The sequence below is a fragment of the Ascidia mentula genome, chromosome 1 (genome assembly GCF_947561715.1).
Source record: "Ascidia mentula chromosome 1, kaAscMent1.1, whole genome shotgun sequence".
Taxonomy (NCBI): domain Eukaryota; kingdom Metazoa; phylum Chordata; class Ascidiacea; order Phlebobranchia; family Ascidiidae; genus Ascidia; species Ascidia mentula.
This window is the reverse complement of record NC_138566.1, coordinates 21,298,861-21,370,217: the sequence shown is the minus strand read 5'-3', so window position 1 is coordinate 21,370,217 and position 71,357 is coordinate 21,298,861. Positions and strand designations below refer to the sequence as shown.

At 37.0% G+C, this 71,357-nt stretch overlaps 6 protein-coding genes and 1 long non-coding RNA gene across 8 annotated transcripts; 3 read left to right on the top strand and 4 right to left on the bottom strand.

Moving 5' to 3' along the window:
* Positions 1–10,981: 10,981 nt before the first annotated feature.
* LOC145901417 (uncharacterized) lies at positions 10,982–15,110 on the bottom strand. The gene is made up of 7 exons (XM_082989095.1): positions 14,992–15,110; positions 14,353–14,518; positions 13,754–13,898; positions 13,554–13,651; positions 13,110–13,282; positions 12,700–12,969; positions 10,982–12,135 (listed from the first exon to the last, which is right to left on the bottom strand). The coding sequence occupies exons 1-7, from the start codon at positions 15,065–15,067 to the stop codon at positions 11,975–11,977; spliced, it is 1,089 nt and encodes a 362-aa protein (XP_082845221.1). The 5' UTR covers positions 15,068–15,110; the 3' UTR covers positions 10,982–11,974.
* Positions 15,111–18,930: 3,820 nt separating this feature from the next.
* LOC145889352 (heparan sulfate glucosamine 3-O-sulfotransferase 3B1-like) lies at positions 18,931–20,158 on the top strand. Its single transcript, XM_082980298.1, has 3 exons — positions 18,931–19,067; positions 19,297–19,486; positions 19,634–20,158. The coding sequence occupies exons 1-3, from the start codon at positions 18,931–18,933 to the stop codon at positions 20,156–20,158; spliced, it is 852 nt and encodes a 283-aa protein (XP_082836424.1).
* A 2,484-nt stretch (positions 20,159–22,642) lies between these two features.
* Positions 22,643–24,540, bottom strand: LOC145901444 (uncharacterized). Its single transcript, XR_014402522.1, has 5 exons — positions 24,410–24,540; positions 24,263–24,348; positions 23,791–23,833; positions 23,361–23,426; positions 22,643–23,067 (listed from the first exon to the last, which is right to left on the bottom strand). It is a non-coding gene; the product is annotated as an uncharacterized LOC145901444 (long non-coding RNA).
* An 18,295-nt stretch (positions 24,541–42,835) lies between these two features.
* On the bottom strand, positions 42,836–47,021 carry LOC145901407 (uncharacterized). The gene is made up of 9 exons (XM_082989084.1): positions 46,902–47,021; positions 46,259–46,424; positions 45,653–45,806; positions 45,414–45,511; positions 44,969–45,141; positions 44,559–44,828; positions 43,868–43,994; positions 43,764–43,813; positions 42,836–43,332 (listed from the first exon to the last, which is right to left on the bottom strand). The coding sequence occupies exons 1-9, from the start codon at positions 46,975–46,977 to the stop codon at positions 43,298–43,300; spliced, it is 1,149 nt and encodes a 382-aa protein (XP_082845210.1). The 5' UTR covers positions 46,978–47,021; the 3' UTR covers positions 42,836–43,297.
* Positions 47,022–51,754: 4,733 nt separating this feature from the next.
* Positions 51,755–54,178, top strand: LOC145901427 (heparan sulfate glucosamine 3-O-sulfotransferase 1-like). The gene is made up of 4 exons (XM_082989107.1): positions 51,755–52,029; positions 52,343–52,467; positions 52,795–52,984; positions 53,229–54,178. Exons 1-4 carry the CDS (start codon positions 51,808–51,810, stop codon positions 53,748–53,750), a joined length of 1,059 nt encoding a protein of 352 aa, XP_082845233.1. The 5' UTR covers positions 51,755–51,807; the 3' UTR covers positions 53,751–54,178.
* A 315-nt stretch (positions 54,179–54,493) lies between these two features.
* LOC145899499 (uncharacterized) lies at positions 54,494–58,179 on the top strand. 2 transcript variants are annotated; one of them, XM_082988332.1, is made up of 3 exons: positions 54,494–54,722; positions 54,853–56,490; positions 56,725–58,179. In XM_082988332.1, exons 1-3 carry the CDS (start codon positions 54,653–54,655, stop codon positions 58,047–58,049), a joined length of 3,033 nt encoding a protein of 1,010 aa, XP_082844458.1. In that variant the 5' UTR covers positions 54,494–54,652; the 3' UTR covers positions 58,050–58,179. The 2 variants fall into 2 exon arrangements, with proteins under 2 accessions (XP_082844458.1, XP_082844449.1); XM_082988323.1 differs by having other exon boundaries at positions 54,853–58,178.
* A 9,203-nt stretch (positions 58,180–67,382) lies between these two features.
* On the bottom strand, positions 67,383–70,941 carry LOC145906290 (uncharacterized). Its single transcript, XM_082993708.1, has 12 exons — positions 70,850–70,941; positions 70,702–70,787; positions 69,227–70,588; positions 69,116–69,157; positions 68,991–69,032; positions 68,866–68,907; positions 68,619–68,660; positions 68,494–68,535; positions 68,369–68,410; positions 68,244–68,285; positions 67,982–68,173; positions 67,383–67,876 (listed from the first exon to the last, which is right to left on the bottom strand). Exons 2-12 carry the CDS (start codon positions 70,727–70,729, stop codon positions 67,809–67,811), a joined length of 1,944 nt encoding a protein of 647 aa, XP_082849834.1. The 5' UTR covers positions 70,730–70,787; positions 70,850–70,941; the 3' UTR covers positions 67,383–67,808.
* Between the last annotated feature and the right edge of the window lie 416 nt (positions 70,942–71,357).

Sequence of the window (71,357 nt, the reverse complement as noted above, 5' to 3'; positions counted from 1 at the left end):
ATTACTTCAAGCGCCTCATGATATCACGTGACATTATTGACCAATCAGCTCTCATAATGGAGAGCGTTAAAGAGCCCAGTTTAGACCGGTAAATTCATTCTATTTGATTCTACTTGATTCTATTTGATTCCATTCGATTCTACTTGTTTTATCGTATTACTGTTACACTGCTAATATTACTGACACTCTACAAGCTATTCGCCGGCTTGGGATTTATTCCCATAGCCTGATAATAAACTGTTTATTTGGAATCAGCGGTTTGCTGGTGAGAACGAGGCAGAAGCAGATTTAACAATCGAAGAGACTTAATTCGCGCTCAAGCCATCGAGACACTGTTAAATATCTCTGAGACCCTTACAGTTATTTACAGGGTCATGCATGGGCGCCAGTGCTCTGGATGAATGAGCGCAGATGAACAGGCTGTTGCCAGGGTGATTTTCAGCGATTTGGGGCAGTTTTACTATGGTTTTCAGAGTCAGTAGTCAGGCAGTAAATTGGTAGAGGGTGCTGTTAAACATGTAGCTGAATAACTACCAACATATTGAGGTGGATTTTGTGGAAAAATGAATCTCAGAAAGTATGCTTAATTTGTGATTTTCTGTCAGTCCCGACCCTTGTCTAGGAATTCTGGTCAAAATTATATTCGAGATAACTACTTTAACCGGTCCTCCAGGGGAACTCCCCACCCCCTGTTGGACACCATTTGGGCTAAAAAGGCAAAAAAAAGTGTAGGTTTGTTTTGTGTAAAAATGAATCACAGAAAGTACCCTCCATTTGCAACAAAATTAAGGCTTGCAACTGTTGCCATAAGTCCACACATCAACATCACAAAGACAATGGCTTTTTGCATACTATTATTACTCCTCTTACACCGTTTGAAAAATTACTGGGGTAAGAAAATGATATGGTTATGGGAATGTAATTTTCGTTACTGGAACGTAATTTTTGTTACTGGAACAGAAATTTCGTTACTGGAATAGAATTTTCGTTACGGGAACGGAATTTTCGTTAATGGAACAGAATTTTCGTTACGGGAAAGGAATTTCGTTACTGGAACGGAATTTTAGTTACGGGAACGGAATTTTAGTTACTGCAACAGAATTTTCGTTACGGGAACGGAATTTTCGTTACGGGAACAGAATTTTCGTTACTGGAACAAAATTATCGTAGCAGAAAAATAATTACATTTCAATTGAAGTTACTTTTCGATCGAGGAACACAATTGTCGTTCTTCAAGAAAATTGTTGTTAAGCGACCTAAATTTTGTTCAAAAAACTGAATTTTCGATCCTGGAACAGTATTTTCGTTACGGGAACGGAATTTTTGTCTCTGGATCAGATTTTTCGCGCCTGGAATAGAATTTTGGTTATTGGAACGTAATTTTCGTTACTGGAACGTAATTCTCGTTACGGGAACGGAATTTTTGTTACTGGAACAGAAATTTCGTTACTGGAATAGAATTTTCGTTACGGGAATGGAGTTTTCCTTACGGGAACGGAGTTTTCGATACGGGAACGGAATTTTCGTTACGGTAACGGAATTTTCGTTACGGTAATGGAATTTTCGTTACTGGAAAAGAAATTTCGTTACGGGAACGGAATTTTTGTTACTGGAACAGAAATTTCGTTTCTGGAACAGAATTATCGTACAATGAGGAATAATTACATTCCCGTTGAAGGTTACTTTTCGATCCAAGGACACAATTGTCGTTCTTTCAAGAAAATTGTTAATACGCGACCTAAATGTCGTTCAAAAATGTGACTATTTGATCCTGGAACGGAATTTTCGATACCGCAACAGAATTTTCGTTACGGGAACGGAATTTCGTTACTGGAACGGAATTTTCGTTACGGGAACGGAATTTTCGTTACTGGAACAGAATTTTCGTTACTGGAACAGAATTTTAGTTACGGGAACAGTATTTTCGTTACTGGAACGGAATTTTAGTTAAGGGAACGGAATTTTCGTTACGGGAACAGAATTTTCGTTACTGGAACAGAATTTTAGTTACGGGAAATTTCGTTTTTGGAACATAATTATCGTACTATGAGGAATAATTACATTCCATTGAAGGTACCTTTTCGATCGAAGGTCACAATTGTCGTTCTTCCAAGAAAATTGTTGATACGCGATCTAAACGTCATTCAAAAATGTGACTTTTTGATCCTGGAACAGAATTTTCGTTACTGGAACAGAATTTTCGTTACGGGAACGGAATTTCGTTACGGGAACGGAATTTTCGTTCCTGGAACAGAATTTTCGTTACTGGAACAGAATTTTAGTTACGGGAACGGAATTTTCGTTTCTGGAACAGAATTTTCGTTACGGGAACGGAATTTTCGTTACGGGAACAGAATTTTCGTTACTGGAACAGAATTTTCGTTACTGGAACAGAATTTTAGTTACGGGAACGGAATTTTCGTTACTGAAACAGAATTTTTGTTACTGGAACAGAAATTTCGTTTTTGGAACATAATTATCGTACTATGAGGAATAATTACATTTCCGTCGAAGGTACTTTTTCGATCCATGGACACAATTGTCGTTCTTCCAAGAAAATTGTTGATACGCGACCTAAATGTCGTTCACAAAAGTGACTTTTTGATCTTGGAACAGAATTTTCGTTACAGGAACAGAATTTTTGTTACTGGAACAGAAATTTCGTTGCTGGAACATAAGTTTCGTTAGGGGAACAGAATTTTCGATACTGGAAGGAAATTTTTTTTGCTTGAACAGAATTTTCGTTCCCGGAATGGAATTACAGTTTCAGGAACTGAATTTTTTTTGCCCGAACCTAATTTTCGTTTCGGAGAACATAATTTTTGATAAATTGTTACTGATGCTGCCAGGCATATTTATTGCTTAATACTGCTCTTCTGGCAAACTTTATTGTATTTACGTTTCTCGACGTTTCGGCTATTATGCAACAGCCTTCATCAGGAGGAAGTATCTAAGTCTACCACAGTGGACAATTTGAGGCACATAAACAGAAACGCTAAAAAGAAAGAAGAAGTGAAACAACGAAAAAGCGATAAGGGCGAACACACCTGCACAGTATACTTATCACTAACCGCACGGTTTTATCACGGTTTTTGAAGTGCGTAATGTCTATCGGCATAATTTTTCTCTAGCAAGTGTCGATACACCGGTGGAAACAGAGTTTGTTTCTTGTCATTGAGTGATGACGCATGCGTATTGATGGTTAACGACTCTAAAAACATCCTCTTGTGCCTATCGGACTCGCGTTCCAAAATAATTTTTGATGTTGGAACATATTTTCGTTCCTCGGATAGACTTTTTAGACGGCAATGGGGCATAATGCAATTTTCCATTTACTCTGAAATACCGTTAGCAAAACCGTTCTGAGTAACAAAATTTCGTTTCAAATTGAACCATTTCGTTTCGGAACGAAAATTTTGTTAAATTTCTGGTATGTCGTAACAAAATTTTTTGAAGTGAAACATATCGTTAAATTGGAGGTAACAAAAAATTTGTTACCATATTCTTTTGTGCAATAGATGACGATTTTTTCATACATGGTGTAAAGTATATCAATTGGATCTCGATACCAAAAGTGTTAGCTGCACCAACATTTTTTACAAATCTCTTAATTGGAAGAAATTACTTGATTTAAAATTGTGTATATTGCAGGCGGGAATTCTCAAAATTAGTTAATTCCGCCCGACCTTAGCGACAATTGTTTGTAACATGCGTTTTCGCGCAGCAATAAAAAACTAGAGTACATAGTCTAATTTGGTTTTCATTACTCGTTTTACAATGCCATCTAGTATTTGTGTGGAAAATTTTAAGTCACTTGATTTAAAATTGTTTACATTGCCGGCGGGAATTCTCAAAATTAGTTAATTCCGCACAACCTTATTGATCATTGTTTGTAACATGCGTTTTCGCGCAGCAATAAAAAACTAGAGTACATAGGCCAATTTGGTTTTCATTGCTCGTTTTGTACTGGAATCTAATAATTGTGTGCAAAACTTCAAGTCTCTTGATACAAAAATGTTTGAATCACAGGCGGACAACTGTCAAAATTAGTTAAATCCGCCGAACCTTAGCCACCATAGTTTCAAACATGCGTTTAGGGCAAGCAATAAAAAACTAGAGAATTTAGTCCAATTTGGTTTTCACTACTCGTTTTGCAGTGGCACCTAGTATTTGTGTGCAAAATTTCATGTCTTTTGATTTAAAATTGTGTATATTGCCGGCGGGAATTCTCAAAATTAGTTAATTCCGCACGACCTTCGCGACCATTGTTTGTAACATGCGTTTTCGAGCAGCAATGAAAAACTAGAAAACCTACGCCAATTTGGTTTTCATTGCTTGTTTTGTACTGACATCTAATAATTGTGTGCAAAATTTCAAGTCGCTTGATATAAAAATGTTCAAATCACAGGCTTACAACTGTCAAATTTAGTTAAATCCGCCGAACCTTAGCCACCATAGTTTCAAACATGCGTTTTCGGCAAGCAATAAAAAACTAGAGAATATAGTCCAATTTTGTTTTCATTGCTCGTTTTGCAGTGGCACCTAGTATTTGTGTGCAAAATTTCATGTCTTTTGATTTAAAATTGTGTATATTGCCGGCGGGAATTCTCAAAATTAGTTAATTCCGCACGACCTTCGCGACCATTGTTTGTAACATGCGTTTTCGCGCAGCAATAAGAAACTAAAGGACATACGTCAATTTGGTTTTCATTGCTCGTTTTGTACTGACATCTAATAATTGTGTGCAAAATTTCAAGTCGCTTGATATAAAAATGTTGAAATCACAGGCTTACAACTGTCAAATTTAGTTAAATCCGCCGAACCTTAGCCACCATAGTTTCAAACATGCGTTTTCGGCAAGCAATAAAATTCTAAAAGACAGACGCCAATTTAGTTTTCATTGCTCGTTTTGTACTGGCCTGTAATATTTGTGTGCAAAATTTCAAGTTGCTTGATATAAAAATGTTGAAATCACAGGCGGACAACCGTCAAATTTAGTCAAATCCGACGAACCTTTGCCACCATAGTTTCAAACATGCGTTTTCGGCAAGCAATAAAATTGTTAAGGACAAACGCCAATTTTGATTTCATTGCTCGTTTTGTATTGGCACCTAGTATTTGTGTGCAAAATTTCAGGTCTCTTGATTTCAAATTGTGTATATTGCAGGCGGGAATTCTCAAAATTAGTTAATTCCGCACGACCTTTGCGACCATTGTTTGTAACATGCGTTTTCGCGCAGCAATAAGAAACTAACGGACATACGTCAATTTGGTTTTCATTGCTCGTTTTTTAGGTGCATCTAATATTTGTGTGCAAAACTTCAAGTCGCTTGATACAAAAATGTTAAAGTCACAGGCGGACAACTGTCAAATTTAGTTAAATCCGCCGAACCTTGGCCACCATAGTTTCAAATATGCGTTTTCGGCAAGCAATAAAATTCTAAAGGACAGACGCCAATTTTGTTTTCATTGCTCGTTTTGTATTGGCACCTAGTATTTGTGTGGAAAATTTCAGGTCTCTTGATTTAAAATTGTGTATATTGCAGGCTTGAATTCTCAAAATTAGTTAATTCCGCACACGACCTTCGCGACCATTGTTTGTAACATGCGTTTTCGCGCAGCAATAAAAAACTAGAGTACATAGGCCAATTTGGTTTTCATTGCTCGTTTTGTACTGGCATCTAATAATTGTGTGCAAAACTTCAAGTCTATTGATATAAAAATGTTTGAATCACAGGCGGACAACTGTCAAATTTAGTTAAATCCGCCGAACCTTAGCCACCATTGTTTCAAACATGCGTTTTCGGCAAGCAACAAAAAACTAGAGGACAGACGCCAATTTGGTTTTCATTGCTTGTTTTGCAGTGGCACCTAGTAATTGTGTGGTAAATTTCATGTCTTTTGATTTAAATTGTGTATATTGCCGGCGGGAATTCTCAAAATTAGTTAATTCCGCCCGACCTGAGCAACCATTGTTTGTAACATGCGTTTTCGAGCAGCAATAATAAACTAGAGTACATACGCCAATTTGGTTTTCATTGCTTGTTTTGTACTGGAATCTAATATCTGTGTGCAAAACTTCAAGTCGCTTGATACAAAAATGTTGAAATCACAGGCTTAAAACTGTCAAATTTAGTTAAATCCGCCGATCCTTAGCCACCATAGTTTCAAACATGCGTTTTCGGCAAGCAACAAAAAACTAGAGAATATAGTTCAATTTGGTTTTCACTACTCGTTTTGTATTGGCATCTAGTATTTGTGTGCAAAATTTCAGGTCTCTTGATTTAAAATTGTGTATATTGCAGGCGGGAATTCTCAAAATTAGTTAATTCCGCACGACCTTTGCGACCATTGTTTGTAACATGCGTTTTCGCGCAGCAATAAGAAACTAAAGGACATACGTCAATTTGGTTTTCATTGCTCGTTTTGTACTGGCATCTAATAATTGTGTGCAAAATTTGAAGTCGCTTGATATAAAAATGTTGAAATCACAGGCTTACAACTGTCAAATTTAGTTAAATCCGCCGAACCTTAGCCACCATAGTTTCAAACATGCGTTTTCGGCAAGCAATAAAATTCTAAAGGACAGACGCCAATTTAGTTTTCATTTTTCGTTTTGTACTGGCATGTAATATTTGTGTGCAAAATTTCAAGTTGATTGATATAAAAATGTTGAAATCACAGGATTACAACTGTCAAATTTACTTAAATCCGCTGAACCTTAGCCACCATAGTTTCAAACATGCGTTTTCGGCAAGCAATAAAATTCTAAAGGACAGACGCCAATTTAGTTTTCATTTTTCGTTTTGTACTGGCATGTAATATTTGTGTGCAAAATTTCAAGTTGATTGATATAAAAATGTTTGAAATCACAGGCGGACAACTGTCAAATTTAGTTAATTCCGCCGAACCTTGCCACCATAGTTTCAAATATGCGTTTTCGGCAAGCAATAAAATTCTGAAGGACAGACACCAATTTAGTTTTCATTGCTCGTTTTGTAGTGGCATCTAATATTTGTTTGCAAAACTTCAAGTCGCTTGATATAAAAATGTTGAAATCACAGGCGGACAACTGTCAAATTTAGTTAAATCCGCCGAATCTTAGCCACCATAGTTTCAAACATGCGTTTTCGGCAAGCAATAAAATTCTAATGGACAGACGCCAATTTTGTTTTCATTGCTCGTTTTGTATTGGCACCTATATAGTATTTGTGTGCAAAATTTCAGGTCTCTTGATTTAAAATTGTGTATATTGCAGGCGGGAATTCTCAAAATTAGTTAATTCCGCACGACCTTCGCGACCATTGTTTATAACATGCGTTTTCGCGCAGCAATAAGAAACTAACGGACAGACGCCAATTAGTTTTCATTTCTCGTTTTGTACTGGCATCTAATATTTGTGTGCAAAACTTCATGTCGCTTGATTTAAAATTGTTCAAAACACAGGGAGTCTACGGTCAAATTTAGTTAATTTCGCCCTTGCGGCGCGGTTTATACTTGTCTTTGAGAGGTATTCGCCTGCCAAATCTCTGTTTTACATCCAAGCGAATTAAAATTTGGCAGTTAAATACTAGAGCCATGTAGAAGGAAATACCTCTAAACTTTATTCAAGTATATGCTTTAGTTTTTTGTTGTCATACGAAAAGGCGTTCTTAAAACTGTTTTGGCGAACCGACTGCGCGGTTTAAGCTTGTCTTTGACAGGTATTTACTTGTCTTTGTTTTGAAATAATATGGCCAAACGAAATAAATTTAGCTCTTAAATTCTCTAGGTATGTTGTAAACGGTCCCATTGAACCGTATTCGACTATCCGTTTTTTTGATATATTTAAAGGCGTTCTTTTAAACTGTTTTGGCGAATGACGCGTTTTAAACATGTTTTCACTTGTTAATTGGTATGTTTGATGCTTGTCGTATGAGCAGTTTGTCTATGTTCCAAATAAAATTCGGGAGCAATAATTAAACGATCTTAAGACATCAGATTTGCGTGCCAGCAGTAAAATTTCGTTTTGGGAGGCGCCTATCTTGGGAATTGAGATACGGACTTTTCTCTCTTCGCTTTTTGACGTTCTCTGATGACGCCGCTCCTTTGGGAGTTGTTAGTTCGGATAAGACGACCACACGCCTTTTTGCACTTTTGTGTGTGTCTCGAATTTTGATGCTGTTTGTCACTGCCGACATCATAGTAATTTTTAAAGCGGAAAATTCCAATATGATCCGCAACATTTTCGATCAATGCTAGTATGTTTTATTTTAGCATGAGGCGTTTGTTATTTCTTGGTTGTATATTTATTTAAATCGTGTTTTTATACACAATTATAAATAGACTATTACTATAAATAACATGTCACATATTTGTATTTAAAATTTCAACTTGGTTTACTTTACGCGATACTTTGGCACCACGTGAGTGTTGTGCTTTGTTTTACATAGACCAATTTGCAAACGGTTCTGTGCGTGGGAACGATATCACCAATACACATTTGCAATGCTAACAACAGAAAATCGACTACAAAGCGTTTTTATGAACGATTTAACGATTTAATTTTTCCTACAGCGATTTAACGACTAAAATATCAAATAATTCATGCAAAAAGTTAATGTCATCGAACTTTTTTTCAATTTTAAATCTACCACATCGCTTCTATTTCTAAGTTGGCAAAGTAGTTTTTAATAATTTCATCTACACGTGCAATTAAATTTTCGGTCCTATAGCAGCACCTTGTGGTAAAAAGATGCACAAAACAAAAACTGTTTCCGGAACGAAATTGTCAAATTATGCTCCAAACACTTGGAAACGAAATTTCGTTTCAAGAAATAAAATTTAATATTAATCGCTAACTTCCCCAATGGCAATAATTTGTCATATCGCCACACCATTTCTGAAAAGTAACGTTTCCCATCAGTTGTTATACTGTGTTTAAAATAATTAACGCAATTCAGAAACTGTTTATCTTTGTTGCATTTTTCAAATTTTACTACATTAAATGCATGATTTAATGACATCCTAATGCCAATTTGAAATGCGAAAATTATTGAAGCTAAATTTATCTTGTTAATTTCCTCCTGGTCTCCGTTCACAATTATATCTCGAAGTAACATTGCATGCCGTACTCCTCCAAGTGAAGTTAGTGAACCCATTATCAGACAATACTTTGCTGCTGTTGTAATCGATTCCCCCCCTGCCTACTGTCCATTGGCTATACTTAAATCATGCCACCACTTATAGTTGCTTGTTCCTGCATTTCGCATTGCTCCGATGTAGAACGAGTAAGGGGCGACTGTGTACAAGGACAATCAATATGGTTTGATGTTACGAGACTTACATGAAAATAATTGTAGTTAAAATAATGTTGATTTGAAGCGGATGTAAAACAAAATCAATGTGGTTAAATGTTTTGATGGATGTAATTCTAGCAAAATTACTGTTGATTCAATGTTGACGTAAAATAAAACAATGATAGAATTAAAACGCGAATCTGTTACGTTTATGTTGTTAAGTAGTCGATTTGGAGCAATAAATATCATGTTTCTGCTGAGGAAAATGAAGATACAAACTGTAATTGTTCCAATCTTTTTCACCAAGAAGTTAGATACATCCGTTGATCTAACACTGACGATATGTGCATTGTGTGAACTGCATGCAGTTTCAGCATCTGTGTATGAACCAACTTGTGGTCCGATCAAATATTCGCGGTATTCATCATACTTGTGTCATAAAAGTTTGTCGCAATACAACCGGTAGAAAAGAAACGCAATAAATAATTTTGTTGTCCCTTTTTCCAGTTATGGCACACTTTGTCGGAAAATATTAAGTATCATAACCTAAATACAGAACATTAACGTGATACAATTAAAGATATAATCACTTGCTGTGACTAGGTTAGCTACACATCCAATGGTCTCTTCATATAAACTTAGTTTGGCACCGAAACACACTTCGTCATATTATATAGATTTAACAAATACGAATTTTCTCTACAACTAATTGTGTGTGATGTCACAAACTGCAAGAACTTGCAAACGCTTCACAAGTTTACAGGAAAGTTTAGATAGGATATTTGACCTATTACAGTCACTGCATTTGTTGACTAACTTATTCGCCAGAAGGTCTAATATAAAAGATACAAAACTAATTGTTTAGCGTAACAGATAAATCGCATTCCCACCCATAAATATATAAATTAGCAAAACTTGATACCAACGCCAAACTGAGTGAATTTACGCCCAAACGCTCAGATAGAATTGAACAGAACCGAATCTCGCAACCCAATAATAGAACTGAGATGAGCACGGCACCGAGCAGAGCTGCGCTACCCTGCCTCGTCTCACCTAAACGCACACGACAAGTTCCATTATTTAAACCGGAGAGAAACAAAGCGACCGAAGGGTTGTGAAAAGAAGGACGATCCAAGGACTAACGGTCAGCGAATAGTTAAGAAAAGACGCACACTTACACGAAACAATGAAGGACTTCTCTAAGGCGACACATTTAAGCTGGCCAATAAAATCACATGAAAACACAGCTGTTGCGTAGAAACTGATAAAGTTTGTAAACCACAGTAGTAACGAGATCAAATTACGTGAGAAAGCAACCGTTGCTACACATTTTGAAATAAGATGCTGGACAAGACGCCACCTATTGAATGCATTAACCCAATAACCCCGTGGAAAGAGATTCCGGAAGTTAATGACGAAACTGGCTGTTGTGTGACCATTGTTCATATTTCAATGAATGCAAACGTTATTTATTACGTTGCACATTCCTCTCCACGGCATTTATGAAACGCTTCATAAGCACAATGCATTAAACCCGGAAAGAGTAGGCTGGAACATAAAACAATGACTGACTGCACTACCCAAATCATGGAGCAACATGCTACCTGCAGAGGTGGAAAATGCAGTAAACACTGTAACTACAAAATACAAAAAAGCTTACTACAAAGTACAAAACGCAATGCAACGATGGCTTACGTGAAATAAGTTTAATGAACAAAACAACGATAGCATGAAACCACAAAACAAACATTTCAATACAAGTATAAGCCATAGAGCCAATAATGTTCAGTCCGACTATTTAGCTGACAAGATGGTTGAAAGTCACATTATAGCCGCACTGATGAGACCTATTAGGTCTGCAGCCCTTATTTCAAGACAATTTTGCAGTAAATAGTTACATTGGCATTGCCATTATTATTAAAGCCATGATTTATTTAAAATCAACAAACATGTTTAAAACTTTGAAAGTACAGTGGTAATTGTTTTTCGTTTTCTGCAACTGTACTTGAAATCATGTATTCTGAATTCTTATCAGTGGTTTTAATGTTCACGTTAATGATCTTGCGTGGTTTCGTATTGGTTGATGTCAGGGTTTGGTTGGTGTTGGTTGGAAGGATGGTTCTGCTGTGCTGGTTGGTTATTGGTTGTTGGGATGGTTTGTTACAAAATGTACGCATCGTCTTGTTGTCGGTTATCTGCTGATACAAGATACGAAATCATGTTAACCATGACGTAATTTTCTTGTGGCGAGTATTTCTTAGTTCACTAGACGTGCGTTTTTTTACAGACTAACAACATCGCAGACGAGGCAGACAACAACATTACTTATCCTAATCGACTTCTAATAAGATACTGTATAGTCTTTGCATTCAATAACGCACTATCGAAACTGTCGCCTCTTAACAATTAACGCACTACGGCTCTGTCGGTTGATAGATTTCGAACATGTAACCCACCAATTAAAACTATACCCGCTTAATAAAGAAAACGTATGGTATGAACTACATAGGGTTGTTGTGACCGAGTGACTAAGTATAAGATTGTACGGCCGGACTAGTTAATTAAGAAAACCGTGATTTTTGTATTGTCCAATTTCAGCGTAAGGAAGCGTAGATTGTTTACTCGCCTGCCGCTGCTGCAACAGGGACTTCGGTGGGATTGTTCAACCGAACAACCCTAAAAACAGTGTTTACTCTTCAGATAATTAACAAACAACATTTTCGGTCTCGCCTTGTTTTTCGTCTTTGCTCTATCACACGATATCCAACCATGCAAATTAGTGCAATCACTGCAATGCAAGCCAACGTCCAACCAATGATAGCTGATAAGTTGGTGCTGTTGGATGCTGATATTGTTGCTTGGAAAATAAACACATTGTATGGGTGTAGCCACAAGACATTCGTGCTCATGAAAAGTTAAAGACAAATTTAGAATTTAAAATCCTGCAAAGTAGTTGCAAATAAAGTTTTATTTTTTTGTTTCAGTGATTCCTTTAGTCAATTTGCGTAAATCGCAAAAAATGAAAAGAATACATATTTTCTTCGCGGTATGGATTGGTTGAATCTTAATTTTTTGATAATCGGTATCATAATTTGCGTTGTATTCTATTATATCTCGAGAAATTTACAAGAAATTGCTGTTTATCCGCCTTATTTGACGAGTCGTTGAAATTAAATTTAAAAGTTGTTTTTGCTAAAACTTTTTATTATATTGATAATCTAATTCAAAAAATGTACATCATTATATTGTAAAGTGGGTCACACTATTAAAATGAAAACTGTATACAATGAGGATAGAATAACTTTAGCATTGAAGAGACCAGATAAGTTGAAACAGGAGTGTGTACTGTGAACTGCTCAACTGAAAGTTAAAGCTAGCTCTTTTCTATAAAACACAATGTTAAAACAATTTTAGTGACTACCTGAAGTGCAATTTATTGTGGAGTTAGTTTTTCCTTCAATGATCTTGATAGTTGTTGGTATGGTCACGGTGGTTGTTGAAAATGTCGTTGTTTTCGTTTGTATGGTTGCGTTGGTTGCTTGTATGGTCGTAGTGGTTGTTGGAAAGTCGTTTTCTGGGATGGTTGGTGTATTTGCGGGCATCATTGTTGTGGTCTGCTTTGTGGTCATTGTGGTTGCTGTCATAGTGATTGTGGTTGACGCTTCTGTCGATATTGTTGTCATCGTTGCCACTGGGAGTAACATTAATGTACACAAAGTTTTAACATTATTTAAATAAACGTACCTATTTTCATTTAATGCAACTACACAACTTTGCAAACACGTGCTTTTGCTAATGTGTTATCAACGATTATTTCAGTTAAATAATAACCTTGTTTAAGTATTTCCTCCAAAGTAGCATTCAGTTTTGCTCCGAAGTCAGACCAAGTAGCCTTAGATACTCGGGACGCATTTCCAGCTACTTGCAGCAGTTGTGCGTTATTGACATTCGGGCCCACTCCAATGGCATATGCGGTGATATTGTTAACTGCTGTGAGGTTAACACTGCGATGTAAAAAAAAAATTGGTTGGTAAAAATGGGCCAGTGTCCTGTTCATTTTCCGGAAATTTAATATTTTTTCCGTGACGAAACATTATGAAAAAGTAGTGTTTCAAGTACAGTTTGTGGGATTGGAGAAGGAACTTTGAGGAAAAGAATGCATGTGGCATCCCCCGAAAAACTGTCCGATGCACCAAGGAAATGATGATATCAACAAACGATGATCTGACGCCAAGTTAAATATAGAATTTTTGAGTTTTCGAAATTATTTATTACCTTTTCGTTGTCGTACTTGAGTCAATCGCGGGATCGTCAGTGGTCAAAACTAGGAACTTCTTAGAATTCGCGAAATTTACTGATCGATTGAAGTCAATCTGGGCAAAAAGACAAAATGTAATTTGTTTGATCCATCGTCCTTTAAAACGTTTGGGAACGCAGAAAAAACAGAGAGTGTTTTCTTGCAGAACAGCACTCACCCGAACAGCTCGCGTAATTGCTGTGAAGGTAAAAGTGCTCGCAGCAAGGAGGTTGTCGTTGATTGCAGTTTTGAAACACGTTGCATTATTGCAATCGCCCAGTTTTGTTGGATATTGATAAAAGGAATCCGTACGGTAGTCAATGCTGCAAATAGATAGCGGTTGAGGAGAAACTTTGTTTTTTTAATATTAGAATTGTGATTGCATGAGTTGTTTATTTCCGTCATGAAATAAAAATTTAGTTCAATTGATAAAATGTCGAGGTTCTCAAATTGTGCATCGCAGCGCCCGGGTTCGCCGTTTTGAGTTCCCAAGGCTGTCGCATAAAAATTTTCACAAGGAAAATTTTCCTTTTCGTCAAAAATGGAGGTAAAAACAGCTAATTCAGCCTTGAGCGACTGAAAATTTTAAATATTTGAACAAATCGTCGTGATGGAGTTTTTATTGGTGAGTTGGGAATGTGAATATTTTTAAAGTACGTTGCACGCGAAAAAGTTTGAGAATCACTTGTCCAATGCAATGTGTGTTGGGAAAATGATACAATCTACCTTTCCTATGCAGAATTACAATAGAGTTTACATAATTACATTAGCATTTACTTTCGAACGTCTTGGTTTCCGTATTGGAGAACCCCAGCGTGAAAAGTTCTTGAAAAGGGAATCAGATCCGCAGCAGCAACAAAGGCTGCTTTGTAGGTTGCAAAATCCGAATTAGAAATAGAAGAGGTGCTGTCCACCAAAAAAACGATATCGACATCTTGCGCATCTAAATGTAAACATATACCATCACATTGCTGGTTTTAAACCAAACTTCATGTTTTCATGAAATTATAGATAATTATAGGTATTACTTGAAAGGCTCAAATAGCTGTACCTTTCGTTTGGTTCCTTTATTATCTACTTTTCTAATTAGTGTTGCGTAGCTTGTTTTGTCAAATATACTAGATCAGAAAAAGGTCCGGTGCTCAATAAAGATTTGTAAGTGCGCATCCACATGAGTAAGTCACGGGGACAAAAATTGAAAGGTTTATTGCACACAAAAGTGTAAAAAGTCGCAGTGCTGGTAAGTTCAAGTTGTCAAACTTACTCTATGATGCTGTCAATGAATCAATTCTAGTAGTCGCAGGCAATAAAATCTCTAAATTTTTCGTGTCACAAGAAGCGTGAATTTCACGTTCAAATGCATTTCATGTATATTCTAGAATTACTGGACAACTGTCAACACAAAAGTTCACTTACCGCCGAAAATATTTCCAAAAAAGAAAACCAACGGAGCTTGACAAATAAGATACCTCCACATAATTCGCTCGTTCATAAAGCAAGAAATCGTAAGAAATATATCTTAGGCAAGCACAACCTGGAAGACACAAGTAATCAACTGTGTTGAAAATCAACTGGACATGGGTTGAACTTTAAACAAACAAATATGAATTGCAAAAGACAGGAATTAAGTAGCCAATGCTGTTACATAGATGTTTGTTCCAACCGCTCGTTCTGCAATATATTGCAACTGCTGCTATCCCATATTTGCCAGGTGTGTGTAGTTTTTGTTCCTTTATCGTTTTCCTGACAACGCTGACGTATATTATTACCATGGATTTTGCAAGACACACAGGATACACACAGTCTGTAGCAAAAACTATGAACAGACTGTTTTACATAGTGTTTGACGCGAAGCGATTATTGCAAATTTGTATGCGAGAATCAACGCAAACGCAACAAGGTTGCACAAAAAAAAATGTGCACTTCCTGTTTCGTAAATAGTACGATTGATCATGAGGTTTTCAGGCTTGTCAGCCCAGGCAATGCAGCCTAGCTGGATCAGCCTTTTTTCTGACAAATCGGAGCAAGATTTGAAAAATCAAGCTCCCGGTGAGCTTTGAACTCACGACCCTGGGCTGACCAGACCCAACGCTCTACTAACTGAGCTACAGGAGATCACTGGTTTCACGGGGTATAGTATGGCCAAGGTACACCGGTGCGCAAGCGCACAACTTGCCAGGCAACCATCACATTAACATAGGGGATCTCCACCACCGTATCAGATAATGCAATAAGATTACATGCAATGGCATGATAGGCAGGATCGCCCCACTGCGCAGGTTCTTGCTTGGCGATTACAGCTAACGCATTGCGATCATGAGGTTTTCAGGCTTGGCAGCCCATACCATGCAGCCTAGCTGGATCAGCCACATTTTTCTGACAAGTCGGAGCAAGATTTGAAAAATCAAGCTCCCGGTGAGGTTTGGACTCACGACCCTGGGCTAACTGGGCCCTATACGCTCTACCAACTGAGCTACAGGAGCTCAGTGCTTTCACGGGGTATATTGTGGCCAAAGTACACTGGTGCGCCAGCGCACAACTTGCCAGGCAACTTTCACGTTTACCTCTACCACCGTATCAGATAACGCAGTAAGATTACATGCAATGGCATGATAGCCCCACTGCGCAAGTCCTTGCTTGGCGATCACAGCTAACGTGTCGCGATCATGAGGTTTTCAGGCTTGGCAGCCCAGGCAATGCAGCTTATAGCTGGATCAGCAGTTTTTTCCTGACAAGTCCGAGCTAGATTTGAAAAATGTATTGTATTACTGTTGGTTAACGGCGTTTTTGTGTTGTTTTTTAGCGATACCGTTGATTCCTGCACATACAAGCGAAATATATATGTCGTAGAAACTTCAAACTGACGGACGACTTAGGACTATTTATCATATTTTGTACTAATCCGTTACTGAGTCTTTGTCAGCCCTGGAGACTATACAGGCGATTCAAAGAAATAAAACTATCATCGGACTAGTGCAAGTAATAATTTCTTACTGCTAGCCTCAACTAACGTCATAACATATATCCATGTCTTTTTAGTCGAGTACAGTCAAGCGCTAATCAAGCTTGTTTAAAACAGTGATGCAAACAAACAATTTTACTGCAACATCACGACAGAGTACATCTTAGCCTTTTATACTTATCACAACCAGTCCACTTGCAAGATATCTGCTAGCACGTTGTGGTATTACAACACAGCTGTGGAGTAGTGTTTGCAACTTTTTAACGTACTAAGGCACTGGCATAAGCACCCACGTTTTTACGCGTAACCTCTCTGTATGACTTCCTGAAACAACGTCATATCCCAACTAAACATTATTGAGAAATTTCCTTAACTTAGCCTTTGGGTTGCCTGTGTCGCAAAACGTTATTGCAATATAGTTTGTTTGCGCTACCAAAAAAATGCGCAATGCACATCACAACAACTGGGCAGAGAACTTTATACTGACGTATAACACACGCGACAACGCAATTAATTAGTGTGAGTCTGGTGCTGTGGATATGCACTTCGTAGTGACGTAAATCGTTTTTATGGTGCATAGGTAGCCCAATTAGCTTACGCAAGCCATTTAGTTTGTTGTTAATGAGACGGAAATTCTTTGCCAAGTTACACTTGCATAAATTTCAGCTTTAATATATTTTTGATTGTTTTCACGTGGAAATCTCGGACTTTAGTGGCCAATATTGTACACAGTACATGGTGACAAAAATTTTTTTACAAGCTTTAAAACATTCAGGGAGTAACCGGCTCAAAATTTAATTTTAAACCCTAAAGCGAATACTCGTGGTCAACACTAATACATTTTAGCCGTATAGCAATGAATGTATATCACTCCCAGGGCAAGAATAAGCTCCTTTGACGCAAGTCTAACACGTGCTATTGACTATTTTTACCTGTCAGTTGCTATTAATCATGACAGAGGAAACTGACGTCTTACTTATCAAAACGTTTTAACCCTGGTTCAACTGCGTTTTCTCCTACTGCCTCTTCGTCAATTGCAAATATTGTGGGCACTTTACTGACGTCATGATATTTGTAGCAGTAATCTTGATACTGGCTTAGTGCAAACGATGTATTATTACCAAAAAAATAGGAAATTCCGTTAAAACTTTAGAGCGACACTTGACACAGAGCAAACAAACAAGTTAACAACGTACACAGAGGCAACAAATTTTATGAGGTTTCAACAACGATTTAAGGTCAAGAGATTTTTATTACAAGCGACGTTTCGTCTACCGTCCGGTGAGACTTCTTTCGGGTTATGTGGCAACAAGTTATTAGGTACATGAACACAAAAAACGCAAGAAAAACGTAAGAAAACACAAGAAAAAAGGTGGGAGTAGATAAGATTGGCACCGCTTGTAGCGTCACGTGACCAGGTGTTCAACAGATGTTATATTTCGCATTAAATTAATGAAGTCTTTTTTTAACATTTCGTTTAAATTTTAACAAAAAAAAGTGCGAGGACAGTAATGCACAATTTCAGACTATTGTAAGAATAGCTTTTATACCATGCTACACGCATTCGTGTTCAAATGCTAAAAATGTAACGCTACCACATAAATCGTCAAATAAACTATCATTAAATCTCCAAAGAGTCTGCCGAAAACATACGCAAAAAAACAATACAGGCAAGTATCATCTAAAGGTCTCCATGAAAGAACTAATTATCACATGACAAACATCGCCAGTGAAGATTTTTTTGCTGTCCATTGATGAAACGAGACATGTTCCGCTGCAATCAACAAAGCCAACTTTCTCTTGCGCCTCTGCTTATTTGTTTAGCAACGTTTTGTTTATCACGAGCGATTCTCGTGAGACCTTTGGACAAAACGGAACGCCGGACGAAATTCAGGCTTTTGCGTTTCGTAGCAGACAGTCTGCATGCAGTCCATTGTAAAATCGCAGAAAACGAAACAAAGTAATGGCGCATAGACATTGGGTTGTGCATGTACTAGGCATTTGTATGATAGTGCTTATTACATTAGCCAGATCAGAAAAACATCGTACGGAAAAAAGTTGCAAACAAAAAAAGAACAGAAACTTTTCAAGTGTGAGCAAACGAGCTCCGGGTGAGCAACTGTCGGTCAAAGTTGAACAATCGCAATGGGCCAAAAGTGCCACATCCAAGTCGTCATCCCAAGCAACTTGTGATAAGATGCTTTTTGTCGAAATATTGAACAGGGGTAACTGTTTTCGTCAAATTGGGTGTTAATGCCAAATTACACTTTATTGGTACAACTATATCAGGAAATTCTCTTTTTTGTCGAATTTGTGTCCCAGAATCAATGCTTCACTATATGTCCAACATTTAAAACAAAAAAAGAGTATTTAACAATAATGAATTGATCTTTATGCTTATACAGTTCGCGCTTGTGTGCGTCAAGAAATGTGGCTCGGGATACATAAAGTTGATGGTTGGAAAGCACCCTTCTGTGTACTTAATCCAAGATGAGGCACCTGATGGGTGCTGGGATGTTCCCGCCTTGAAGTAAATTTTTGTATTTTCCTGAATGTTTATCTGACTGCAACTAACTTTAAAAGGTCAATCGTAAATAAAAACCCACGCAACGCACAGACCTCGTTACATTGCAAATAAAAAAAAATTATTTTTGACAACTTGTACAATCAATAACAAAAATCAGAAGCGTGACAATTATGTTGTATTGTAATTGCCAGTAATAAAATTGTATGATCTACAATGTCATCTCTTCTCGCAGAAAAGCCGTTAAAGCGGCGAAAAAAAAGTATCCTGATAGAGCGATTCTCATTTCCAACCTCAGTTGCATGACTACACCAAATGCATTCGTCGAAATGGGTGAAGAAAAGCCACAGAAGTTAATCATTTTGTTGTGCGATCCGGTAAAGAGAGCTTTCTCCGACTACCATAACTTCATCTTTCAGAACTGGGTGAGTTGTTTTGTGTGGTTTAAAAAGCATTCAACAAACTTTGCACTTCGTTGTAAATTCCGGTTTTAACTTGAGTCGCACTTGTGTGTTTACACCTTAATAGTAAATACATACAAATGTCTGCTAATTCATCTTGTGTTTCAACAGCTTGGACGCTTGAAAGGGCGGTCTTTTTCGGAACTGGTCAACGACACCGTTACTTCGCTCACCGCGACAGCGCAGAAAGCTGTTTACCAAAATGACGATGAACTTTTCGGCAAATACTTGGACGAACTTCGGCACAATTTTCTTTACGACCTTACCATAGTGTCACGTGGCGTGTATGCGTACGACCTTGCGCAGTTTTTTGCCACGTATTCAAGGAAGGATGTTATGTTCGTCACTGGGAAAGAGCTCATTGACGACCCGGCAAAAGTCATGCTGGATATCCAAGTGTTCACGGCGCTGCCGAAGCAGGTTCTGCGCCGAAACTTTATCTACGATCCCCGGACAGATTTCTATTGCATAGCGTTGGGCGACAGACTCCACTGTCTGGGAAAAGAGAAAAGCAGAACCACGGGTGAAGGAAAACCTACTCCTGATCCCACCTCGGTTCGTCAGCTGCAAAAGTTTTACCAACCGTTCAACGAAAAACTGAAAAAACTTGTTGGTTTTGAGTTTAACTGGAAATAGTGCTTTGTGATGATTGATTTTATATATAAATTGGTCTAGTCAAGATATACGTACTGATGACAAATGTTGGTCTTAAGAAGTTACTCTCTGCTGTACAATGTGCTGTGTTCATATTAGAAGATATAAATCGCCAAATAAAATTGGGCAAGCAATAAATCATATAAAGCTATAATGCCTTATTGTTGACGTAACATGTTTTTTTGGCAAGGTCCTGCCTGAGTTTCATATAGCATATGTGGAATGCTAATAGTTTCATTTAAAATGATTAACAAAATCGGTACAAAATATGCTAAAACCACCGATTTTGATATTGATAAGTATACTGAAGATAGTAAGTTAGTTACAAACAAAATGTAACGAACAACGACCAATTCTGATTATGTAAATCGTAAACTAAACCAAAACAAATTGTACTTTTTTCCATCAGGCGAATACTAATCGATTGTAGCAGTAAACCTTGGGCGCAATTTGAACGCTATATTATTTCAACATAAACATTTTTTGTTAAATGTAAACGGCAGTCGACACTGCTAATTTTGTTTGTTATGGGCCTATTTATCATAGAATTCGGGAAATGAATATTTCTAAAAGGTAATGCTTTGTATTTATGTTCAAAGGTTGTTGATGCAAAAGCATTTAGAAATTTAAAACATACGTGAAAAAAGTCGTGTAGTCATCACGGAAAGTGTTTATACCCCCGAAAAAAATTTTTTTTTAACGCTTTTGTTATAGTTTATCCATTCAAAACAATCATAATAAAAACAACAATAAACATATAGGAATTTTTGAAACAAAATACGTGCTAACAAAAACAAGCGCATACGAAATTCTTTATATTTGATCCATGAAACGCATGTAAATGTATTCATGGATGAGCGATTTTCTATTCTTAATTCGGTTTTATTTCTCGTGAGAAACTAGCGCGAGATCCGGATGCGCTCAATACTTGCCCGAGTTAACTTTAATCAGTTTTTTTTTTAAAGGTGCAAAGGCAAGCGCAAATGGGTAGGATGTGGACAATTCGGTATCAAGCGCATACGAAATTCTTTATATTTGATCCATGAAACGCATGCAAATGCGAGATCCGGATGCGCTCAATACTTGCCCGATTTAACTCTAATCAGTTTTTTTTTGAAGGTGCAAAGGCAAGCGCAAGTGGGTAGGATGTGGACAATTCGGTACTTGTTTGCTTTACTGTGTCTTTTCTTGGCTATAATTCTTCTTGTAGTAGAGTTTTCGGTATTTTCTCGGAAGCCTTAAACCACTGGTGCCAAACATAAGAGCAAGAAGATATCGTACGACGTGCAGAAACGCTATGTATTCAGAGGTCCAGTTTATGGCAAACAACTAAATACAATAAGTCTTATGTAAATGTTCTTGTTTTCTCCGTAAGGTTGCACTTAGTTTGGTGCCCAACGGATGACGGTAATTGTATAGTCAACACAAAGTGGAAGTCTTTGCTTGGCCGTTTGGTCAGCACAGTCGTCTTATAATCACACCAGCTGCACTGATGAGACCTTTTAGGTCGAAACAGTGGCCATCTGTCTGCAGCTTATACACAGTTCTTGTAACCTATCGTACATACGTAAATAAATCACATACGCAAAAAATTGTAAGTTTGCTCATAAAAAATATCTGTGCGCTATAACTTCTGTGAAATATTGATACTGTATGATGATACTTTTACTACTATGCTGTCGAAAACTGATTGCTGCACTAAAATACAGCTCCGCGAAATGCTGGCACCTTAATTTAAAAACTAATGCCCGTGACCATCATTTGTAAGTAGTTTTATTTGTGGAAGTTAAATGTATTAGAGCGTTGGTATAGATCGAGAATGCCGACGTAAATTAAAACAGTTTTGAGCGATATTGCCGACATATTCCATAAATACGCTAAAACACACTCAAACAACAGCAGAATGGATATCAATGCTTTTAATGTGTTGCCCTAAAACTATGTTTTGATTCAGGCAAAGATTGAAATACAATTTTCCGTACAACTTCTAGTTGGATAGTCTGTCCTAAAAATTCATGATTGCTTTCAAAGACTGTTTTAGGCGAAAAACAAAAGCAGATGATTTACACACACTTTTGTAATCCGATACAAATATGAATATAAATAGCATACATGCGGTTTACTTAATTCTTCGAAGAAACGCGTTTCCGAATGCAGTTACTGGCAAAATCATAACATCACCCTTGTTCAGACGTCAAATACAGAAAAAAAAAACTTATTTTGATCGTATATTGAAACGTCACTTGTACTTGTAACGTATAACATATATCAAGTAACGTTGATATAAATTTTTTTTTATTGTTCTCAGGTAAGTTTCGGACAAATGTGTATTTTAAACAACGAATAACAGGTAACGTGAACTCTGGTTAGTAATTTTAACAAAGCGATATGAACGACACTTCAACAAAAGCTAATAGAGTGTACTTTATTATTTATTGCCCACTTCCCTTTTAGTCATGTATTGACGTTTATTCATCATAGAGAATATGTGAAAAATAACTTTGAATTGATCGATGTAATTTCGAAACGGGAAAGTGCTTCCATGATTATTGTTTTGATGTACGTGAAAGTTTTAGCGTTGTTACTCTGGCTAAAACACAGTCAAATATCGTAGAATTCATATAAATGCTGTGTTGCCCCCAAACATGTTTTTTTAATCCAGCAAATACTGAAACTATCCATATCACTGTTAGTTGACTATCCTACAGAATCTTAAAACTTATGATTGATTTTAAACACATTTACGGCTCTTGAATATCTATTTTGTGCGAATAATGAAAGCAGATGACTAATGTACTTTTCGTAATCCGATACAAATATTTTTATAATAACATGCATACGATTTAAATAATCCTCCGAAGAAATCTGTTGGAATGAGAGTTTGTCGATCTCTGCAAAAGAAAAATCAGTAGAATGAAATTTTTATCGCAGTGATAGTTTCACCTAAACGGTGCAAAGCCATGGGACATTTCCCTGTATAAAACCCAGCTCCTCAACAGGCAAGTGTTACTGTAGTAATTGGAGAGAATCGAAGCACACGTACGTAAATGACAGTTCTTGATCGAAGAAGGCGAGGAGTGTGATATCGTGTTATCTATGTTAGGTATAAGTCTTTTCCATACATGGCATGCACGCATTCATCACGAAACACTGGCTCAATGAAAAAAAGGAAAGCGTGTCTTACCTTTAGGTCATTATTTCATCCAAAGCGCTAGATTGACTGGAATCCATTTGTTTAGGCATTTTGGGCCTGTCAAGAAATAGTAAATTAGTTGGTCATATTGGTGTGCTTGAATTGCAGTCTTGCCTGCCTAAACAAAGGCTTGCTGAACCAACAAACAGCATTGTTTTGATAGTTGGGTGTTTTTTTTCCTTGTTTTATTTACTTTGCGTGCAAAGTTTCTCTCAAAAATATTAGAAACAGCGTATTTGTTTGGTTAAAAGATTTTAATTACTTAAATAAGACTGTGTATTAGCTTCAAATAAGTAACCTGGCGATAATTTACGCTTATGATATTTTTTGGGCTGATTTACTGCATTTAAATGGAATAACGCAATTTCGAAGAAAAAATTGCGTTATTTTTTTTTGAGAAAAAGCACTCAATGAGTCTTACCAATCCGAGTCTCCAGTTTCATTTTCCAGTATTTCTCGGCTGTCTGTGATAAAAGGACATATATTATATTTTTTGTCAGAGTGAAAACAGTAAAGTTACAGACATTCGTAAATTACATTTTTAGGCGTCAAAAACGAGGGGACAAGTGTTCCACACGGCAGCTTGTGTTGTCCGAATACGGTGGTGGAGTAAATTTGAAGGTCACCTGGTAAATTGCTAGCTCGCGCACCTGATCGCATTATAGACTTGGTGACATTCAAAAGGATAAAGCATTCAAAAGCCCAGGGTCGGGATAAGTCTAAACCTAATGGGGATCTTCGTATTTCATTTGTCGCTCCGGCTTGTAGGGAAAAGTGGCCTTAGTTCAGATGGTGTAACGCCTTGGCTGCGATGGCTGTGTACCTAATGACTTTATTTTCAAATTTGCATCGTCGTATTCAGAAAAATCCTATTAAATTAATACAAGTCTTACCGTCTTCCCACTCATCTCCACCAAATGCTTCTGTTGAAACACCATCCACATCGTACAAGAGTGAATCTCTCTCACTACGTCTCATACTGGAAAGCAATAGAAATAGAATGAATAATTTGTAAGACTCGTCAGAATTAGGTTTCTTACGGTGGCAGGCTTAAAACTGTTGCCACAAGTCCACATATCAGCAACAATCCCATTATTGCTTTGTTCATGTTTTCAGAAGTATCTTTACACCGCTATTTTCAAAATTACTGGGGTAATAGAATGTTCAAAAGCTAAAAAAAAATAAAACTGTTCAGTTAAATAATGTTAAATTTTACACACTGGCGGCAATTGAACTGTAATGTGAAACGCATACCACTTTTAAACAAAGCTGGCTAGCTTTTTTTCCAATATGCCTTCACAATTAAAAAGTCAATATTAATTGCTAATTTCCACGAAAGCAAAAAATTTCCAACGAAATATTCAATATTAATTGCTAACTTCCACAAAAGCAATAATGTTTCATAACTGTGGCTGAATTTTTTTTGGTTGGGTGATAAACTTTATTTGAATGATTGAGGCAATGTTAAGACAGGAAAATTTATGTTATAAATCACCAAAACGTCAAGATACGAATTTCTAAAATAAGTCATGCCTCAATCTTACTTTATCAATGGCTTTAATGCATAAAGTTCATTTCAAAAAAGATAAAATTTATTTCCATGTTATCTACATAGCTTTTAGTGTGATGCCATAATGGTCATCTGATTTACAAGCGTTTACTACTATTAAAACATTAAATTTTAATCCAAGAAAGCACTTTGTGTTTTTATTGAGTTTTTATAAACGTTTCAGGTAAACAATAGTTAATATCATTCATTGATTACCTGCGGTTACCATTTTATCAACAAGATAAAGAGCTCGTTTTCCATTGCCTTGTCAACAAGTAGTATTTATTGCTCACTTCCATGTTAGATAATAATTTGTTTTGATGTTGATGAATCATAGTTATCTGTAACCCTTGCTGTAGAGTACCTGATTGTGTTTGAATTGATCAATTAAATTTTCACAATTCATGCCCATGATTAATAAACTGTTGGTGTACATCACTGTTTCCCAACCGGACGGCATCGCAGGTGGTACGCGAGCACCTTTCTATAATTTGCGCATACAGTTCGAATTTAGAAAATTGTAAGTGATCTTAAATTGTTGGTTACCCCTAGGTTACTTTGTAACACTCAACCAGGTGGTATTCGTAGAAATTATTTTACACCCAAATTGTACGCAACCACAAAAGATTTGGAATTACTGTTGTAAATCGATATGCCGTCGTAAATTAATGATGTGGTATATTGGTTTTTGAGCGGTATTGTCGACAAACACGCTAAAACACAGTCAAATAACAGCAATATATATGTGTATTCATATAGATAAATGCTTTTAATGTGTTTCCCAAAAACTACGTTTTGAATCAAGCAAACACTGACAAACAATTTTCCATATTACTGCTGGTTGAGTAGTCTGTCCTTAAAACTCATGATTGCTTTTAAACACTGCTTTAAACACTGCTTTTTGTGAAATACAATCCATATGTTTTGCCTAGAAGCAAAAGTTTTGTAAATTGTTTATTCTTACTTTCCTGCTGTAGGCTAATGGTATTTTCCCAAAATGATAGCTTGATCTTCCATTTGCATGAATATCACATTAAACTATGTTTGAATAACATGGAAATTATAAGAGTATCAACCCAAAGCATGTAAAAATGTTTTGCTTACTTAAATGAATCCCAATCAAACTTCCTATAGGCCGCATCTCTGTATTTCTATGGAAAAGAGTTTCTATGTTGGGAAATGCCTGTTTCGAACTCCTGCGTAACAGAGTAAAATTATGTTTATCAATGCAATGGGTTGTAACATACGTCACAGAAACCAGTGTTTGTATTGCGTAATGTTTTGCGTGTGTAACATACGTCACAGAGGCCAGCGCTTGCACAATCCCATACTGCGGCCCATATGATAAATTCATCGAATGTTCTCGAGTAAAGTGAGTCATTCAATATCCTGTTTACCACATAAAATATTATCACAAGATACAAACTCTTGTATTAAACTAACCATTTTAATGCGTCCCAGATAATACAAGGAGGATCAACTCCTTCAGCTAGTGTGCAACAGAATGTGTGAACAAGCGACTGCTAGTACAGCACGCGTGAATCATCTATATACGAATAATTCAAAAACTATGATCGCTCGCACACGCATTCAATTGTTTATTGATAACCGACTTTTTATTGCATGATCATTATTTTCCATGTGCATATTGTGTTTCACCCCTTTAAAAGCCTAATAGCTCCCATGAGACCTAGGTCGCTAGGGAAATTTTTATAAACTTACATAGTTTAGCGCCAATTGTTTGTCACTACCAATAGGAAACCATAATAATTACAGACTGCTAACGCAAAAGCCTGTTGTTTTTGGCAATTACAAATTAATGCAAACGCCTGTTGTTTCGGCATTTGCAACCCATTTTCCCCAAGCCAGCATATTGCTCCAGTCGCCATTTTTTTATCAACCTTTGTGTTGGGTTTGAACCCAACAAACTTGTAACAACAACGTTGAGTAAATTCATAAAGGAAGCCACTTTTTCGCCCGTAAGTAAGCGCACACGCAGTAAAACAGTAACCCCATTATCCCCAAGGCAAACCGTCGCCATGTCAACAAGCGAGGCAGAAATTCCCATTATTTCGCCGCATAGTGTGTCATCGGAAACAACGCAGTCAATTCCCCCGGCGCACAATCACGATAACGCCGCAAATGAAGCGCAACTACAGCCGATGGTAAAACAAAATTTCCAGCTCGCTAGATTTTAGCCCAATGCCCAAAGCCATACGCAATACTTCCAATATGCCGACAGAAATTCAAACCTTGATTAAGTCACAAAATCCCGATACGTCACTAATTATTCTGATCGCCAAAATTATCAATGTTACAACAGGCAAGCACAACCGTTCAGGCGTGACGCATTTCAGCCACGTAATACAGAACCGCAACGCGCGACCGGAAGCTCTTATCAGCTGTTTCAGCAGCCGCAGCAGTACAGTACGTCACAGCAGCCGCGCAAGCCATTTTCGAGATATCCCCCAAATAGACAGCGTTATAACTCAGACTTATGTTTTTATCACGCGCGTTTTGGTCCCCGTGCAAATAAATGCACTCCCCCTTGCCAATGGAAAGGCAATTAACAAGACATCCTTCCTTGTACATAATTCTATTGTTAACCATGTTTTGGTGCACCGGCACAACTAACCTTGATTTCAATTTGCGTATTTGTTCGCCGCAACAAGTTGCGGAATACGAGATATTCCCCCGGAAACCTGCCATCGCCACCTGCTCAACATGACCAAAAAATGCCATGTTAATGGTTTCCGCCTTGATAGAAATTTAAAGGAAATTCCAGCCATATCATGTCCCGCTGTAGAAATAATTACTACAGACACTTATTACTTTTTTGGAGCACAAACATCCCACTCCATGCGATTTTGTCCAGCCCAATTATCAGGCACTATTACGCCCGCCTGCTAAGGCCATGCCAACTGCTATTGGTTTTTGCCTAAACGATTTAAATGATCAATTACGATCAAGTTTCCAACACCTGAATGCTGATGCATCTTACCTAGAATGTCAACTGCAATCTTATCACTCGTTGCTACTTGCAACTAACGCGCGCATTAACCTCTCTCTTACTTTATCATTACTCATGGGACAACAGAAAGCAGCCATTACTGGAGAAACTATCACAGAGATAGGCTGCACGTACCGAAATGTACGTATACGCTCTTTACAATACATTAATGTGCATGCCACAATCCATTGTTTACCGAATTAGCAGGGCCCGCTAAATCGAAGCAAACCAAGTGGCAGCTGTATTCTAACAGAGAATTACACTCAAAGGTACAGTTTGTATACAAACTATAGAGCACTACCAACCTAATAGGATTTTTCACTTTAGAATACAAGGAAAAATCTTTCGGTTTATTAATTGTACAATGTCCCACGTTGATACGAATATCAACCAATTGACCCCGCAATTGCTTCCTATAAATAATTCGATTAAGTAAGATAACTTTATCGAAGCTTCCAATATTCTGTAGAATGTCCCTATAGGAACCCCTCATTACCCGCTGAGGGATCTAGACTCAATTCTTGCGTCACTGGCACAGACCAAACGGCAGAATGAACGCTTAGACTCGTATTTTGGAGGCAAAAGGACTTCTCCAAAACGTCGGATGTGGCAAACTTGCGCATCTTCAAGCAGCATCCATTCAGTACTTGAAACAAACGTTATTAATGACACTCTCCTCTATAACAGACCCATTTTGGAGCAGTATTTTGGCTATTTTAGTCATTTTATCCTTAATTTGGGGTGTCATATTAACAGGCTTTGCAATTAAGCATGTCTGGCTACGCCTATACCCACGTGTAAGACCAACTATTGCTCATTATATAGCACGGGCTCGGACAAACTTAAATCCCTTTAATAGGAATGAACCAGGTAACGAACCTGAAGCAGCAGTACAAAACGAGGCTGAAAATAATCCTTTGCATCAATTGTACCCTGATTTACAAAATGTAAATGCCCAGCAAGAACCAGCCGCACCTCCTACTATAGGCGCATGGCCCTATCCATAAATCTTTTTTTTTAAGGGTTAAGTTTCTCGCATTGTTATCACCCCCACGACATAGTAATGGCCCTTTGTGTATTCGCATGTCATTGCACATTTGTTGTGACTTTTCCTAGACATTTCTCTATTAATAACTTACCAAATTTGCTTATTATATCATTTTTTTTCGCACCCACCATTTGCAATTTACTCGTTCAATCGCAATAACAACCTTTTTAATCGCAAACAGCTGATGTTATATTCATCACCTGCAAATCTGGGGGGAAGTACTTGTAACATACGTCACAGAAACCAGTGTTTGTATTGCGTAACGTTTTGCGTGTGTAACATACGTCACAGAGGCCAGCGCTTGCACAATCCCATACTGCGGTCCATAAGATAAATTCATCGAATGTTCTCGAGTAAAGTGAGTCATTCAATATCCTGTTTACCACATAAAATATTATCACAAGATACAAACTCTTGTGTTAAACTAACCATTTTAATGCGTTCCAGATAATACAAGGAGGATCAACTCCTTCAGCTAGTGTGCAACAGAATGTGTGAACAAGCGACTGCTAGTACAGCACGCGTGAATCATCTATATCCGCTCCCACAGATAATTTTGATGTGTACTGTATTTTATGTTCCTGCAATATATTACTTCAAGCGCCTCATGATATCACGTGACATTATTGACCAATCAGCTCTCATAATGGAGAGCGTTAAAGAGCCCAGTTTAGACCGGTAAATTCATTCTATTTGATTCTACTTGATTCTATTTGATTCCATTCGATTCTACTTGTTTTATCGTATTACTGTTACACTGCTAATATTACTGACACTCTACAAGCTATTCGCCGGCTTGGGATTTATTCCCATAGCCTGATAATAAACTGTTTATTTGGAATCAGCGGTTTGCTGGTGAGAACGAGGCAGAAGCAGATTTAACAATCGAAGAGACTTAATTCGCGCTCAAGCCATCGAGACACTGTTAAATATCTCTGAGACCCTTACAGTTATTTACAGGGTCATGCATGGGCGCCAGTGCTTTGGATGAATGAGCGCAGATGAACAGGCTGTTGCCAGGGTGATTTTCAGCGATTTGGGGCAGTTTTACTATGGTTTCCAGAGTCAGTAGTCAGGCAGTAAATTGGTAGAGGGTGCTGTTAAACATGTAGCTGAAAAACTACCAACATATTGAGGTGGATTTTGTGGAAAAATGAATCTCAGAAAGTATGCTTAATTTGTGATTTTCTGTCAGTCCCGACCCTTGTCTAGGAATTCTGGTCAAAATTATATTCGAGATAACTACTTTAACCGGTCCTCCAGGGGAACTCCCCACCCCCTGTTGGACACCATTTGGGCTAAAAAGGCAAAAAAAAGTGTAGGTTTGTTTTGTGTAAAAATGAATCACAGAAAGTACCCTCCATTTGCAACAAAATTAAGGCTTGCAACTGTTGCCATAAGTCCACACATCAACATCACAAAGACAATGGCTTTTTGCATACTATTATTACTCCCCTACACCGTTTGAAAAATTACTGGGGTAAGAAAATGATATGGTTATGGGAATGTAATTTTCGTTACTGGAACGTAATTTTTGTTACTGGAACAGAAATTTCGTTACTGGAATAGAATTTTCGTTACGGGAACGGAATTTTCGTTAATGGAACAGAATTTTCGTTACGGGAAAGGAATTTCGTTACTGGAACGGAATTTTAGTTACGGGAACGGAATTTTAGTTACTGCAACAGAATTTTCGTTACGGGAACGGAATTTTCGTTACGGGAACAGAATTTTCGTTACTGGAACAAAATTATCGTAGCAGAAAAATAATTACATTTCAATTGAAGTTACTTTTCGATCGAGGAACACAATTGTCGTTCTTCAAGAAAATTGTTGTTAAGCGACCTAAATTTTGTTCAAAAAACTGAATTTTCGATCCTGGAACAGTATTTTCGTTACGGGAACGGAATTTTTGTCTCTGGATCAGATTTTTCGCGCCTGGAATAGAATTTTGGTTATTGGAACGTAATTTTCGTTACTGGAACGTAATTCTCGTTACGGGAACGGAATTTTTGTTACTGGAACAGAAATTTCGTTGCTGGAACATAAGTTTCGTTAGGGGAATGGAGTTTTCCTTACGGGAACGGAGTTTTCGATACGGGAACGGAATTTTCGTTACGGTAACGGAATTTTCGTTACGGTAATGGAATTTTCGTTACTGGAAAAGAAATTTCGTTACGGGAACGGAATTTTTGTTACTGGAACAGAAATTTCGTTTCTGGAACAGAATTATCGTACAATGAGGAATAATTACATTCCCGTTGAAGGTTACTTTTCGATCCAAGGACACAATTGTCGTTCTTTCAAGAAAATTGTTAATACGCGACCTAAATGTCGTTCAAAAATGTGACTATTTGATCCTGGAACGGAATTTTCGATACCGCAACAGAATTTTCGTTACGGGAACGGAATTTCGTTACTGGAACGGAATTTTCGTTACGGGAACGGAATTTTCGTTACTGGAACAGAATTTTCGTTACTGGAACAGAATTTTAGTTACGGGAACAGTATTTTCGTTACTGGAACGGAATTTTAGTTAAGGGAACGGAATTTTCGTTACGGGAACAGAATTTTCGTTACGGAAACAGAATTTTCGTTACTGGAACAGAATTTTAGTTACGGGAAATTTCGTTTTTGGAACATAATTATCGTACTATGAGGAATAATTACATTCCATTGAAGGTACCTTTTCGATCGAAGGTCACAATTGTCGTTCTTCCAAGAAAATTGTTGATACGCGATCTAAACGTCATTCAAAAATGTGACTTTTTGATCCTGAAACAGAATTTTCGTTACTGGAACAGAATTTTCGTTACGGGAACGGAATTTCGTTACGGGAACGGAATTTTCGTTCCTGGAACAGAATTTTAGTTACGGGAACGGAATTTTCGTTTCTGGAACAGAATTTTCGTTACGGGAACGGAATTTTCGTTACGGGAACAGAATTTTCGTTACTGGAACAGAATTTTCGTTACTGGAACAGAATTTTAGTTACGGGAACGGAATTTTCGTTACTGAAACAGAATTTTTGTTACTGGAACAGAAATTTCGTTTTTGGAACATAATTATCGTACTATGAGGAATAATTACATTTCCGTCGAAGGTACTTTTTCGATCCATGGACACAATTGTCGTTCTTTCAAGAAAATTGTTGATACGCGACCTAAATGTCGTTCACAAAAGTGACTTTTTGATCTTGGAACAGAATTTTCGTTACAGGAACAGAATTTTTGTTACTGGAACAGAAATTTCGTTGCTGGAACATAAGTTTCGTTAGGGGAACAGAATTTTCGATACTGGAAGGAAATTTTTTTTGCTTGAACAGAATTTTCGTTCCCGGAATGGAATTACAATTTCAGGAACTGAATTTTTTTTGCCCGAACCTAATTTTCGTTTCGGAGAACATAATTTTTGATAAATTGTTACTGATGCTGCCAGGCATATTTATTGCTTAATACTGCTCTTCTGGCAAACTTTATTGTATTTACGTTTCTCGACGTTTCGGCTATTATGCAACAGCCTTCATCAGGAGGAAGTATCTAAGTCTACCACAGTGGACAATTTGAGGCACATAAACAGAAACGCTAAAAAGAAAGAAGAAGTGAAACAACGAAAAAGCGATAAGGGCGAACACACCTGCACAGTATACTTATCACTAACCGCACGGTTTTATCACGGTTTTTGAAGTGCGTAATGTCTATCGGCATAATTTTTCTCTAGCAAGCGTCGATACACCGGTGGAAACAGAGTTTGTTTCTTGTCATTGAGTGATGACGCATGCGTATTGATGGTTAACGACTCTAAAAACATCCTCTTGTGCCTATCGGACTCGCGTTCCAAAATAATTTTTGATGTTGGAACATATTTTCGTTCCTCGGATAGACTTTTTAGACGGCAATGGGGCATAATGCAATTTTCCATTTACTCTGAAATACCGTTAGCAAAACCGTTCTGAGTAACAAAATTTCGTTCCAAATTGAACAATTTCGTTTCGGAACGAAAATTTTGTTAAATTTCTGGTATGTCGTAACAAAATTTTTTGAAGTGAAACATATCGTTAAATTGGAGGTAACAAAAAATTTGTTACCATATTCTTTTGTGCAATAGATGACGATTTTTTCATACATGGTGTAAAGTATATCAATTGGATCTCGATACCAAAAGTGTTAGCTGCACCAACATTTTTTACAAATCTCTTAATTGGAAGAAATTACTTGATTTAAAATTGTGTATATTGCAGGCGGGAATTCTCAAAATTAGTTAATTCCGCCCGACCTTAGCGACAATTGTTTGTAACATGCGTTTTCGCGCAGCAATAAAAAACTAGAGTACATAGTCCAATTTGGTTTTCATTACTCGTTTTACAATGCCATCTAGTATTTGTGTGGAAAATTTTAAGTCACTTGATTTAAAATTGTTTATATTGCCGGCGGGAATTCTCAAAATTAGTTAATTCCGCACAACCTTATTGATCATTGTTTGTAACATGCGTTTTCGCGCAGCAATAAAAAACTAGAGTACATAGGCCAATTTGGTTTTCATTGCTCGTTTTGTACTGGAATCTAATAATTGTGTGCAAAACTTCAAGTCTCTTGATATAAAAATGTTTGAATCACAGGCGGACAACTGTCAAAATTAGTTAAATCCGCCGAACCTTAGCCACCATAGTTTCAAACATGCGTTTAGGGCAAGCAATAAAAAACTAGAGAATTTAGTCCAATTTGGTTTTCACTACTCGTTTTGCAGTGGCACCTAGTATTTGTGTGGAAAATTTCATGTCTTTTGATTTAAAATTGTGTATATTGCAGGCGGGAATTCTCAAAATTAGTTAATTCCGCACGACCTTCGCGACCATTGTTTGTAACATGCGTTTTCGCGCAGCAATAAGAAACTAAAGGACATACGTCAATTTGGTTTTCATTGCTCGTTTTGTACTGACATCTAATAATTGTGTGCAAAATTTCAAGTCACTTGATATAAAAATGTTGAAATCACAGGCTTACAACTGTCAAATTTAGTTAAATCCGCCGAACCTTAGCCACCATAGTTTCAAACATGCGTTTTCGGCAAGCAATAAAATTCTAAAGGACAGACGCCAATTTAGTTTTCATTTCTCGTTTTGTACTGGCCTGTAATATTTGTGTGCAAAATTTCAAGTTGCTTGATATAAAAATGTTGAAATCACAGGCGGACAACTGTCAAATTTAGTTAAATCCGACGAACCTTTGCCACCATAGTTTCAAACATGCGTTTTCGGCAAGCAATAAAATTGTTAAGGACAAACGCCAATTTTGATTTCATTGCTCGTTTTGTATTGGCACCTAGTATTTGTGTGCAAAATTTCAGGTCTCTTGATTTCAAATTGTGTATATTGCAGGCGGGAATTCTCAAAATTAGTTAATTCCGCACGACCTTTGCGACCATTGTTTGTAACATGCGTTTTCGCGCAGCAATAAGAAACTAACGGACATACGTCAATTTGGTTTTCATAACTCGTTTTTTAGGTGCATCTAATATTTGTGTGCAAAACTTCAAGTCGCTTGATACAAAAATGTTAAAGTCACAGGCGGACAACTGTCAAATTTAGTTAAATCCGCCGAACCTTGGCCACCATAGTTTCAAATATGCGTTTTCGGCAAGCAATAAAATTCTAAAGGACAGACGCCAATTTGGTTTTCATTGCTCGTTTTGTATTGGCACCTAGTATTTGTGTGGAAAATTTCAGGTCTCTTGATTTAAAATTGTGTATATTGCAGGCTTGAATTCTCAAAATTAGTTAATTCCGCACACGACCTTCGCGACCATTGTTTGTAACATGCGTTTTCGCGCAGCAATAAAAAACTAGAGTACATAGGCCAATTTGGTTTTCATTGCTCGTTTTGTACTGGCATCTAATAATTGTGTGCAAAACTTCAAGTCTATTGATATAAAAATGTTTGAATCACAGGCGGACAACTGTCAAATTTAGTTAAATCCGCCGAACCTTAGCCACCATTGTTTCAAACATGCGTTTTCGGCAAGCAACAAAAAACTAGAGGACAGACGCCAATTTGGTTTTCATTGCTTGTTTTGCAGTGGCACCTAGTAATTGTGTGGTAAATTTCATGTCTTTTGATTTAAAATTGTGTATATTGCCGGCGGGAATTCTCAAAATTAGTTAATTCCGCCCGACCTGAGCAACCATTGTTTGTAACATGCGTTTTCGAGCAGCAATAATAAACTAGAGTATATACGCCAATTTGGTTTTCATTGCTTGTTTTGTACTGGAATCTAATATCTGTGTGCAAAACTTCAAGTCACTTGATACAAAAATGTTCAAATCACAGGCTTAAAACTGTCAAATTTAGTTAAATCCGCCGATCCTTAGCCACCATAGTTTCAAACATGCGTTTTCGGCAAGCAATAAAAAACTAGAGAATATAGTTCAATTTGGTTTTCACTACTCGTTTTGTATTGGCATCTAGTATTTGTGTGCAAAATTTCAGGTCTCTTGATTTAAAATTGTGTATATTGCAGGCGGGAATTCTCAAAATTAGTTAATTCCGCACGACCTTCGCGACCATTGTTTGTAACATGCGTTTTCGCGCAGCAATAAGAAACTAAAGGACATACGTCAATTTGGTTTTCATTGCTCGTTTTATACTGGCATCTAATAATTGTGTGCAAAATTTCAAGTCGCTTGATATAAAAATGTTGAAATCACAGGCTTACAACTGTCAAATTTAGTTAAATCCGCCGAACCTTAGCCACCATAGTTTCAAACATGCGTTTTCGGCAAGCAATAAAATTCTAAAGGACAGACGCCAATTTAGTTTTCATTTCTAGTTTTGTACTGGCATGTAATATTTGTGCAAAATTTCAAGTTGCTTGATATAAAAATGTTGAAATCACAGGATTACAACTGTCAAATTTACTTAAATCCGCTGAACCTTAGCCACCATAGTTTCAAACATGCGTTTTCGGCAAGCAATAAAATTCTAAAGGACAGACGCCAATTTAGTTTTCATTTTTCGTTTTGTACTGGCATGTAATATTTGTGTGCAAAATTTCAAGTTGATTGATATAAAAATGTTTGAAATCACAGGCGGACAACTGTCAAATTTAGTTAATTCCGCCGAACCTTGCCACCATAGTTTCAAATATGCGTTTTCGGCAAGCAATAAAATTCTAAAGGACATACGCCAATTTTGTTTTCATTGCTCGTTTTTTGTATTGGCACCTAGTATTTGTGTGCAAAATTTCAGGTCTCTTGATTTCAAATTGTGTATATTGCAGGCGGGAATTCTCAAAATTAGTTAATTCCGCCCGACCTGAGCAACCATTGTTTGTAACATGCGTTTTCGAGCAGCAATAAAAAACTAAAGTACATACGCCAATTTTGTTTTCACTACTTGTTTTGTACTGGAATCTAATATCTGTGTGCAAAACTTCAAGTCGCTTGATACAAAAATGTTGAAATCACAGGCTTACAACTGTCAAAATTAGTTAAATCCGCCCAACCTTAGCCACCATAGTTTCAAACATGCGTTTAGGGCAAGCAATAAAAAACTAGAGAATATAGTCCAATTTGGTTTTCACTACTCGTTTTGCAGTGGCACCTAGTATTTGTGTGGAAAATTTCATGTCTCTTGATATAAAAATGTTTGAATCACAGGCGGACAACTGTCAAAATTAGTTAAATCCGCCGAACTTTAGCCACCATAGTTTCAAACATGCGTTTTCGGCAAGCAATAAAATTCTAAAGGACAAACGCCAATTTTGTTTTCATTGCTCGTTCTGTAGTGGCATCTAATATTTGTGTGCAAAACTTCAAGTCTCTTGATATAAAAATGTTTGAATCACAGGCGGACAACTGTCAAAATTAGTTAAATCCGCCGAACTTTAGCCACCATAGTTTCAAACAAGCGGTTTCGGCAAGCAATAAAATTCTAAAGGACAGACGCCAATTTAGTTTTCATTGCTCGTTTTGTAGTGGCATCTAATATTTGTGTGCAAAACTTCAAGTCGCTTGATATAAAAATGTTCAAATCACAGGCGGACAACTCTCAAATTTAGTTAAATCCGCCCAACCTTAGCCACCATAGTTTCAAACATGCGTTTACGGCAAGCAATAAAAAACTAGAGAATATAGTCCAATTTGGTTTTCACTACTCGTTTTGTATTGGCACCTAGTATTTGTGTGCAAAATTTCAGGTCTCTTGATTTAAAATTGTGTATATTGCAGGCGGGAATTCTCAAAATTAGTTAATTCCGCACGACCTTCGCGACCATTGTTTGTAACATGCGTTTTCGCGCAGCAATAAGAAACTAAAGGACATACGTCAATTTGGTTTTCATTGCTCGTTTTGTACTGGAATCTAATAATTGTGTGCAAAATTTCAAGTCTCTTGATATAAAAATGTTGAAATCACAGGCTTACAACTGTCAAATTTAGTTAAATCCGCCGAACCTTAGCCACCATAGTTTCAAACATGCGTTTTCGCCAAGCAATAAAATTCTAAAGGACAGACGCCAATTTAGTTTTCATTTCTCGTTTTGTACGGGCATGTAATATTTGTGTGCAAAATTTCAAGTTGCTTGATATAAAAATGTTGAAATCACAGGCGGACAACTGTCAAATTTAGTTAAATCCGCCGAACCTTAGCCACCATATAGTTTCAAACATGCGTTTTCGGCAAGCAATAAAATTGTTAAGGTCAAACGCCAATTTTGTTTTCATTGCTCGTTTTGTATTGGCACCTAGTATTTGTGTGGAAAATTTCATGTCTCTTGATTTAAAATTGTGTATATTGCAGGCGGGAATTCTCAAAATTAGTTAATTCCGCCCGACCTTAGCGACCATAGTTTCAAACATGCGTTTTCGGCAAGCAACAAAATTCTAAAGGACAGACGCCAATTTAGTTTTCATTGCTCGTTCTGTAGTGGCATCTAATATTTGTGTGCAAAACTTCAAGTCTCTTGATATAAAAATGTTTGAATCACAGCCGGACAACTGTCAAAATTAGTTAAATCCGCCGAACTTTAGCCACCATAGTTTCAAACATGCGTTTTCGGCAAGCAATAAAATTCTAAAGGACAAACGCCAATTTTGTTTTCATTACTTGTTTTGCAGTGGCACCTAGTATTTGTGTGGAAAATTTCATGTCTCTTGATTTAAAATTGTGTATATTGCAGGCGGGAATTCTCAAAATTAGTTAATTCTGCACGACCTTCGCGACCATTGTTTGCAACGTGCGTTTTCGCGCAGCAATAAGAAACTGAAGGACATACGTCAATTTGGTTTCCATTGCTCGTTTTGTAGTGGCATCTAATATTTGTGTGCAAAACTTCAAGTCGCTTGATATAAAAATGTTGAAATCACATGCTTACAACTGTCAAATTTAGTTAAATCCGCCGAACCTTAGCCACCATAGTTTCAAACATGCGTTTTCGGCAAGCAATAAAAAACTAGAGAATATAGTCCAATTTGGTTTTCACTATTCGTTTTGCAGTGGCACCTAGTATTTGTGTGAAAAATTCCATGTCTCTTGATTTAAAATTGTGTATATTGCAGGCGGGAATTCTCAAAATTAGTTAATTCCTCACGACCTGAGCGACCATTGTTTGTAACATGCGTTTTCGCGCAGCAATAAGACACTAGAGTACACACACCGATTTGGTTTTCATTGTTCGTTTTGTACTTGCATCTAATATTTGTGTCCAAAATTTTAAGTCTCTTGATATAAAAATGTTGAAATCACAGGCTTACATTTGTCAAATTTAGTTAAATCCGCCAACCTTAGCCACCATAGTTTCAAACATGCGTTTTCGGCAAGCAATAAAATTCTAAAGGACAGACACCAATTTAGTTTTCATTGCTCGTTTTGTATTGGCACCTATATAGTATTTGTGTGCAAAATTTCAGGTCTCTTGATTTAAAATTGTGTATATTGCCGGCGGGAATTCTCAAAATTAGTTAATTCCGCACGACCTTTAATTCCGCACGACCCAGGTCTCTTGATTTAAAATTGTGTATATTGCCGGCGGGAATTCTCAAAATTAGTTAATTCCGCACGACCTTCGCCACCATTGTTTATAACATGCGTTTTCGCGCAGCAATAAGAAACTAACGGACATACGTCAATTTGGTTTTCATTGCTCCTTTTGTAGTGGCATCTAAAATTTCAAACATGCGTTTTCGGCAAGCAATAAAATTCTAAAGGACAGACGCCAATTAGTTTTCATTTCTCGTTTTGTACTGGCATCTAATATTTGTGTGCAAAACTTCATGTCGCTTGATTTAAAATTGTTCAAAACACAGGGAGTCTACGGTCAAATTTAGTTAATTTCGCCCTTGCGGCGCGGTTTATACTTGTCTTTGAGAGGTATTCGCCTGCCAAATCTCTGTTTTACATCCAAGCGAATTAAAATTTGGCAGTTAAATACTAGAGCCATGTAGAAGGAAATACCTCTAAACTTTATTCAATTATATGCTTTAGTTTTTTGTTGTCATACGAAAAGGCGTTCTTAAAACTGTTTTGGCGAACCGACTGCGCGGTTTAAGCTTGTCTTTGACAGGTATTTACTTGTCTTTGTTTTGAAATAATATGGCCAAACGAAATAAATTTAGCTCTTAAATTCTCTAGGTATGTTGTAAACGGTCCCATTGAACCGTATTCGACTATCCGTTTTTTTGATATATTTAAAGGCGTTCTTTTAAACTGTTTTGGCGAATGACGCGTTTTAAACATGTTTTCACTTGTTAATTGCTATGTTTGATGCTTGCCGTATGAGCAGTTTGTCTATGTTCCAAATAAAATTCGGGAGCAATAATTAAACGATCTTAAGACATCAGATTTGCGTGCCAGCAGTAAAATTTCGTTGTGGGAGGCGCCTATCTTGGGAATTGAGATACGGACTTTTCTCTCTTCGCTTTTTGACGTTCTCTGATGACGCCGCTCCTTTGGGAGTTGTTAGTTCGGATAAGACGACCACACGCCTTTTTGCACTTTTGTGTGTGTCCCGAATTTTGATGCTGTTTGTCACTGCCGACATCATAGTAATTTTTAAAGCGGAAAATTCCAATATGATCCGCAACATTTTCGATCAATGCTATTAATATGTTCAGAGAAAATCATGTAGTGTATGTTTTATTTTAGCATGAGGCGTTTGTTATTTCTTGGTTGTATATTTATTTAAATTGTGTTTTTATACACAATTATAAATAGACTATTACTATAAATAACATGTCACATATTTGTATTTAAAATTTCAACTAGGTTTACTTTACGCGATACTTTGGCACCACGTGAGTGTTGTGCTTTGTTTTACATAGACCAATTTGCAAACGGTTCTGTGCGTGGGAACGATATCACCAATACACATTTGCAATGCTAACAACAGAAAATCGACTACAAAGCGTTTTTATGAACGATTTAACGATTTAATTTTTCCTACAGCGATTTAACAACTAAAATATCAAATAATTCATGTAAAAAGTTAATGTCATCGAACTTTTTTCAATTTTAAATCTACCACATCGCTTCTATTTCTAAGTTGGCAAAGCAGTTTTTAATAATTTCATCTACACGTGCAATTAAATTTTCGGTCCTATAGCAGCACCTTGTGGTAAAAAGATGCACAAAACAAAAACTGTTTCCGGAACGAAATTGTCAAATTATGCTCCAAACACTTGGAAACGAAATTTCGTTTCAAGAAATAAAATTTAATATTAATCGCTAACTTCCCCAATGGCAATAATTTGTCATATCGCCACACCATTTCTGAAAAGTAACGTTTCCCATCAGTTGTTATACTGTGTTTAAAATAATTAACGCAATTCAGAAACTGTTTATCTTTGTTGCATTTTTCAAATTTTACGACGTTAAATGCATGATTTAATGACATCCTAATGCCAATTTGAAATGCGAAAATTATTGAAGCTAAATTTATCTTGTTAATTTCCTCCTGGTCTCCGTTCACAATTATATCTCGAAGTAACATTGCATGCCGTACTCCTCCAAGTGAAGTTAGTGAACCCATTATCAGACAATACTTTGCTGCTGTTGTAATCGATTCCCCCCCTGCCTACTGTCCATTGGCTATACTTAAATCATGCCACCACTTATAGTTGCTTGTTCCTGCATTTCGCATTGCTCCGATGTAGAACGAGTAAGGGGCGACTGTGTACAAGGACAATCAATATGGTTTGATGTTACGAGACATACATGAAAATAATTGTAGTTAAAATAATGTTGATTTGAAGCGGATGTAAAACAAAATCAATATGGTTAAATGTTTTGATGGATGTAATTCTAGCAAAATTACTGTTGATTCAATGTTGACGTAAAATAAAACAATGATAGAATTAAAACGCGAATCTGTTACGTTTATGTTGTTAAGTAGTCGATATGGAGCAATAAATATCATGTTTCTGCTGAGGAAAATGAAGATACAAACTGTAATTGTTCCAATCTTTTTCACCAAGAAGTTAGATACATCCGTTGATCTAACACTGACGATATGTGCATTGTGTGAACTGCATGCAGTTTCAGCATCTGTGTATGAACCAACTTGTGGTCCGATCAAATATTCGCGGTATTCATCATACTTGTGTCATAAAAGTTTGTCGCAATACAACCGGTAGAAAAGTAACGCAATAAATAATTTTGTTGTCCCTTTTTTCCAGTTATGGCACAATTTGTCGGAAAATATTAAGTATCATAACCTAAATACAGAACATTAACGTGATACAATTAAAGATATAATCACTTGCTGTGACTAGGTTAGCTACACATCCAATGGTCTCTTCATATAAACTTAGTTTGGCACCGAAACACACTTTGTCATATTATATAGATTTAACAAATACGAATTTTCTCTACAACTAATTGTGTGTGATATCACAAACTGCAAGAACTTGCAAACGCTTCACAAGTTTACAGGAAAGTTTAGATAGGATATTTGACCTATTACAGTCACTGCATTTGTTGACTAACTTATTCGCGAGAAGGTCTAATATAAAAGATACAAAACTAATTGTTTAGCGTAACAGATAAATCGCATTCCCACCGATAAATATATAAATTAGCAAAACTTGATACCAACGCCAAACTGAGTGAATTTACGCCCAAACGCTCAGATAGAATTGAACAGAACGGAATCACGCAACCCAATAATAGAACTGAGATGAGCACGGCACCGAGCAGAGCTGCGCTACCCTGCCTCGCCTCACCTAAACGCACACGACAAGTTCCATTATTTAAACCGGAGAGAAACAAAGCGACCGAAGGGCTGTGAAAAGAAGGACGATCCAAGGACTAACGGTCAGCGAATAGTTAAGAAAAGACGCACACTTACACGAAACAATGAAGGACTTCTCTAAGGCGACACATTTAAGCTGGCCAATAAAATCACATGAAAACACAGCTGTTGCGTAGAAACTGATAAAGTTTGTAAACCACAGTAGTAACGAGATCAAATTACGTGAGAAAGCAACCGTTGCTACACATTTTGAAATAAGATGCTGGACAAGCCGCCACCTATTGAATGCATTAACCCAATAACCCCGTGGAAAGAGATTCCGGAAGTTAATGACGAAACTGGCTGTTGTGTGACCATTGTTCATATTTCCATGAATGCAAACGTTATTTATTACGTTACACATTCCTCTCCACGGCATTTATGAAACGCTTCATAAGCACAATGCATTAAACCCGGAAAGAGTAGGCTGGAACATAAAACAATGACTGACTGCACTACCCAAATCATGGAGCAACATGCTACCTGCAGAGGTGGAAAATGCAGTAAACACTGTAACTACAAAATACAAAAAAGCTTACTACAAAGTACAAAACGCAATGCAACGATGGCTTACGTGAAATAAGTTTAATGAACAAAACAACGATAGCATGAAACCACAAAACAAACATTTCAATACAAGTATAAGCCATAGAGCCAATAATGTTCAGTCCGACTATTTAGCTGACAAGATGGTTGAAAGTCACATTATAGCCGCACTGATGAGACCTATTAGGTCTGCAGCCCTTATTTCAAGACAATTTTGCAGTAAATAGTTACATTGGCATTGCCATTATTATTAAAGCCATGATTTATTTAAAATCAACAAACATGTTTAAAACTTTGAAAGTACAGTTGATAATTGTTTTTCGTTTTCTGCAACTGTACTTGAAATCATGTATTCTGAATTCTTATCAGTGGTTTTAATGTTCACGTTAATGATCTTGCGTGGTTTCGTATTGGTTGATGTCAGGGTTTGGTTGGTGTTGGTTGGAAGGATGGTTCTGCTGTGCTGGTTGGTTATTGGTTGTTGGGATGGTTTGTTACAAAATGTACGCATCGTCTTGTTGTCGGTTATCTGCTGATACAAGATACGAAATCATGTTGACCATGACGTAATTTTCTTGTGGCGAGTATTTCTTAGTTCACTAGACGTGCGTTTTTTTACAGACTAACAACATCGCAGACGAGGCAGACAACAACATTACTTATCCTAATCGACTTCTAATAAGATACTGTATAGTCTTTGCATTCAATAACGCACTATCGAAACTGTCGCCTCTTAACAATTAACGCACTACGGCTCTGTCGATTGATAGATTTCGAACATGTAACCCACCAATTAAAACTATACCCGCTTAATACAGAAAACGTATGGTATGAACTATATAGGGTTGTTGTGACCGAGTGACTAAGTATAAGATTGTACGGCCGGACTAGTTAATTAAGAAAACCGTGATTTTTGTATTGTCCAATTTCAGCGTAAGGAAGCGTAGATTGTTTACTCGCCTGCCGCTGCTGCAACCGTGACTTCGGTGGGATTGTTCAACCGAACAACCCTAAAAACAGTGTTTACTCTTCAGATAATTAACAAACAACATTTTCGGTCTCGCCTTGTTTTTCGTCTTTGCTCCATCACACGATATCCAACCATGCAAATTAGGGCAATCACTGCAATGCAAGCCAACGTCCAACCAGTGATAGCTGATAAGTTGGTGCTGTTGGATGCTGATATTGTTGCTTGGAAAATAAACACATTGTATGGGTGTAGCCACAAGACATTCGTGCTCATGAAAAGTTAAAGACAAATTTAGAATTTAAAATCCTGCAAAGTAGTTGCAAATAAAGTTTTATTTTTTTGTTTCAGTGATTCCTTTAGTCAATTTGCGTATATCGCAAAAAATGAAAAGAATACATATTTTCTTCGCGGTATGGATTGGTTGAATCTTAATTTTTTGATAATCGGTATCATAATTTGCGTTGTATTCTATTATATCTCGAGAAATTTACAAGAAATTGCTGTTTATCCGCCTTATTTGACGAGTCGTTAAAATTAAATTTAAAAGTTGTTTTTGCTAAAACTTTTTAATTTATTGACAATCTAATTCAAAAAATGTACATCATTATATTATAAAGTGGGTCACATTTTAAAAATAAAAACTGTATACAATGAGGATAGAATAACTTTAGCATTGAAGAGACCAGATAAGTTGAAACAGGAGAGTGTACTGTGAACTGCTCAACTGAAAGTTAAAGCTAGCTCTTTTCTATAAAACACATAGTTAAAACAATTTTAGTGACTACCTGAAGTGCAATTTGTTGTGGAGTTAGTTTTTCCTTTAATGATCTCGATAGTTGTTGGTATGGTCACGGTGGTTGTTGAAAATGTCGTTGTTTTCGTTTGTATGGTTGCGTTGGTTGCTTGTATGGTCGTAGTGGTTGTTGGAAAGTCGTTTTCTGGGATGGTTGGTGTATTTGCGGGCATCATTGTTGTGGTCTGCTTTGTGGTCATTGTGGTTGCTGTCATAGTGATTGTGGTTGACGCTTCTGTCGATATTGTTGTCATCGTTGCCACTGGGAGTAACATAAATGTACACAAAGTTTTAACATTATTTAAATAAACGTACCTATTTTCATTTAATGCAACTACACAACTTTGCAAACACGTGCTTTTGCTAATGTGTTATCAACGATTATTTCAGTTAAATAATAACCTTGTTTAAGTATTTCCTCCAAAGTAGCATTCAGTTTTGCTCCGAAGTCAGAAAAAGTAGCCTCATATACTCGGGACGCATTTCCAGCTACTTGCAGCAGTTGTGCGTTATTGTCATTCGGGCCCACTCCAATGGCATATGCGGTGATATTGTTATCTGCTATGAGGTTATCACTGCGATGTAAAAAAAAAAATTGGTTGGTAAAAATGGGCCAGTGTCCTGTTCATTTTCCGGAAATTTAATATTCTTTCCGTGACGAAACATTATGAAAAAGTAGTGTTTCAAGTACAGTTTGTGGGATTGGAGAAGGAACTTTGAGGAAAAGAATACATGTGGCATCCCCCGAAAAACTGTCCGATGCACCAAGGAAATGATGATATCAACAAACGATGATCTGACGCCAAGTTAAATATAGAATTTTTGAGTTTTCGAAATTATTTATTACCTTTTCGTTGTCGTACTTAAGTCAATCGCGGGATCGTCAGTGGTCAAAACTAGGAACTTCTTAGAATTCGCGAAATTTACTGATCGATTGAAGTCAATCTGGGCAAAAAGACAAAATGTAATTTGTTTGATCCATCGTCCTTTAAAACGTTTGGGAACGCAGAAATGTGTGTTGACATAATTGGAAGCGACAAAACAAGAACAGAAACAGAGAGTGTTTTCTTGCAGAACAGCACTCACCCGAACAGCTCGCGTAATTGCTGTGAAGGTAAAAGTGCTCGCAGCAAGGAGGTGGGGCATGTTGTCGTTAATTGCAGTTTTGAAACACGTTGCATTATTGCAATCACCCAGTTTTGTTGGATATTGATAAAAGGAATCCGTACGGTAGTCAATGCTGCAAATAGATAGCGGTTGATGAGAAACTTTTTTTTTAACATTAGAATTGTGATTGCATGAGTTGTTTATTTCCGTCATGAAATAAAAATTTAGTTCAATTGATAAAATGTCGAGGTTCTCAAATTGTGCATCGCAGCGCCCGGGTTCGCCGTTTTGAGTTCCCAAGGCTGTCGCATAAAAATTTTCACAAGGAAAATTTTCCTTTTCGTCAAAAATGGAGGTAAAAACAGCTAATTCAGCCTTGAGCGACTGAAAATTTTAAATATTTAAACAAATCGTCGTGATGAAGTTTTTATTGGTGAGTTGGGAATGTGAATCTTTTTAAAGTGCGTTGCACGTGAAAAAGTTTAAGAATCACTTGTCCAATGTAATGTGTGTTGTGAAAATGATACCATCTACCTTTCCTATGCAGAATTACAATAGAATTTACATAATTACATTAGCATTTACTTTCGAACGTCTTGGTTTCCGTATTGGAGAACCCCAGCGTGAAAAGTTCTTGAAAAGGGAATCAGATCCGCGGCAGCAACAAAGGCTGCTTTGTAGGTTGCAAAATCCGAATTAGAAATAGAAGAGGTGCTGTCCACCAAAAAAACGATATCGACATCTTGCGCATCTAAATGTAAACATATACCATCACATTGCTGGTTTTAAACCAAACTTCATGTTTTCATGAAATTATAGTTTGATAATTATACGTATTACTTGAAAGGCTCAAATAGCTGTACCTTTCGTTTGGGTCCTTTATTATCTACTTTTCTAATTAGTGTTGCGTAGCTTGTTTTGTCAAATATACTAGATCAGAAAAAGGTCCGGTGCTCAATAAAGGTTTGTAAGTGCGCATCCACATGAGTAAGTCACGGGGACCAAAATTGAAAGGTTTATTGCGCACAAAAGTGCAAAAAGTCGCAGTGCTGGTAAATTCAAGTTGTCAAACTTACTCAATGATGCTGTCAATGAATCAATTCTAGTAGTCGCAGGCAATAAAATCTCTAAATTTTTCGTGTCACAAGAAGCGTGAATTTCACGTTCAAATGCATTTCATGTATATTCTAGAATTACTGGACAACTGTCAACACAAAAGTTCACTTACCGCCGAAAATATTTCCAAAAAAGAAAACCAACAGAGCTCGACAAATAAGGTACCTCCACATAATTCGCTCGCTCATAAAGCAAGAAATCGTAAGAAATATATCTTAGGCATGCACAACCTGGAAGACACAAGTAATCAACTGTGTTGAACACTGGACATGGGTTGAACTTTAAACAAACAAATATGAATTGCAAAAGACAGGAATTAAGTAGCCAATGCTGTTACATAGATGTTTGTTTCAACCGCTCGTTCTGCAATATATTGCAACTGCTGCTATCCCATATTTGCCAGGTGTGTGTAGTTTTTGTTCCTTTATCGTTTTCCTGACAACGCTGACGTATATTATTACCATGGGTTTTGCGAGACACACAGGATACACACAGTCTGTAGCAAAAATTATGAACATAGTGTTTGACGCGAAGCGATTATTGCAAATTTGTATGCGAGAATCAACGCAAACGCAGCAAGGTTGCACAAAAATAAATTGTGCACTTCCTATTTCGTAAAAGTACGATTGATCATGAGGTTTTCAGGCTTGTCAGCCCAGGCAATGCAGCCTAGCTGGATTAGCCTTTTTTCTGACAAGTCGGAGCAAGATTTGAAAAATCAAGCTCCCGGTGAGCTTTGAACTCACGACCCTGGGCTAACCAGACCTAACACTCTACTAACTGAGCTACAGGAGATCACTGGTTTCACGGGGTATAGTATGGCCAAGGTACACTGGTGCGCAAGCGCACAACTTGCCAGGCAACCATCACATTAACATAGGGGATCTCCACCACCGTATCAGATAATGCAATAAGATTACATGCAATGGCATGATAGGCAGGATCGCCCCACTGTGCAGGTTCTTGCTTGGCGATTACAGCTAACGTATTGCGATCATGAGGTTTTCAGGATTGGCAGCCCATACAATGCAGCCTAGCTGGATCAGCCACATTTTTCTGACAGGTCCGAGCAAGATTTGAAAAATCAAGCTCCCGGTGAGGTTTGGACTCACGACCCTGGGCTAACTGGGCCCTATACGCTCTACCAACTGAGCTATAGGAGCTCAGTGCTTTCACGGGGTATATTGTGGCCAAAGTACACTGGTGCGCCAGCGCACAACTTGCCAGGCAACTTTCACGTTTACCTCTACCACCGTATCAGATAACGCAGTAAGATTACATGCAATGGCATGACAGCCCCACTGCGCAAGTCCTTGCTTGGCGATCACAGCTAACGTGTCGCGATCATGAGGTTTTCAGGCTTGGCAGCCCAGGCAATGCAGCTTATAGCTGGATCAGCAGTTTTTTCTTCTGACAAGTCCGAGCTAGATTTGAAAAATGTATTGTATTACTGTTGGTTAACGGCGTTTTTGTGTTGTTTTTTAGCGATACCGTTGATTCCTGCACATACAAGCGAAATATATATGTCGTAGAAACTTCAAACTGACGGACGACTTAAGGACTATTTATCATATTTTGTACTAATCCGTTACTGAGTCTTTGTCAGCCCTGGAGACTATACAGGCGATTCAAAGAAATAAAACTATCATCGGACTAGTGCAAGTAATAATTTCTTACTGCTAGCCTCAACTAACGTCATAACATATATCCATGTCTTTTTAGTCGAGTACAGTCAAGCGCTAATCAAGCTTGTTTAAAACAGTGATGCAAACAAACAATTTTACTGCAACATCACGACAGAGTACATCTTAGCCTTTTATACTTATCACAACCAGTCCACTTGCAAGCTATCTGCTAGCACGTTGTGGTATTACAACACAGCTGTGGAGTAGTGTTTGCAACTTTTTAACGTACTAAGGCCCTGGCATAAGCACCCACGTTTTTACGCGTAACCTCTCTGTATGACTTCCTGAAACAACGTCATATCCCAACTAAACTTTATTGAGAAATTTCCTTAACTTAGCCTTTGGGTTGACTGTGTCGCACAAAACGTTATTGCAATATAGTTTGGTTGCGCTACCAAAAAAATGCGCAATGCACATCACAACAACTAGGCAGAGAACTTTATACTGACGTATAACACACGCGACAACGCAATTAATTAGTGTGAGTCTGGTGCTGTGGATATGCACTTCGTAGTGACGTAAAACGTTTTTATGGTGCATAGGTAGCCCAATTAGCTTACGCAAGCCATTTAGTTTGTTGTTAATGAGACGGAAATTCTTTGCCAAGTTACACTTGCATAAATTTCAGCTTTAATATATTTTGGATTGTTTTCACGTGGAAATCTCGGACTTTAGTGGCCAATATTGTACACAGTACATGGTGACAAAAATTTTTTTACAAGCTTTAAAACATTCAGGGAGTAACCGGCTCAAAATTTAATTTTAAACCCTAAAGCGAATACTCGTGGTCAACACTAATACATTTTAGCCGTATAGCAATGAATGTATATCACTCCCAGGGCAAGAATAAGCTCCTTTGACGCAAGTCTAACTGGTGCTATTAACTATTTTTACCTGTCAGTTGCCATTAATCATGACAGAGGAAACTGACGTCTTACTTATCAAAACGTTTTAACCCTGGTTCAACTGCGTTTTCTCCTACTGCCTCTTCGTCAATTGCAAATACCGTGGGCACTTTACTGACGTCATGGTATTTGTAGCAGTAATCTTGATACTGGCTTAGTGCAAACGATGTATTATTACCAAAAAAATATAAAAAAAATAGGAAATTCAGTTAAAACTTTAAAGCGACACTTGACACACAGCAAACAAACAAGTTAACAATGTACACAGAGGCAACAAATTTTATGAGGTTTGAACAACGATTTAAGGTTAAGAGATTTTTATTACAACCGACGGTGAGACTTGTTTCGGGTTATGTGGCAACAAGTTATTAGGTACATGAACACAAAAAACGTAAGAAAAACGTAAGAAAACACAAGAAAAAAGGTGGGAGTAGATAAGATTGGCACCGCTTGTCACGTGACCAGGTGTTCAACAGATGTTATATTTCGCATTAAATTAATGAAGTCTTTTTTAACATTTCGTTTAAATTTCGACAAAAATCAAGTGCGAGGACAGTAAATGCACAATTTCAGACTATTGTAAGAAAAGCTTTTATACCATGCTGCACGCATTCGTGTTCAAATGCTAAAAATGTAACGCTACCACATAAATCGTCAAATAAACTATCTTCAAATCTCCAAGAGTCTCCCGAAATACGCAAAAACAATAGATATTAAACAGGGGTAACTGTTTTCGTCAAATTGGGTGTTAATGCCAAAATACACTTTAGTTGATAAAGCGATTCTCATTTCCAACCTCAGTTGCATGACTACACCAAATGCATTCGTCGAAATGGGTGAAGAAAAGCCACAAAAGTTGATCATTTTGTTGTGCGATCCGGTGAAGCGAGCTTTCTCCGACTACCATAACTTCATCTTTCAGAACTGGGTGATTGTTTTGTGTGGTTTAAAAAGTATTCAACAAACTTTGCACTTCGTTGTAAATTCCGGTTTTAACTTGGTTCGCACTTGTGTGTTTACATCTTGAAGTAAATAAATACTAATGTTGTTTCAACAGCTCGCTTGAAAGGGCGGTCTTTTTCGGAACTGGTCAACGACACAGTTACTTCGCTCACCGCGACAGCGCAGAAAGCTGTTTACCAAAATGAGGATGAACTTTTCGGCAAATACTTTGACGAACTTCGGCACAATTTTCTTCACGACCTCACCATAGTGTCACGTGGCGTGTATGCGTACGACCCTGCGCAGTTTTTTGCCACGTATTCAAGGAAGGATGTTATGTTTCGTCACGGACAGATTTCTATTGCATTGCGTTGGACGATAGGCTCCACTGTCTGGGAAAAGAGAAAAGCAGAACCACGGGTGAAGGAAAACCTACTCCCGATCCCACCTCGGTTCGTCAGCTGCAAAAGTTTTACCAACCGTTCAACGAAAAACTGAAGAAACTTGTTGGTTTCGAGTTTACCTAGAAGTAGTGCTTTGTGATAATTGATTTTAAATACAAATTGGTTTATTTTTACTTCACAAGATATACGTACTAGTGATAGATGTTGTTCTTGAGAAGTTACTCTCTGCCGTACAATGTGCTGTGTTTATATCAGAAATATAAATTGTCCAATAAAATTGGACAAGAAATAAGTCATATACCTGTAGTGTCTTTTTACTGATGTAACATGTTATTTGGGCAAGGTTTCACGTAGCAAATGTGAAATTAAAATAGTTTCAATTAAAATGATTGACCAAATCGGCGCAAATATGCTAAAAACACCGATTTTGAAATTGATAAGTATACTGAAGATAGTAAGTTAGTTACAAACAAAATAAAACGAACAACGACCAACTCCGATTATGTAAATCGTAAACTAAACCAAGACAAATTGTACTTTTTTCCATTAGGCGAATACTAATCGATTGTAGCAGTAAACCTTGGGCGCAATTTTAACGCTATATTATTTCAACATAAACATTTTTTGTTAAATTTAAACGGCAGACGACACTGCTAATTTTGTTTGTTATGGGCCTATTTATTATAGAGTTCGGGAAATAAATATTTCAAGAATGGTAATGCTTTGTATTTATGTTCAAAGGTTGTTGATGCAAAAGCATTTAGAAATTTAAAACGTCTGAAAAAAGTCGTGTAGTCATCACGGAAAGTGTCTACCCCCGAAAAAAAATAATTTTGCAATGCTGTTAATATCTATTTCAAACAGTCATCATAAAAAAGACAACAAACACATATGAATTCTTTTATATGCAAATGACAACCAGTGCATACGAAATGTTTAGTTTTATATTTAGTGCTCATGTAAATGCATTCATGGATGAGCGATTTTCTAGCCTTAATTCGGCTTTATTTCTCGTGAGAAACTAGCGCGAGATCCGGATGCGCTCAATACTTGCCCGACCTAACTCTAATCAGTTTTTTTGAATGGTGCAAGGGCAAGCGCAAATGGGTAGGATGTGGACAATTCGGTACTTGTTTGCTTTACTGTGTCTTTTCTTGGCTATAATTCTTCTTGTAGTAGAGTTTTCGGTATTTTCTCGGAAGCCTCAAACCACTGGTGTCAAACATAAAAGCACGAAGATATCGTACGACGTGCAGAAAGGCTATGTATTCAGAGGTCCTGTTTATGGCAAACAACTAAAGACAGTAAGTCTTAAGTAAATGTTCTTGTAACCTATCGTACCTACGTAAATAAATCACATAAGCTGTAGGTTTGCTCATAAAAAATATCTGTGCGCTGAACTTCTGTAAAATATTGATACTATGGTATGATGATACTTTTAGTAGTGTACTGTGAAAAACGGATTGCTGTACCAAAGTACAGCTTCGCGAAATACTGATTTGGCACCTTAATTTCAAAATGGTTCATTATTTACTAATACTGGCATTATCATGGCGATCGAATGACTCTGCTCAACTTTAGTACGTGGCAATATATGGTCGATGTATTTTTGTACAGCTAGGGCTGGTTTCAGCAAGACAATGCGGCTTGAGTTACTTGGAAATGATGTTGGGAAACCACCCTTCCGTTCATATCAGTGAGGAGAAAGCACCCCTGGGTTACACAAACCTGAATATATTTGTGTAAGTGATTTGTTCACCCCATGCACCAATTAGTTAAAGAAAAAACGGGGGGTATTTAATTTTTCGAAGTTTGACATGGCAACAATAATCTTCGAAGCATGCAACATTTTGTCTGTCATAATGGAACATGGGTGCACATTTTACCACACGCGACCTTAATATTTCGTTCGTTGCTAATCAAAAATGTTAAAACAAGCTTTTTCCATCGATTACCAACATTTTTTGTATGACATATATGTTCAGGTATATGTGATCAATTAAACCTGACTATGTTATAAAGTCGAACTGTCTGTAAGCATATTTGTATCATGCGCTTGATTTTCGCAGACGCTCAATTCAAACTGCAAAGGTGGAAACCCCGAACAAAACTGTCGTTTTTACATTTCCGAGCTGCATGAACACAGCCAACTTCTTCAACCGACTAGGGCCAAAAAGGCCACAGAAGGTGGTTGTTCTTCTGTGCGATCCAGTGAAAAGAGCGCTATCAGAATACAACAACTTCGTGCTACACAGTTGGGTACGTATTACATTACAGTTAACGGTTTAGTGTGAATGAACGGGTTCTTGTTCAACTAAACCGTTGGAACGAGTGAGTTGACACAACATGTAAACAAAGACCATACAATTAAAATTATGGAAACTTTTTCCTGGGGTTTGCATTCATTTAGGAAATTGTTGGTGACTGTATTCTTTGCGCCATCATAACCTGGTCATTTTTATTACGCCGTCGGCTGCCATTGTAAACATGTATTTTGTTTTAGCAAAAACACCTGAAGGGGCGTACATTTCAGCAAACGGTAAATGATGCGATCAATTACATCGATGCGGGAGTGCTGGACTTAGATTTCACGCAGGACGACCAGCTTTTCGGCGCTTATTTGGACAGCCTCCGTCTGGATCGCAATAAATTCGACAAGACGATCGTATCTCGCGGTGTGTACGCGTACGATCTAGAGGGCCTGATCGCATTGTATCCTCGCCAACACATTCTCTTTGTTACGGGCAAGGAGCTGAAGGAAAATCCAGCAAAAGTTATGATGAATATCCAGCAATTTGCCGCATTGCCGATCAAATTAGGGAGTTCAAACTTTGTTGCAGACAAACGGACGGGCTTAAACTGCTTGTACGTGGAGCACGAGTTTCACTGCGCTGAGAAAGAAGATAATCGGATGATCAATGAAACAAAACTCGATCACGTTACAACACAAAAGCTTGAGAGATTTTACAAACCTCACAACGACAAACTCACGCGACTCATTGGGGCCAAGTTGGAATGGAAGTAACATATTCGTGTGACAAGAGTGTATATTTGTGTGAAGAAAGCGAAAAACCTTTTGTTTTTTTGCGTTTTATAGCTAAGCGATGAAACAAAAGTGTTATATATGCACAATCCAATGAGTAACAACGAATGCCGATCGTCGCCAAAGCATAAAACTGTAACGACTGTTTTTCGATTGTGCTTCTGACATTTACGTAGACCTATGCCAAGCAAGCACATACATTTACCATCGTTTGGCGCAACCAATACGGATTTCGTTGAACCAACACGTGTTGTGGAATATTTGTTCACTAACGGCCTTTCGTATGATCCGTATTGGGGCGATTTTCCAACCACATAATTTTTCAATTTTTACCTGTTTTTCTTAAGATTTGGAAAAATTGTGTGTGTAAGAGAACAAATAATTGGATGCAACTGACCCAAAAGCACATTACTAGCCGTACTGATTTTTATTATTAAATGGACTTATAATACAAATTTAATATACGACCGGCAACATGAGTGTAAGTGAAGTACTGCACACAGTGAGCTAAATATTCTTTCCCTCAAACCCTCTGAAGTTACAAGTAGCGGCAGATAAATCGCGCCCTGTGTTTGGCTGAGTCTGGGAAGAATTGGGGTAACAGAAGTGTTTGGTTTCACGCATTTTGTTCCACGGGTCTTAAATAACGGTAACGTGTGTACGTGAGAAAGACCTCGTTTTTTGTGGAATGAGGCAAGTGCCTTTTTGCCACTTTAGCCCTATAAGGCAAGACAGTCGAGTCTTAATTGGCTGCAATTTGCTCATTGAACAACGTGGTTGGCAACCGGTTGTTTGTCAGGTTAAGGTTTCTCAGTTTTGTAGCCTCGTGGATTCCTGAAGTTTAGCATTACCCTGCAGCCCTACAGGACAATTGAGCGACTAAGATGTTGATATCATTCGTAGTGTTTTTCCGGTTAGTGTTGGTGGTCTCCATGGTTTCCTCCGGCGTATCACGTGAGTAGTGTTGTAAGACGATATAAAAAAATTGAAAATTAGTATACTTAAGGTCGGATAGGAAACGGTAAATCTTTCCATAAATCATACTTTAGTACTTTTCAAACACTTTAGTATATTTTATTTGAAGAATCAACTCAACAGTCAACCACAACAATATCTGTCGCATCATCGGCAACAGCAATAGCTAAAACAACTACAGTTATTCCTGTAACAACAACAGCATCGACAGCGGCCACAACAACAACAGCTGAAGCAACTTCAGTTATCCCTGCAACATCAACACCAGCAACATCGGAAAAAACAACAGCTGGAACAACTATAGTTAACCCTGTAACAACAACAGCAGCGACAGCGGCCACAATAACAACAGCAGAAGCAACTTCAGTTAACCCTGCAACAAAAACAGCAGCCACAACAACTATTAATCCAACAACAGCTGCAACAACTACAGTTATCCCTGTAACAACAACAGCATCGACAGCGGCCACAACAACAACAGCTGAAGCAACTTCAGTTATCCCTGCAACATTAACACCAGCAACATCGGAAAAAACAACAACTGAAACAACTATAGTTAACCCTGTAACAACAACAGCAGCGACAGCGGCCACAATAACAACAGCAGAAGCAACTTCAGTTAACCCTGCAACAAAAACAGCAGCCACAACAACTATTAATCCAACAACAGCTGCAACAACTACAGTTATCCCTGTAACAACAACAGCATCGACAGCGGCCACAACAACAACAGCTGAAGCAACTTCAGTTATCCCTGCAACATCAACACCAGCAACATCGGAAAAAACAACAGCTGAAACAACTATAGTTAACCCTGTAACAACAACAGCAGCGACAGCGGCCACAATAACAACAGCAGAAGCAACTTCAGTTAACCCAGCAACAAAAACAGCAGCCACAACAACTATTAATCCAACAACAGCTGCAACAACTACAGTTATCCTTGTAACAACAACAGCATCGACAGCGGCCACAACAACAACAGCTGAAGCAACTTCAGTTATCCCTGCAACATCAACACCAGCAACATCGGAAAAAACAACAGCTGAAACAACTATAGTTAACCCTGTAACAACAACAGCAGCGACAGCGGCCACAATAACAACAGCAGAAGCAACTTCAGTTAACTCTGCAACAAAAACAGCAGCCACAACAACTATCAATCCAACAACAGCTGCAACAACTACAGTTATCCCTGTAACAACCACAGCAGCGACAGCGGCCACAACAACAACAGCTGAAGCAACTTCAGTTAACCCTGCAACAAAAACAGCAGCCACAACAACAATTAATCCAACAACAGCTGCAACAACTACAGTTATTCCTGCAACAACAACAGCAGCGACAGCAGCAACAACAACAACAACAGCTGAAACAACTATAGTTAACCCTGTAACAACAACAGCAGCCACAACAACCATTAATCCAACAACAGGTGCAACAACTATAGTTAACCCTGTAACAACAACAGCAGCCACAACAACCATTAATCCAACAACAACAGCTGAAACAACTACAGTTATCCCTGCAACAACAACAGCAGCGACAGCGGCCACAACAACAACAGCTAAAGCAACTTCAGTTTACCCTGCAACAACAACAGCAGCCACAACAACAGCTGCAACAACTATAGTTAACCCTGTAACAACAACAGCAGCGACAGCGGCCACAACAACAACAGCTGAAGCAAGTTCAGTTAACCCTGCAACAAAAACAGCAGCCACAACAACCATTAATCCAACAACAGGTGCAACAACTACAGTTATCCCTGCAACAACAACAGCAGCGACAGCGGCCACAACAACAACAGCTGAAGCAACTTCAGTTTACCCTGCAACAACAACAGCAGCCACAACAAGAGCTGCAACAACTACAGTTATCCCTGCAACAACAACAACAGCAGCGACGGTAGCTACAACAACAACAGCTGAAGCAAGTTCAGTTAACCCTGCAGCCACAACAACCATTAATCCAACAACAGGTGCAACAACTACAGTTATCCCTGCAACAACAACACCAGCAACATCGGAAAAAACAACAGCTGAAACAACTATGGTTAACCCTGTAACAACAACAGCAGCAACAGAGGCCACAATAACAACGGCTGAAACAACTTCCGTTAACTCTGCAACAACAAAACTAGCAACAACAACCATTCATCCAACAACAATAACTGAAACAACTACAGTTAACCCTGCAACAACAACATCGGCAACATCAACCATTAATCTAACAACAACAGCTGAAACAACTACAGCTATTCATATCACAACAACAGCAGCGACAGCGGCCACAACAATAGCTGAAACAACTACAGTTAACCCTGCAACAACAACAGCAGCCGCAACAACCATTAATCCAACAACAACAGCTGAAACAACTACAGCTATCCATATCACAACAACACCAGCAACATCGGCAAAAACAACAGCTGAAACAACTATGGTTAACCCGGTAACAACAACAGCAGCCACAACAACCATTAATCCAACAACAGGTGCAACAACTACAGTTATCCCTACAACAACAACACCAACAACATCGGCAAAAACAACAGCTGAAACAACTATGGTTAACCCGGTAACAACAACAGCAGCCACAACAACCATTAATCCAACAACAGGTGCAACAACTACAGTTATCCCTGCAACAACAACAGCAGCGACAGCGGCCACAACAACAACAGCTGAAACAACTTCCGTTAACCCTGCAACAACAACCATTCATCCAACAACAAAAACTAAAACAACTACAGTTAACCCTGCAACAACAACAGCAGCTACAACAACCATTATTCCAACAACAACAGCAGAAAGAACTACAGCTATCCATGTAACAACAGCAGCAGCGACAGCGGCCACAACAACAGCTGAAACAACTAAAGTTAACCCTGCATCAACAGCAGCAGCCACAACAACCATTAATCCAACAACAACAGCTGAAACAACTACAGTTAACCCTGCAATAACAACAGCAGCCACAACAACCATTAATTCAACAACAACAGAAGAAACAAGTACAGCTAACCTTGCAACAACACCAGTAACATCGGCAACAACAACCATTAATCCGTCCACAACAACTAAAACAACTACAGTTATCCCTGTAACAACAACAACAGCGACAGTGGCCACAACAAGCAATAACCCAACAACAACATCAGCCACAGCAACTATTCATCCAAGAATACCTGAAACAACTTCAGTTAACGCTGCAACAACATTAGCAGCCACCCATGTCATTTCATTTCTCTGTGTATTGTTCTTACGTGTAGTTGCTATTTATCACAAAATAAACATGATTTGATTTGATTTGAATACCCGAAAACACGTGTATTTGGCACACGTTCACTAACACGTGACTCTTTCTACAACTCTTTCGCAACACGGATTTCGGACTAGAAAACATACATTTATCATCCCAGGTATGTACTGATATTATGGCAAAAAAAATTTGCTTACGGGAGTTTTGAGATCGTGTTGCAATCCAAAAACGTACTGCATGACGCATTATTATGCTTGAGTGATTCGAGTACAATGCAACTCACTAACGTCAAATTACACAACGGCGATTTTTACATATTTTGCTGTGGTACATTAAACTGAAATCGTATGTTTGGTCATTCCACTAATATTTAGTATATTTAAAATTTATTTGCGTCGAGTCCATCGACAATTTTTTTCCAATAGATTGAAAAGTCCAATAGATTGAATTAGTGTTATGTGTACTTAATTTTACCAAACGAAATATAAAAATTAGTTTTTGTCGATTACTTTAAAACAAACTCTCCCAATAATGACACAATTAATATGTCCAATAAAAATTTTTTTGGCCTGACCGTTCAGAGTATGTTTATTACAGTAAAGTTCGAATAAACAAGCAACAACATTTTTCCTTTCTCAAGGGTGCGGCATGATTGGATGCTGGTCAGGTTGAGGAACAACTGAACCCGGTAGTCCCCTTGAATGATGCTCTGCAAAAAAAATCTCCATTACTTTTAAATTTTTTATGACGTTTGAATATGAATGTTTCCAATGCTATTTATTCGGTATATCGGATAGTGTTCATGTGCTTAACAGGAACAAACGAAATTATTTGTTGTATCACCATAGCATCAACTTTAAGTCCCCCATTGCGACCACGAAAAACTACGGAACTCGTTTTGTCGTTTTGTCTTTAATACTGTCACCTTTCGCTTGCGCAATGCCAGGTACGTCCATGTCGTACTCTGAGATGAACTGTGATGATATTTTCTTTGTCAGCTAAACTATCAACTTTATGTGATTATGGCCGTTTGATGTACGTCACACGGCAAATCAAAACGCAAATGATGACTTGTGATCAGAATGAAAGCAAAGAAGACACCATTTTAAGCTGCTCCATTCACTTGAAATTGTTTTTTATACAGCAGGCAACGCTGTGCTGAAAGTGCCCCGGCAAGGCAAGAGGCAGACGAAGTTAAACGTAAAGGTTTGGCTTTTACACCTTACAAATAAAAATGCACATTTCTTAGTTTGCGTAGATCATTACCTTGAACGCACAAATTAGTAAATGTTATAAATATTTGTTAATGTAATTTGAGACTTTTGCAGAAAGCAAAACAGAATCGGAACAATGCAAATTTTACCATCCCAAACGTCAGTCTCCATAATCTGCATTTCTTTATTACCTGTAGTAAAATGACACAGTCGTAAATGAAATATTGGCACTAATAAAATCATTTGCACCATTGATTAACAAGCAATACATTTATTGCTTGAATACACTTATACGTGAACACTTTTACATTACCAACATGTAAAAAACGTAAAATTACGTAGTAAACACGCTGCGCCACATTCTAAGTTTGTACATATAAAAGTGATTTACCAATCGACTATCGCATTTGACAATCTGCATTTCTCGGGTGCCTTAGTAAAATTAACATAAACATCACTTAAGACCATGACACAAATCTAAAGTTTTTGTTTCAGTTTTAAAGGTTGCTTTTGTAATGTTAAAAAAATAGCTTTTACCCTTCGAATCCTATGTTTATTACTTTGTGACAGATTGATATTGCTTTAAAATTTCAAACTGTTCTTGAAGATAAAACAACGCAATTCTTACCATCGTTTCCTGCATCTTCAAAAGATGCTCTCAGTAACTCAGAACCCAAAAGCGGTATCTGTTCGTAACCTGGATAAAATACGTAAATTGCACATGAGGTTCACAGGCTTCGCAGCCACCACAAGTGGCTGATCCAGCTTCGCTGCAATGCCTTGGCTGCGAAGCCTGTGAACCTTATGATCAGAATATTAGAGCTGTGATCGCCAAATATAAAGGGCCTGCGCAGTGGGGTGATCCCGCCTTGCTATGCGTAAGCATGTCATTACTTCTGCGTAAATTGCATATGTTTGTTTTTGCAACATACCTTATGTATAGTGTAATATCAAATCACGCGGTTTGTAACCTTGCGATAAATTGGTTTCATGTATACGTTACATACAAGATAAAGTCATACTTGCCTGTTAGAGATAATAAAAAAGACAACTCAGGTCTTACCATAATATCCAAGTCCTGAAGGCTCTTTCAGGTATCCTAAATCAAATGGAATTCATGTCATGGATGAGAAAAAATATTTTTTTTAGTTTACTTGGTTGGACATAACAGCACTAATAATTTTGCCTAGGACAAAACAAGAAGGCACAAATTTGAAATTCATTTGTGTTTAAAATAGTTTTAAATGCAGTTGAAATTCATCTCTCTGGTGAGCACTAATAGCATTGATTTTTAATTGCTTTAACACTTTATCTGTAGCGCTCATATAGCAGTAATTAACAGGTGTTGCCTACTGTCACCAAGTTTAATCGCCTATAACTTTATTTCTATAGACGCTATACGAAAACCTAAAACACAATAGTTGTTTGAAACAGCCCACTCTACACAGTTATGTATGTAATTTAGAGTATATTAGTCAAATAATTACAGTAAATTTTTATCAATGGGAAAATCTTACCAATGAACAATTTGGGTCTCCGAAAGATTTGGAATCGAAAATACATTTCTTATTTTTGAACAGTCAGGAATGGCATAAACCATGTTCCGCTGTCTATGCTAAGCAGTTGTAGGAAACGCATTACTTACCATAGTATTCTTCATCCTTGGAATGCCAAACATCTTTTAAAGCCATCCTTGGTTCGCCGCTAAACAATATATAATTAAAATATTTTACGTCACAGTTCAGCAGTATGTCGTCACATATGTACATACTATGGTGGTAGTGCTGTGGCGAACCCAAGTAACAGCACAATAAATAAGGTTTGCATTATTTGACCAATGAAACCAGTTATTTACAGTAGTTAACTTTGAAAGGTATTCGCCTAGCTCAAGTTGAACTGCAACTGGTGCTACTGTATATCTCAATGCATGTTAACATTATCGACATGCGCTTTAAACATATATGCATTATAGGCAGTTGATTTATTACTTCGAAACCGGAAAATATTTTTTTAATAACCCAAATGAGGAAGCTAACTGCTATTAATAATTTGATCCAATCCATTGCAATTAATAAGTATTTGATGAGAGCTATTGTATTGCAGTAATAAATTAAGTACTTCCTATAATAAAAGCAGAATGAATTTGATTGATTGTGAGGGGCATAGAAATTCATTACCTAACGATACGGTTAAATGTATTGTAATTTACAACAATCTCATTTAGAGGAGGCTCTTGTAAATAACTCCAAGGGTCTCAGAGATATTTAACAGTTTCTCGATGGCTTGAGCGCGAATCGAGTCTCTTCGATTGTTAAATCTGCTTCTGCCTCGTTCTCACCAGCAAACCGCTGATTCCAAATAAACAGTTTATTATCAGGCTATGGGAATAAATCCCAAGCCGGCGAATAGCTTGTAGAGTTTCAGTAATATTAGCAGTGTAACAGTAATACGATAGAATCAAGTAGAATCAAATAGAATCAAATAGAATGAATTTGGATGGATTAGAATTAGAATGAATTTACCGGTCTAACCTGGGCTTTTTAACGCTCTCCATTATGAGAGCTGATTGGTCAATAATGTCACGTGATATCATGAGGCGCTTGAAGTAATATAATACAAGAACATAGGTGTGATGTGACATAAGCATAGGAGGACATTTTATGTGGTAAACAGGATGTTGAATGAATCACTTTACTCGAGAATATTCGATGGCTCAATCATTTGGGTCACATTGTGGGATTATGCAGTACATGTGCAAAGCTGCGCGCAAAACATTACGCAATACAAGCACTGGTTTCTGTGACGTATGTTACACGCAAAACATTACGCAATACAAGCACTGCTTTCTGTGACGTATGTTACACTCTTAAAAATATGCTGCAAAACGTTAAAAATGAAAACTGAAAAATGAAAAAAAGGAAAGCATGTCTTACCTTTAGCTCATTATTTTAACCAAAGCGCCAGATTGACTGGAATCCATTTGCATACGCATTTTGGGCCTGCCAAAAAATAGTACATTATTTGGTCATATTAGTGTGCATTTTAGTCTTGCCTCCCTCAGCCAAGGTTTGCTGTACCAACAAACAACATTGTTATGATAGTCGTTTGTTTCATTTTCTTGTTTCATTTATTTTATAAACAAACTTTTTCTCAAGAAACCAGTATTTTTTTGTTTAAAAAGATTTAATTTACTCAAATAAGAGTCTGTATTAGCTTTAGTAAGCTGGCAAGAATTTGCGCTTATGATATTTTTTAAGGCCGAGTTACTGCATTTGAATGCAATAACGCAATTTCCAAAATGGGCAAAAGTTTTTGTCAAATCAATGCTTTTTTAAAGAAAAAGCACTTAATGAGTCTTACCAATCCGAGTCTCCAATTTCATCTACCAGTATTTCACGGCTGTCTGTGACAAAAGGACATATATTATATTTTTTGTCAGAGTGAAAACAGTAAAGTTACAGATATTCGTAAATTACATTTTTAGGCGTCAAAAACGAAGGGACAAGTGTTCCATGCTGTAGCTTGTGTTGTGACTAACTTAACCGTCGTATTCAGAAAAATACCTGTTCATCTAATACGTACATCTAATAATCTTATCGTCAAGCCATTCGTCTCTGCTTAAACGTTTTGCCTGAGCAATATCACCGGGAGGTCCAACGACACTGCTAAGCAATAACAAGCAAAAGGTTATTTTAAAACACTCCTCACAATAAGGTTCTTACCATGGAAAGCTTGCAACCGTAGCCACAAGTCCACACATCAACACGACAATAGCTTTTTGCATACTGTTATTACTCCTCTTACAAGTTAAAAAAATTACTGGGTTACGAATGCCCAATGATAATTGCGGGAATTTGCAGTATTGCTGAGAAAATTGTCACTTTATTGGCGATAGAAAGCTTTTTAAAATTTTCCGATATAAAATTTAATATTAATCGCTAACTTCCCCGATGGCAGTAATTTCTCATAACGCCACACCGTTTCTGAAAAATGATTTTTCCTATCAGTTGGTATACTGTGTTTAAAATAATTAACGCAATTTAAAAACAGGAACATGCTGTTTATCTTTGTTGCATTTTTCATAGTTTACTACGTTGAAGGTATGATTTAATGACATCCTAATGCCGATTTGAAATGCGGATATTATTAAAGCTTTAATGGTTTTATATTTGTATGCACTAATTAATTACCGGGTATATGCATTTCCATGGTTGTTAGTGTGGTGTCATACATTGTTGGTTTCAACATAGCTACGATTTTAAACCAACCTGTTGACATTTTTTGTCGTTCAGTAAAGTATTAACTTACTTACAGCACTAAATTCTTAGAAAATGTTCGTATTTATCCGAAATTTATAAACATATGTTTGATTTTTGAACAGGTAAAATTCGTTTTTACAATGAAAAGAAGAGAAATTCGGTGGTGGTTAAGCGGTTTATTCAAAAATCTTGTGCTTTCTGCAGAAAACAAAGGACATGATACTAATTTTTATTTGTAAAAACTGCCATCCATATAATTTGCCCTGAAGCAAAAATATTGAGAATTGTTTAATTATATTTCCTGCTACAACAGTATTGTCCTATAGCACGGTCCGACACAAAAAAAAAATTTGAAAACGAAATTTTCGTTTTGAAATTTTGTTTTCAAATTTCCAATTTTTCGCATGGTGTCGCAAGAGGACTATGTAGATATGCGGTACAATTTGCCTTGATTTGGCGATTGATTCTTAGTTCTTAAACGATCTTATCATAGAAATACTGGATTACATCAACTGGCATTACAATCAAACCCAAATTGCGTGATTTAGCTGTAGGTGTAGCAAATGTTCGTCGGACACTTCGATTTAGGAAATATAAATTCTTGTTAATTGTCGCAATGGTGGACTAAATTAATTGATTTGCAATTTAGCAGACAAATACCACAGTCATGTAGCAGACAATGCCGAAAAACTTCTCTTTATTTTGACGTATAGCGCGTAATAACCTTGTCTTTTACAGGTGATCGCATGTTAGTATTTACTTTTACATACAAGCGAATTGAAATTTAGCAGATATATACTGCAGCCACGTCAAGACGATCATTGAAAAACGTAATACGCTACATGTTTTATGTTTTTCTTGCCACACCAAAAAGCATTCATTAATTTGTTTTAGGAAGTAGCGGGGAATGAGAAAACGCTTGGTAGATGTTCGGTGTTGATTTTATGAAAACTTTTATAATGCACTATCAAAATGCCAAACAATCCTAGGTGAAAACTTTGGCGGAAACACGACGAACTACAATTTCTTTTGTAAACATCAAACGAAATCATAGTTTCCCTTTTGTAAACCAAATGTCAAGTTTGCAAACAAAATTTCCCTTTTGAGAACAAAATTTTGAGTTTGTAAATAAAATTTCACTTCTGTAAACAAAATTTTCTATTGCGAAAAAAATTAAAAAAAAAATTTCATATCGGAATAGTGTTGTTCAACTGATGGATAGACCCGTAAGAGCACTTTCATGAATGTTGCAGGTTTACTACTTCAGTGGATACAAGCTATATCAAATTCGAATCAACTGTTTTAAAGATAATCATCGAGTATCTTACACATTTTTGTATGCATAGTGCTGAAATTCGCTGGGCTGTTTCATGTTCGTATCCACTATGAATTCTGCAAAGATGAATGCTGTATCTATCGTACTTTTAGAGTTGATAAGGGTCAAGGTGTTGAAAACGCGTCAAACCACCGTCATAGAATTTGCGCCCGTTTTAAGGCAAATCATCGAATATCCTACACATTTTTCGATGTACAGTGCTGAAATTCGCTGTAATGTTTAATGTTGGCATCCTCTAAGACTACTGCAAAGATTAATGTTGTGGCTTAAGTAGTTTTGGAGTTAATAAGGGTCAAGCTACTTGAAATTCTGATTAGCGCCTGTTTCAACGATAATCATTCAATATCTAACACATTTTTGTATGCATAGTGCTAAAATTCGCTGGGCTGTTTCATGTTGATATCCACTATAAGTACTGCAAACATGAATGCTGTAGCTATCGTACTTTTAGAGTTGATAAGGGTCAAGATGTTTAAAACGCGTCAAACCACCGTCATAAAATTTGCGCCCGTTTTAAGGCAAATCATCGAATATTCTACACATTTTTCGATGTACAGTGCTGAAATTCGCTGTACTGTTTAATGTTGGCATCCTCTAATACTACTGCAAAGATTAATGTTGTGGCTTGAGTAGTTTTGGAGTTAATAAGGGTCAAGCTACTTGAAATTCTGATTAGCGCCTGTTTCAACGATAATCATTCAATATCTAACACATTGTTGTATGCATAGGACTGAAGTTCGCTGTGCTGTTTCATGTTGGTATCCACTATAAGTACTGCAAAGATTAATGTTGTGGCTTATGTAGTTTTGGAGTTAATAAGGGTCAAGCTACTTGAAATTCTGATTAGCGGCCTGTTTCAACGATAATCATTCAATATCTAACACATTGTTGTATGCATAGGACTGAAATTCGTAGTATTTGAGTTGATAATAAGGATCAAGCTGTTTAAAACGTCTATTCGTTTTCCAATTTAAAGTCAATGTAATTAAAAGCAAACGGTTTCCACAGTCCGATATCAAATGGACAGTAGTATCACGTTGCAAAATTTTATTAAAATTGAAGTTGAAACAAGCAAATAAACGGCTTGACGCTATTCAAAAAAGTTTGACCCATATTACATTTTAAAGTACGGAAGTTATAATAGTGATTTTTAAACTACACATGCAAGATACCAATAGCAAACAGCCCTGTGATTCTCAGCCTCATAAACAAAATAGTTTGTGAGTTATTGAATGATTTGCTCCAAAACGTGCGCCGTTCTAGGCGAATGACGCGTCTTAAAAAAGGTTGACCCTTATTTAATTTAAAAGTGCAAAAGCTACACTAGTCATTTTTGACCTACAGGTACAAGATACCAATAAGAAAAAGCCCAGCGATTCTCAGACTCATAAACAAAATAGTTTGTGATTTATTGAATGATTTGCTCCAAAACGTGCGCCGTTCTAGGTGATTGACACGTCTCAAAAAAGGTTGACCCTTATTCAATTCAAAACAAGTAGCAAGACTTTTCGAACCTAAGTATTCTCCATGGCGGTAACCTCGTTGGCCAGTGAACCAATCGGAAACGACATAAGTTTGCTGAGCAACACACATCACAACTGTCAAAAATCCCCAAAATTATGTAAATACATCAGAACTATTAAGCGTAAAGACTTTATTTGATGGAAAGTGAATAAAGAAAATTAATGTACAGCATAACACTCAGTACTAGCAAAATTATGAAAGCATTTGAAGGACTTTCTATAAAAGTGAACAAAGTCATTTACAGCAAACACTTGGTACCAGCAGAAATATTAAAGCATTTGAAGGCAATTTTTCTATAAGTGAACAAAGTCATTTACAGCGTACACTTGGTACCAGCAGAAACATTAAAGCATTTGAAGGCAATTTTAAGTGAACAAAGTCATTTACAGCAAACACTTGGTACCAGCAGAAAGATTAAAGCATTTGAAGGCAATTTTAAGTGAACAAAGTCATTTACAGCAAACACTTGGTACCAGCAGAAATATTAAAGCATTTGAAGGCAATTTTAAGTGAACAAAGTCATTTACAGCGTACACTTGGTATCAGCAGAAACATTAAAGCATTTGAAGGCAATTTTAAGTGAACAAAGTCATTTACAGCAAACACTTGGTACCAGCAGAAAGATTAAAGCATTTGAAGGCAATTTTAAGTGAACAAAGTCATTTACAGCAAACACTTGGTACCAGCAGAAATATTAAAGCATTTGAAGGCAATTTTAAGTGAACAAAGTCATTTACAGCAAACACTTGGTATCAGCAGAAATATTAAAGCATTTGAAGGCAATTTTAAGTGAACAAAGTCATTTACAGCAAACACTTGGTACCAGCAGAAATATTAAAGCATTTGAAGGCAATTTTAAGTGAACAAAGTCATTTACAGCAAACACTTGGTACCAGCAGAAATATTAAAGCATTTGAAGGCAATTTTAAGTGTACAAAGTCATTTACAGCAAACACTTGGTACCAGCAGAAATATTAAAGCATTTGAAGGCAATTTTAAGTGAACAAAGTCATTTACAGCAAACACTTGGTACCAGCAGAAATATTAAAGCATTTGAAGGCAATTTTAAGTGAACAAAGTCATTTACAGCAAACACTTGGTACCAGCAGAAATATTAAAGCATTTGAAGGCAATTTTAAGTAAACTAAGTCATTTACAGCAAACACTTGGTACCAGCAGAAATATTAAAGTATTTGAAGGCAATTTTAAGTAAACTAAGTCATTTACAGCAAACACTTGGTACCAGTAGAAATATTAAAGCATTTGAAGGCAATTTTTCTATAAGTGAACAAAGTCATTCACAGCGTACACTTGGTACCAGCAGAAATATTAAAGCATTTGAAGGCAATTTTAAGTAAACTAAGTCATTTACAGCATAACACTTGACAGAAATAATCAGACCATTCACACTCAAAAACGTTAATGTAAACTAACAACATTAATCAAAGGCTGAAATTGCATTTCATTGTTAGCTTTTTGGTTTTGATGGGGACATATTTGAGGCCTCTGAATCAGAATGTGTGCAGCTTGACCGACCTGTTCACAGAAAAAAAGCTTAAATTATGTACTGTTTCCCAGCATTCAAAAACAACTCATGATTCTATTATGCTTAACAAAATTAGAACTGATAATTCATTTTACCTTCATCTTTGGCAATTCTCCCTGCCTTGTAAAACAGTTTGTTTCCAGGCCAGCGAGCGAAGCACAAATCTTTCACCTTTATTTCTTCAAAGTGTTTTATTTTCTTTCGGCCTTCCGTTTTCAAATCTGTAATCCGGTAGATGTCAAGGCATTCACCATCATCCAAGAACACTACTCGAATAAACTTGACCTCTACAAAACAAAAAGCCAGACAAAGATAAACACTTTAACAATATTTTAGTAATTTGTTCGTATTCATTACCTTGCAAATCATCTTGTTGTTGTGATGGTGCTGGTTGAACATCTGTCAAAAACAATCAAAAGGTTAACCACATTTTATTTTGTCTTTAAACATTTAACTATACAGAGGCAATCAATAGTGCAAACCTTGCAAATCATCTTGTTGTTGTGATGGTGCTGGTTGAACATCTGTCAAAAACAATTGAAAGGTTAACCACATTTTATTTTGTCTTTAAACATTTAACTATACAGAGGCAATCAATAGTGCAAACCTTGCAAATCATCTTGTTGTTGTGATGGTGCTGGTTGAACATCTATCAAAAACAATCAAAAGGTTAACCACATTTTATTTTGTCTTTAAACATTTAACTATACAGAGGCAATCAATAGTGCAAACCTTGCAAATCATCTTGTTGTTGTGATGGTGCTGGTTGAACATCTGTCAAAAACAATTGAAAGGTTAACCACATTTTATTTTGTCTTTAAACACTTAACTATGCAGAGGCAATCAATAGTGCAAACCTTGCAAATCATCTTGTTGTGATGGTGCTGGTTGAACATCTGTCAAAAACAATTGAAAGGTTAACCATATTTTATTTTGTCTTTAAACATTTAACTATACAGAGGCAATCAATAGTGCAAACCTTGCAAATCATCTTGTTGTTGTGATGGTGCTGGTTGAACATCTGTCAAAAACAATTGAAAGGTTAACCACATTTTATTTTGTCTTTAAACATTTAACTATACAGAGGCAATCAATAGTGCAAACCTTGCAAATCATCTTGTTGTTGTGATGGTGCTGGTTGAACATCTGTCAAAAACAATTGAAAGGTTAACCATATTTTATTTTGTCTTTAAACATTTAACTATACAGAGGCAATCAATAGTGCAAACCTTGCAAATCATCTTGTTGTTGTGATGGTGCTGGTTGAACATCTGTCAAAAACAAATAAAAAGTTAACCATTCACTGAAGAAATATATTTAATATAATACAAATCACACACAACACTTACCAGATGTAGAGGCACGAGCCTCCAACAACAGTCGAGCCTTTTCAACCCTTCTGTGTGGGTGTTGTACATTATATACTTGGTCAGCAACAGCAAGTGAATGACCAGAGGCTTTTGCCACAGCAATTTGAACCTCTTTTGGCTCATCTGCCATCCATGTGTGTATGAGTTTTCGTACTTCAGTCGCCGTTAAAGATGTGTTTTCAAACACAAAAGGAATAACCTTTTTAAAAATTTTTGAAAATTCTGCATTTGTCATTTTAAATGAGCCTGTTGCTGCTAAGTTTCTTGCTGACGTTGTTGGAAAAACTGGTGACTGCCCTGTAGGTTTTATCTTGTGATACATCCAAGCCAATTTACTGGTGGTTTCAATGTCTTGTAATTCAAGTGCATTTAAAACAATGCACGCCGGTTGCTTGTCCTTCTGGTCCACCACCAGAATTGAGTAATTGCCCTCGTCAGTTTTTTCATAGTCCTGGAGCTCTCTAATGAGGAGACCAATCATTACAGATGGTCTACAGCCTAGTCTGCATATCACCCTGCAGAAAATATCCCCATACAATAGTTGCAGGTTTTCGTTTCCAACTTGGGATTCAGACATGGCTCTAATTCTTGCAACTCTCTTGAATTCTTCGCTTTTTTCGTACTGTAGTATGGCATTATATGCATTTGATTTTATGTTGGACAACTTCTTTCTGGATTTTTCTTTAGTGTAAAATTCTCTTCTCTTTTTCTCTTTGTTTATGCGTGCATGCAGGTCCATTGTTTCCGAATGCACTAAATTTAAACATTTCTCGGAAATCAAATCAAACTGATTGTTTTTGTAAAATCTAAGGAAATTCAGTAATGTAGACAAATATGCAACTTTCGATGAAACTTGACCTTCACCTTTCAAATGTTGCTCTAAATTTTCAAAAATCTTTTGGGGGTTTTTAAATACTTCAATAGTTGGTATTAAAGTTCTTATTTGGTTGGCATTTGAGTGGGCCACTGCCTTGTCAACTCTTTTGCGTTTCCCTACTCCAAACTTTGATAAGTGCTCCTCATATTTAGTTATTACAGATTGCAAAGAACCAATCTGGGTCTTTGCAACAAGAGTTTGAAATTGCTTGGATTTGGTGTCGATTGTTTTATGTAAATTTTCATAATGCTTAGATAAATTCTTTACTGCCCTTCCGCAAATGGGACAGAAGTGTCCCTCAAAATTTTGATACTTTCCAATTCTGTTTTTCTTCGCCCTACTGGCATACAGGAATTCTGACTTGTCCATGTCTGGATGGTATGTTTTGTAGTGGTATGTGACATTTTTATACAGCTTATCACATGCATGGCATTCCCTCAAACCACTTGATGATTCTACAAAGTATATTAAACGTTACTGAAGGCATATCCAAAAATTTTACACGTATTTTACTTTAGTTTTTAATTGACTAACCTAGAATAAAATTTATGTAACTTATAAAGCATACTTTTTATGTTGCTTTCTGGGTTGAACATTTTTTTTGAGTGTTTGCGGTCTTTTCTCCTTTTATGGTGATATCGCTCAATTTTTTTTCTGCAAATTAGTGAAGTGGTAAAATCTTTGTTACATAACACAAGACATTAGCAAACTCTAACCTTTGGTCTTTTTTTGCTTTCCTGAAAAAAACAAAAACAACAGTATAAAATCTTGTAAACCTATTGATTCATTCAGACACTAATTATTCGCTGTTTCTCTATAGGAAGCAGGTTGCCAATTGTCTATTATTTAAAAATTTTAACAAACATTAATAGATAAAATATATTGCAAAACAAAAATGGCATGGTCGGGTATGTAACACAATTTTATCATAAGTCTGCTTAAAGTGTAAAAAAATGAAAGGTCAGGTAAAGTAATTTTGAGGTTTCCTCATGTTTGAAACTAATCAAATGATAAACACTCTAGCTTTTTTTTTATTTAGGATGTGAAGCTTTTCAACCTATTTAGGAGATTTAAAGACGTGTTAAATAGTTTTTAATGGAAACATGCAAACACAGTTGTTTGTGCAATTGTCACATAACTGGCATTTTAAAGTTTACACCATTGCATAAAGTTAGCAAAAATTTTTTTTCAGTTCTCATAAATGAATGAATGCAACTGTATTTT

Bases quoted from the DNA above. Each gene is read 5' to 3' on its own strand.
- LOC145901417 (XM_082989095.1), bottom strand. From the start codon at position 15,067: ATGAACGAGCGAATTATGTGGAGGTATCTTATTTGTCAAGCTCCGTTG. The intron at 14,519-14,991 runs GTAAGTGAACTT...GTTTACATTTAG, and splicing joins TTTTGGAAATATTTTCGGCG to ATGCGCAAGATGTCGATATC. The intron at 13,899-14,352 runs GTAAATGCTAAT...ATCTATTTGCAG, and splicing joins GGAAACCAAGACGTTCGAAA to CATTGACTACCGTACGGATT.
- LOC145901407 (XM_082989084.1), bottom strand. From the start codon at position 46,977: ATGAGCGAGCGAATTATGTGGAGGTACCTTATTTGTCGAGCTCTGTTG. The intron at 45,142-45,413 runs GTAATAAATAAT...TTTACATCGCAG, and splicing joins TTAAGTACGACAACGAAAAG to TGATAACCTCATAGCAGATA. The intron at 43,814-43,867 runs GCGAGACCGAAA...CACTGTTTTTAG, and splicing joins GAGCAAAGACGAAAAACAAG to GGTTGTTCGGTTGAACAATC.
- LOC145901427 (XM_082989107.1), top strand. From the start codon at position 51,808: ATGGTGCAAGGGCAAGCGCAAATGGGTAGGATGTGGACAATTCGGTAC. The intron at 52,468-52,794 runs GTAAGTGATTTG...TGATTTTCGCAG, and splicing joins ACAAACCTGAATATATTTGT to ACGCTCAATTCAAACTGCAA. The intron at 52,985-53,228 runs GTACGTATTACA...ATTTTGTTTTAG, and splicing joins ACTTCGTGCTACACAGTTGG to CAAAAACACCTGAAGGGGCG.
- LOC145899499 (XM_082988323.1), top strand. From the start codon at position 54,653: ATGTTGATATCATTCGTAGTGTTTTTCCGGTTAGTGTTGGTGGTCTCC. The intron at 54,723-54,852 runs GTGAGTAGTGTT...TTTTATTTGAAG, and splicing joins GGTTTCCTCCGGCGTATCAC to AATCAACTCAACAGTCAACC.
- LOC145889352 (XM_082980298.1), top strand. From the start codon at position 18,931: ATGCTTATACAGTTCGCGCTTGTGTGCGTCAAGAAATGTGGCTCGGGA. The intron at 19,068-19,296 runs GTAAATTTTTGT...CTCTTCTCGCAG, and splicing joins TGGGATGTTCCCGCCTTGAA to AAAAGCCGTTAAAGCGGCGA. The intron at 19,487-19,633 runs GTGAGTTGTTTT...GTGTTTCAACAG, and splicing joins ACTTCATCTTTCAGAACTGG to CTTGGACGCTTGAAAGGGCG.
- LOC145906290 (XM_082993708.1), bottom strand. From the start codon at position 70,729: ATGTTCAACCCAGAAAGCAACATAAAAA. The intron at 69,033-69,115 runs GTTTGCACTATT...TGTTTTTGACAG, and splicing joins ACAACAAGATGATTTGCAAG to ATGTTCAACCAGCACCATCA. The intron at 68,536-68,618 runs GTTTGCACTATT...TGTTTTTGATAG, and splicing joins ACAACAAGATGATTTGCAAG to ATGTTCAACCAGCACCATCA.